This window comes from Nycticebus coucang, chromosome 12 (assembly GCF_027406575.1).
Source record: "Nycticebus coucang isolate mNycCou1 chromosome 12, mNycCou1.pri, whole genome shotgun sequence".
Classification (NCBI taxonomy): Eukaryota; Metazoa; Chordata; class Mammalia; order Primates; family Lorisidae; genus Nycticebus; species Nycticebus coucang.
In genome coordinates, this window is record NC_069791.1 from 105,336,877 (window position 1) to 105,408,965 (window position 72,089).

Consider the following 72,089-nt stretch of genomic DNA (forward strand, 5'->3'; position numbering starts at 1 on the left):
CTGTCTCCAAAAAAAAAAAAGTACATTTGAAAAACTTTAAGACATTCATACCCGCCCTACTTTAAAAGTAATTCCACTCCTAGTAACCTGTCCTAATGAAATCAGCAGACATGTGATCAAAATGTAGGCACCAAGATGTCCCCTTGTGGGTGATGTTGAATTATTTATTATACATCTATTTGAATGGATATTGTGCAGGCATTAAAATATTGTGTTGTAATGTTTAATGTTTTCTAAATATCTTTTAAAGCTTTTAATTGTAAGAAGAAATGCCCATGATATAGGATTAAGCAAAACAAGAAAATGAAGATTACAGGTTTAGCACAAGTATCAGTCATGTAAAATAATAAGAAATACTACTCCAACTAGTAATAATAATAATAATGTGAGAGAACAGGCCAAAGGGTTAATAGTGGTTGCCTCTAGGTAGTGGAATTATAGATGATTTTTATTCCTGCTTTCTTGTTGCTGTATTTTCAAATCTTTAGAAAGTCATCATATATTACTTTTATAGTCAGGAAAAGGTGAACATAAAATTATGTGGGGGAGAAAGAGCTAGAAGAAAATATAGAAAAGCATTAGCCGTGGGTCTGCTGGTGGTGAGACAGTTGCCATCTTTCCCCCTCTTCAAGGTTTTATGTGTGGTAGTTTTGTCATGTTCATAATGAAAATATATGAAATTTTTAAAAAGCGAGTAATCCCAGCATTATTTATAAGAATGAAAAGTTGAAAACAACATAAATATTCCATGGAAGATTGGTCAAATGAGTTACAGCATTACCTGAGAAAAGGGATATTATGCAGCCACTGGAAATAATATTTGCGATGGGCTTTTAATGATGGAGACACATGTTTATGGTACACGTTTAAGCCAAATGCTGTATCAAAGATGTCTCTTGATTTTTAAAGATAGTAATAGGGAAAATATTTAGAGGAAACTATATCTAGGTATTACTCATCCTTATCTAGAGGTTTTAAGTGGTTTTCATTTTAATTGCTATGAATTCTCCTACCATCTTATACATAATGGACATATGTAGCTCTTTTTTTTTTTTAATTTTTTTTAGTATAAGAAATGACAAGACTCAGTTGAAGGCCTCAAACCAATCACTGTTTCCTTGATAGGAATCATTGTATCTTCTCTCTCAGGCTCTGTCAGTCTTATTTTTACCATAGTTTGGGACATGAGTAACTGGCCCTGGGCAAGACAGGCCCAGCCTCAGGTAACAGGTAGGGGAAAGGCTTTAGGTGACAGGAGAGTAGGCAACCTCTACCAGCCCATACAATCACCCACTCTCTTTGTGCAACCCCCAGCTCTTCCCTGAGCCCTCAGAGCCTCAGAGCCTCCTTCTCTGCCTGTTCATGTGTGCAGCACACGTTTTCTAGGTACTGTGCTTCAACTCTTCCTGTACGAACACCTTTTTCCACATAGCTTTTTCTTTCCTTTTGTTTTTAGTTGACACATAATTGTACATATTTATGGGACACAGAGGGAAATTTCAACATAATGTATAATAATCAAATCAGGGTAATCAGCATCTCCATCCCCTCAAACTACCATTTCTTTGTGGTGAACCACAGAATTTTGCAAGGTCCTTTCACCCTGCCCCTTTCTAGGCTCAGCCATGCAACCTGCTTTGGCTAACAGGATGTTAGCAAGCATGATGCAAAACAGGGTCTCAAATGGGCTTGTGCCTCTGTTAGCACCTGAGAACGTGCCCAGGCCAGCCGCGAGGGGGTAATAGGCCCAGGGAACAGAGTCCTATCATTCCAGATGTTCCTGCCAAAGCCAGGCTAGACCAGCCAACTACCAGCTGGTAATCAGACAGGAAAGCGAGCTTGAGGTCCGCAAGGCCACCAACCAGTGCCTAGCTAGCCTCAGATCCATGAGAATGAAATCCTTGTTTTTGTTTAACACCTAGGTTTTGTGGTTATTTGTTGTGCAGTATTTTTACAATAGATAATACAGGCACCCATTATATGCTCCCCACTTCTCCAAGCACAAACCATAAAGCAATGAATATTATTTGTCCCTATTATGAGCAGGTTGTCAATGATGAAGTACTAGAAGTAAAGTGCTTATCTGTTAGTACCTGCCTGCTTAGTGACAGGGCTACAGGTCAAATGCACCATTGCCAGAATGGCTGATGTGTGAAGGGGGTGTGGTCACCTGGCTGCATCATCACATGGAACCTTGGTTTGGATGTCCAGACCACCACTGTTCCCTTTAGAAGCAAGTCATGCCACATTTCGATACTACTCCCATCCCTATTCTTGAATCTGAAGGTTTCAAGGTGGGGTTGAGCGAATATTGTCATGAAGACCACTCACTTTTTCTAATCTTTCTGTCTGCCATAATGCATAATGCTTCTTGCCACCACAAGAACTTCCCCTCAACAGTTCTGGGAAAATGGAATGACAATACCAGGTGCCCCTGAGCAGAGTGTGAGGGGAGTTGAGATAATAGTACCTTGTTCCTGAACTCATGGAGCTCATAAAGATTCTTCATTAGCCTTCTAAGAGGTAGTCACCTGTAAGGGAGAGAACGCCAGAGCCAGGATCTCCAGGTTCATATCCCGGCCCTAGGACTGCTTACTCGCCAGTGAGGTGGGGCACATTTCATGCTCTTTGTGTCTCTCAGTCTCCCCATCTGTGAAATACAGATAATAGTAGAACGCCTGCCATTGTGAATAAACTAAAACTTTGAACAGGGCCTGGAACATAGCAAACATTCAACAAATCCTAATAATTATGGTTATTACTTCTCTCACTGCAATTCTCCATGTCCCTGGCAGCCTGTCTACAGATACTGGAGAATACAGTCATATTCTATATGATCATTGCAGTTGTGTTATACTAGGCAATCAAAAACCCACAGCCTACAATTGATTCCCATGGGAAGAGATGGTAGGTTTTTCTCTTTTTTTTTTTTTTTTTTTGTAGAGACAGAGTCTCACTTTATGGCCCTCGGTAGAGTGCTGTGGCCTCACACAGCTCACAGCAACCTCCAACTCCTGGGCTTAAGCGATTCTCTTCCCTCAGCCTCCCGAGTAGCTGGGACTACAGGCGCCCGCCACAACGCCCAGCTATTTTTTGGTTGCAGTTTGGCCGGGGCCGGGTTTGAACCTGCCACCCTCGGTATATGGGGCCGGCGCCCTACCGACTGAGCCACAGGCGCCGCCCGGTTTTTCTCTTTTTTAGAGAAAGAGTCTCATTCTGTTGCCAAGGCTAGGGTGCCATGGTTTTAGCCTAGCTCACAGCAACCTCAAATTCAAGCAATCCTCCTGCCTTGGCCATCAAAGTAGCTGGGACTATAGGTGCCCACCACCACAACTGGCTAATTTTTCTGTGGTCTTGCTCTTGCTCAGGCTGGTCTCGAACTCCTGAGCTCAAGGGATCCTCCCACCTTGGCCTTCCAGAGTGCTAGGATTACAGGCATGAGCCACTGCACCCAGTCAGAGACGGCGTTTTTGATAGATCCAACAGAGATATCCCAGAAAGGGCAGTGATTGGTCCAGCTTGGGTGACATGTACATCCTTGTGTCTGGAGGTGTGAACTGTCCAATCTAATGGAATCAGTTCCCTAAAGGAACTCTGGGGTGCCAGGAAAGGGGAGAAACATGATAGGCAGGTAAAACTGCAGACATCCACAAAAGCAGGTGATTATAATGAAGTAGATACAGCTAGTGAATTCCCCAAATCTGTCCTCTCCTTTCCACTTTCTGAACATAATAGATAAAGACTACCCTTCCCAACCTCTCTTGCAGCTAGGATGGTGATTAGTGTCTACATCATAGCATGGAAGCTGGAATGGTGAGTGCCCTTCAAGCCTGGGCTTTGAAGAAGCAGTGTGGTACCCCCTCCTTAAAGGCTCGCCCATTGTACCAGCTGGATGAAGATGCTATGTTCATTAGATGTTAAACGATAGAGCAGCCGTAAGGGAGAAGGAGCCTCAGTCTCTGCTTGGAGAAAACATGTTGATCTAACTTGACTCTCTGCCCAACACTGTAACATAATCAGAAATAGGAAACAGACTTCTGTTGTTGGTCTGTTAACATGTCTGGGACTCTTCGTCACTTCCATCTAGTCTATCCTAATACAAGTAATAATACTAGAGCTACAAATAGGTTTCAACTCATTAAACGTTTAAAAGTCAAGCAGAGGGAAACCGTGAGTGCTCATTAACTGTTGGTTAGATGATTAAAAAGTTACAACCCTGGGAATAACAAACAAATCAAAGATGCAGGAAAACTCTGCTCTCTCTACCCTCCCAAAAGAGGAGGCTGAGTGAGGACTCTGAATCTCTGGTTTTGCTGCATTGTACTTAATGGAAGAAGTTCCCTCGAGCTATCTTGAGGCAGGCCTGGGACCAGGGTATTTATTTCCAGGGAAAAATGGGTGAAGATGTTCTTGCTTCATCAGGTGCCCATCCACGTGGAAGATGGGCCAAAGAAAAATGTACTTCAACCTCTCCAGACAAGGAGCCCAGCGGTTCTGACAGATATCCTCAGAGTCTGTGTCTGCAGCCTTTGAACAGTTGACTTAACAACTGCCTTTAATTTCACCGAACGTAAGTTATTGATCCTGATCTCTGTTGCCTGGAAGCCCAATCTTGATTGTTAATTGAGCTATTGATTTTTTACTCACATTAACTGTTGCTGAAGGGGTGAATCCTGGGTAATGTGGGCAGGTGGGCTGGCAAGGTGGAGCGGGTGAGGACTCTTCAGGGAAGTGATTTTAATTAGCAATAATAGCTTCATACTTAGCTGACTGGTCTGTAATACACACAGCGACATACCTATAGATCAAGCAGACAGACCAGCACCCGCCTTCTATGGGAAAATTAAATTGGGTCAATTATCTAACTGTTGGGTGATTTCAGATAGTTACTTAACTCAAAATAAACCTCTGGCTGCATGAGTCAAATCCATAGCTCAGCCCCCAAAGCTTACTCAAGTTTAGGAATAAAATTATTCAGGTCGGCCTCTCCTCTGCCTTTCCAATATGACATTTTAATGGTCATAAATTTCCAGCAAACAAAGAAAATGGTCATTAACAGGGTAATGGATATATAAAAGGACTTTCATCTCTGCCATGGAATTATTGTCAGTCACTCATTGACACCAATAACTTAGCAGAGCAGATTTCACAATAGATGAAGTGATTAGATGAGTTTAAAAACATGTTCCAGAGATGTGCACATAATATGAGCACAATTTTATTTAAAAAAAAAAAAAAAAGCAATTACCACCAACTATGTGCAATTATATAGGCCTAGAGAAAGACATAATATTGGCTAACAGTGGGATGGGCGTGGAGTGGTCAAGGAGAGTACAAATACAGTTTTGAAAGGTATCATATATATGTTTATTATGTGCCAAGCAGTATAATAATTGAGCTATTGATTTTATCAATATCAGCACATTTCATCCCCTAACAACTACTTGATATAGATACATTATTATTTTTACTCCGTGGATGAGGAAAGTGATGAAGAAGAAATCAGGGAAGGATTTGGGTCAACTGAGCAGGTGACAGAGCTGAAATCAGGCAGTGTCATCTGGGCCCTACTGTCTGCATGAAAGGAAGGTCACCAATAAATAACAATCATTAACTTAGAGTGGGAGTCAAAACAGTTTTTACATTCTTATGTACTTTCATATATTACTCAAATTTAGGGTAAGCATGAACTATTTAAACAATTGGGAAAAGGTAAAGTGTTACTTATCCACACTCAGTTAGACCAGTGGCCTAATATGGTCATTTGACAAGCATTTGTTGAGTTCTTACTGTGGGCCAGTCAATATGCTGAGAAGTTGCATGCATAATCTCATTCAGTCTGTGTTCTATTTCTGTACTTTCCTGATATTGCCTATACTTTACAGATGTGGAAATGAGGCCTTAGTGTGTCCAAGTTCAAAGCAGAAGATTGTATTAAAGAGGGAAATGAATCCAAGATTTTCCAAACTAGTACCATGTAACAAAAATATTATGTGAGCTAAATATGTAATTTCAAACTTTCTTTTTTTTATTGTTTGGGATTCGTTGAAGGTACAAAGAATTAGGTTACACTGATTGCATTTATAAAGTCCCTCTTACAATTGTGTCCCACCCCCAAGAGGTGTCCTATACACCGTGACCCCCAACGCCTCCTCCCTCCCCTCTTCTCACTCCCTCTTTCCCATACTCCCCCGTGTATTAGATCATCTGCTGCCTTCATATTAGTATTGAGTACATTAGATTCTTGCTTCTCCATTCTTGTGATGTTTTACTAAGAAGAATGTGTTCCATCTCCATCTAGGTTAATACAAAAGATGTAAAGTCTCCATCTTTTTAATGGCTAAATAGTATTCTATGGTATACACATACCACAGGTTCTTAACCCATTCCTGGGTTGGTGGGCATTTAAGCTGTTTTTACATTTTGGCAATTGTAAATTGAGCTCTGATAAACAGTCTAGGGCAAATGTCCATATGATAAAAGAATTTTTTTTTTCTTCTGGGTAGATGCCCAGTAATGCTCAGGATTGTAGGATCAAATTGGGAGGTCTAATTTGAGTTCTTTGAGGATTCTCCATGCTTCCTTCCAAAAAGGTTGTATTAGTTTGCAATCCCACCAACAGTGTAAAAGTGTTCCTTTCTCTCCCCATCCACACCAGCATCTGTAGCTTTGAAACTTTGTGATGTGGGCCATTCTCACTGGGGTTAGGTGATATCTCAGGGTGGTTTTGATTTGTATTTCTCTGATGATTAGGGACAATGAGCATTTTTTTAATATGTTTGTTAGTCATTCATTTGTCTTCTTTAGGGAAGGTTCTATTTATCTCTCTTGCCCAGTGATATATGGGATTGTTGGGTCATTTTTTGTTGATTAATTTGAGTTCTCTATAGATCCTAGTTGTCAAGCTTTTGTTCGATTCATAATACGCAAATATCTTTTCCCATTCTAAAGGTTATCTATTTGCTTTGGTTGTTTCCTTAACTTTACAGAAGCTTTTCAGTTTAAATAAGTCCCATTTGTTTATTTTTGTTGTTATTGCAATTGCTAGGGAATCCTTCATAAAATCTTTCCCCCGACCGATATCTTCAAGTGATTTCTTCACACTTTCTTCAAGGATTTTTATTGCTTCATGCCTTAAATCTAAATCTTTTATCAATCTTGAATCAATTTTTGTAAGTAGTGAGAGGTACAAGTCCAGTTTCAGTCTTTTCATGTGGTTATCCAGTTTCTCCCAGCACCATTTATTGAATAGGGGTTCTTTTCCCCAGTGAATGTTCTTCTTTGGTTTATCAAAGATCAGGTGGCTGTAAGATGTTAGTTTCAGTTCATGGTTTTCTATTCGGTTCCAAACGTCAATGTCTCTATTTTTGTCTTATTATCATGCTGTTTTGGTCACCATGGCCTTGTAGTATAGCTGAAAGTTTGGTAGGGTGATGCCCTGGCTTTTTTTTTTTTTGAGACAGTCTTGCTTTGTGACCCTCAGTTGAGTGCACTGGTGTCATAGCTCACAGCAATCTCAAACTCCAGGGCTCAAGCGTTTCTTTTGCCTCACCCTCCAGAGTAGCTGGGACTATCGGCACACACCATAATGCCTGGCTATTTTTAGAGACAGGGTCTTACTCTTTCTCAGGCTGGTCTCGAACCCATGAGCTCAGGCAATCCACCTGCCTTGGCTTCCCAGAGTGCTAGGATTACAGGCATGAGCCACTGAGCCTGCCCTGTCCCCTCACCCCTCCCAGCTTTGTTTTTATTACAAAGAATTGCCTTGGCTGTACAGGGTTTCTTCTGGTTCCATACAAAACGAATAATTATTTTTTCCAAATATTGAAAGTATAATGATGGTATTTTAATGGGGATTGCACTGAATCTGTTAATTACTTTAGGAAGTATAGACATTTTGACAATGTTGATTCTTCCCAGCCATGAGCATGGTATGTTCTTCCATTTGTTGATAACTTCTGATATTTCTTTTCTTAGGCTTTGGTAATTTTCTTTGTAGAGACCCTTCACCTCTTTTGTTATGTATATTCCTAAGTATTTCATTTTTTTTAAGCTACTGTGAAGGGAATTGTGTCCTTGATTAGCTTCTCATCTTGGCTATTGTTGGCATATACAAAGGCTACTGATTTGTGAACATGGATTTTATATCCTGAGACATTGCTGCATTTTTTTTTATCACTTCAGCAAGTCTTGTGTTGAGTCTTTGGGGTTGTCTAAGTGTAAGATCATATCGTCAACAAAGAGGAAGAGTTTGACCTTCTCTGCCTCCATTTGGATGCCATTTATTTCCTTCTCTTGCCTGATTATATTGGCTCGAACTTCCAGCCCTATGTTGAATAGTAGTGGTTATAGAGAATAACCTTGTCTGGTTCCAGTTCTAAGTGGAAAAGCTTTCGGTTTTGCTCCATTTAGTACAATATTAGCTGTAGGTTTGTGGTAGATGGCTTTGATCAGATTAAGAAATGTGCCACCTATGCCTATATTCTTAAGTGTTCTAATTAGAAAAGGGTGATGAATTTTATTGAATGTTTTTTCTGTATCTTTTGAGAGGATCATATGGTTTTTGTTTTTGCCTCTGTTGATATGGTGAATTACGTTTATGGACTTGCATATGTTAATCCCACCTTGCATCTCTGGGATGAAACCTACTTGATTGTGATGAATGATTTTTTTTATTTTTTTTTGAATGATTTTTTTTAATGTGTAACTGTAATCTATTGGCTAGGAGTTTATTGAGAATTTTTGCATCTATATTCATTAGTGAAATTAGTCTGAAGTTCTCCCTTTTCGTTGAGTCTTTTCCTGGTTTTGTTATAAGAGTGATGTTTGCTTCATAGAATGTGTTGTGGAAGAGTCCTTCCTTCACAATTTTTTGGAATAATTTCTACAGTACGGTTATAAGCACTTCTTTGAAGGTTTGATACAATTCTGTTATGAAACCATTTGGACCAGAGCATTTTTTTTTTTGTTGGGAGTTTTTTAATTGTTTCTTTGATCTTGGCTCTTTTTTATTTTATTTTATTTTTTTTTTTTTTGGCAGAGTCTCACTTCGTCACTCTCAGTGGGGTGCCATGGCATCACAGCTCACAGCAACATCACAATCTCAAACTCTTGGGCTCATGTGATTCTCTTGCCTCAGCCTCCCAAGTAGCTGGGACTATAGGCACCTGCCACAACACCTGGCTATTTTTAGAGATGAGGTCATGTTCAGGCCCAGGCTGGTCTTGAACCTGTGAGCTTAGACAATCCACTCACCTTGGCCTCCCAGAGTGCTGAGATTACAGGCATGAGCCACTGTGCCCAGTCCCTGATCTCAGTTATTGAAATTGGTCTATTCAAGAGATCTAGTTCTTCTTCGTTAAGTCTAGGGAGAGGGTGTGATTCCAGGTATTGATACATTTCCTCCACATTGTCAAATTTCTGGGCATAGAGTTTCTTGTAGTACTCAGAGATGATCTCTTGTATCTCTGTGGCATCTGAGATGAGGTCATTAGAGAGTTTACTTTTCTGTTTCTAGTTAAGCTGGCCAAAGGTTTATTGATCTTATTTACTTTTTTAAAAAAAACAACTTTTTGTTTATTTTTTGAATAATTCTTTTGTTTTCAATTTCATTAATCTCTGGTTTAATTTTGGTTATTTCTTTTCTTCTGCTGGGTTTGGGATTACATTGTTCTTTTTCTAATTCCATAAAATGGTTCATGAGTTTGTTGATGTGCTCTCTGGTTTTCAAATATAGACAGCTAATGCTTTAAATTTCCCTCTTAAGACTACTTTTGCTGAATCCCACAGGTTTTGGTAACTTGTGTCTTTGTTGTTATTGTGTTTGAGGAATTTGATGATTTCCTCTTTTATCTCTTCATGAACCCAACTATTATTCAGCATAAGATTTAATTTCCAAATCTTTGTGTGGGGATGAATGTTTTTGTTGGAGTTGAATTCCACCTGGTGGTCTGCAGTGTGGGTATAAGCTCTTGAGAAGATACAAGGTATAATTTCCATTCTTTTAATTTTTCTGAGGTTTGATTTGTATCCTAGGATATGGTCTATTTTGGGATATGTACCATTGGCTTATGAGGAAAATGTATATTATTTAGCTTTGGGATAGTGTGTTCTGTATATGTCTATTAATCCCATTTGTTCTAGGGTCACATTGAAGTCCTTCGTATCTTTTTTTAGTTTCTATTTAGAAGATCTGTCCAGTTCTGTCAGAGGAGTGTTAAAGTCCCCGGCTATTACAATGTTATAAGCTATCATATTGCTCAGACCCATCAAGGTCTGCTTCATAAATCTGGGAGCATTTAAGGTGGATGTATAAATACTTAAAATTGAAATGTCTTCTTGTTGTATTGTTCCTTTGACCAGTATAAAATGTCCATCTTTGTCTTTCTTAACGTTAGTCACTTTAAATCTGCTTATATCTGAAAATAAGATTACAACTCCTCCTTTCTTCTGATTTCCGTTTGCTTGAAATACTGTTTTTCATCTCTTAACCTTGAATCTTGATTTGTCTGTCCTTCAGGCTAGGTGTATTTCCTGGAGACATCATATGGATGGCTTGTGCTTTTTTTATCCAACCAGCCATCCTGTACCTCTTCAGTGGTGAATTCAGTCCATTGACATTTACTGAGAGAATTGATAGATGTGGTGGAGTTCTAGTAATCTTATTTTGTGAAAGTCCATGTGTAGTCTTATCCTTTGCGCCATTGTGGAAGTGAAGTTTTGACCTTTAGCTTCTGAGTGTTTACTTTGCTGGTGGTCCATTGTGGTGATCAGTGTTGAGAATAAGTCTAAGTATTTTCTGTAGAGCTGGTCTTATTGTGGCAAATTTCCTCAGTGCTTGTATATCTACAAATGATTTGATTTCTCCATCAATTTTGAAGCTAAGTTTAGCAAGATACAGAATTCTGGGCTGAAAATTGTTTTGTTTAAGAATGTTGAAGGTGGATAACCACGCTCTTCTGGCTTGGAAAGTTTCAGTTGAAAAGTCTTCTGTCATCCTAATGGTTCTGCCTCTGTAGGTCAGTTGGCGCTTACTCCTGGCTGCTTGCAGAATTTTTTCTTTCATCTTGACTTTGGCCAGGTTTATTACAATGTGTCCTAGAGAAGTTCCATTTGAGTTGAAATAACCTGGGGTTCAATATCCATCTGAAAGGAGTGTGTCAGGGTCTTTAGTAAAACTTAAAAAGTCTTCATTTATGATAATCTCCAGTAGGCTTCCATTCCTTTGGAACAATCTTGTTCCCCTTCAGGAATCCCTATTATTCATATGTTTGAACACTTCATGGAGTCTTATAGTTCTCTAAGCACCTGTTCTGCTTTCTCTCTCTTCTTTTCTGCCTCTTTAACTACTTGGGTCAACTTGAAAACTTTATCCTCTAGCTCTGAGGTTCTTTCTTCTCCATGGTCTAACCTACTTTTGTACTTTCTAATACATCTTTACATTCCCTGATCATCTCCTTCATTTCCTTAAGCTCAGCCATGTCCTTTCTATATTTTATATATCTCTCATCCAACTTTTGGTTCTGTCTTTCCATTTTATCATCCATTTCTTTTATTGTCTTTATCATCCATATTTTAAATTCCCTTTCTGTCAAATCCATTAATTCTTTACAGGTGGAGTCTTCTGCAGTAGCTGCCTCATCATCCCTTAGGGGATGGCTTCTCAAGGACGGAACAGCTTAACTAAGCCTTCAAGGAAAAATACACATTCATGAGGGGGCAGTATGGAGAAAGAGCATGTCAGATAGATAGATGGCCCTTTATGAAGTTGGAGAAGGATGATGGTGATGATGATGATGGTAAGGATAATGATGGTGATGGTGGCAGTGGTGATGATGACAGTGATGATGGTGGTGGTAGTAATGCTAATGATGATTCTCATAGTCATGGTAATGATGATGGTGGTGGTGGTGGTAGTAATGATGATGATAGTGGTGGAGGTGATGTTAATGACAATGATTAACTTATGGTGGTTTTTCTGCAGTAGAAAATCAGTAATTTTCCAGAGAGAAAAATTACATAGACCAGAGTATCAGTGTCTCTGCCACCCTCTCTGCCTTCTACATGAAAATATAGATGGTGTGAAATCAAAACTGGATTCAAATCCTACCTGTGCCACCACTTGCTAGCTGCAGGTCTTCCTTAGCACCTCTGTAGGAAGAAGATATGTGATAGCTCCTTCCTCAGAGTGCTAATATGGGGACTAAAAGTAAGTTCCCCAGGCAGAGCCCACATACTGCAAACACTCAATCAACTATCATTCCCTCCCTCCTATCAAAGGAGATGCCACAGATTAGCAAGCTTGACCTAAAAGGAGATAATATCTGACCAATAAAAGACCTTAGTGACATCAGAAGACAGTTAGTTATGGACATTATATATATATATGCATATGTATGTGTGTATGTATTTTTTTTCTTTTTTCTTTCTTTTTCTGTTTTCTTTTTTTTTTTTTTTAGAGACAAGGTCTTTCTCTGTCACCTAGCCTGGAATGCTGTGTGATCATCACAGCTAACTGCAACTTCAAACTCCTGGGATCAAGCAATCCTCTTGCCTTCATCTCCTGAGTAGCTTGGACTACTGGTGTATACCAGGGTGCCCGGCACCATACCCAGCTAATTTTGTTTTTTATAAAGATGAGGTCTTACCTTGGCTGGTCTCAGACTTCTGGCCTCAAGCAATCCTCCCCTCTGGGCCTCAAAAAGCTAGGCACTATTATTCATATAGCTTCTGATTATCACATTTAGGGTAAAAAAATCACATAGCTTCCACAAGTTCAAAATTATAGATGGAGAATGTCTATGGTGAAGACAGACCTCTATAAAGATAATCCAATTTTTACCTCTTTATAGCAGTGTTTCTCAACTTTTTTTTGTTAAGTCTCTCCTAAAAGAGACCTTTTTAGACTTATTTCTTTTAATCACCAATTCTCAGGAAATTTTAAGACCACAGATATATATCCATGTGTGCTGCATGTAGATCTGTGCTTTATGCATAAAAAGAATAGGATTTTTTTATCACTCAAAGAGCAACTTTACCCCATTGGGAGTGATATCACCCCTAACAAGAATGTATGCTTAGACCAGTGTTTTTCAACATTTTTTATCTCACAGTGCACTTGAATCTGCAGTTACTGAGAGGTTTAGGGATATAGTCCAGCCAGGGTCTGCAAGAAAAAGAAAAGGCCACCCCAGGGATGAAGGATAGGCTTTATTTTAAAGGAGCAGAATGGAGTCTGACCAGAAGTTAGCTCCCCTCACACAGTTTCAAGGGACTTTTATTAGTATAGTTGGAATGTGGGAGAGGGTCATGAGAGGTGAGAGAAGTCATGTTTCCTGCAGAGTAAATGATGCTTGTCCAAGACTGATTTAGAATTACTGCTTTCCACAAAAGCTGTTAATCTTGCATGGAAGCCTTATCTCTAGTACCAGCCAGGACCAGGGTTGGAGATCCTGATGCTTCCCAGAAACACCAGCCTTGAAGCTTTTCAGGAGAGTAGGGAGGGGGTTGCTGTGACCATGCCATTTGGTCTCTGACCTGCTCTCTATCACGAGCTGTCCTCCCAGGATGGCTGTACTCTTGTCAGGGTTGTGAGGATTTACAGCAGTATGGGAAGGGGGTTGCTGTAACCTTGCAATTTAGTGTCTGGCCTGCTTTCTTTCTCTACCTGTCTCCCAAATAGTGTACTTTTGTTGGAGTTGTCAGATTTTCTTCCCTATAGTTACACTTCTGCAGCACTTAAATTATGTTGATCAAAAAAAAAAAAAGAGTGAAAAAAAGAATATACTTACTGTGCTTTGAACTTCTTTTGAAAATCACTTTAAAGGGTGGCGCCTGTGGCTCAAGGAGTAGGGCGCCGGTCCCATATGCCAGAGGTGGCGGGTTCAAACCTAGCCCCAGCCAAAAATCCAAAAAAAAAAAAAAAGAAAATCACTTTAAAAAAATTTGCAGCACACCTAAAATTCTCTCATGGTACAACAGTATTCTGTGGCACATCAGTTGAAAGTCACTGCTTTAGGCTACTGGTTCTCAACAAAAAGTAATTACCCCACCCAATACACACACATACACACATGGATGCTTGGCAATGTCTGGGAACGTCTTGGGTTGCCACAGCTGGAGGAGGGGTTACTGCTGGTATCCAGCAGATAGAAGGGAAGGGTACTGCTCACACCCTACAATGCACAGGACAACCACACACACACAAAAAAAGAATTATTAGGACCAGAATGTCAATTGCACTGGTACTATAAAACCCTGATTTGGGCCAATTCACTTCTTTTTGTTATGCTAAATGAAACACAAAATAACCTGAGCCCACCAGTCACAGATTTGCATCACGAGCTTGGAATCTGCACAGATGACCCCACTGGGTTACGGGGCTCAGGAAAAGATCACCCAAGAAGGCAGCCACCCCAGAAACAGGATAGATACCCTCCCTGTAATCCTTCACCAAAAAAAAAAAAAAGAGGGTGAGGGGTACAAACAGCTCAGACCCTGTTCTCACACTCTGAGCCCAAGAGCTACGGTTCAGCAGGGAACTGGTCAGTTTGACAAACCTTAAAGGTGCCAAAGCCTCTCTCCCCAAGATGGAGGTATGCTCTCCAGGAGACACTTTCAGCAGCCCTGGCCAGTATGATGCAAATAGCAGCCAAGCCTGACCTTGTGCGGGTGGGTGAGCAGGAGCTAGGGAGAGCAATGTTGATTTCTAAAAACTGTCAAGTGAGAGCTACTTGGGGCTGAGTTTTAGGGAATGGGAGATCTATAAACCTTTTTATGCGTGGAGGAGAGAGGAGCCAGCATGGTTTTCAACGAATTTCCCAGGTGAGAGGAGAGGAGCAGAGGCTGAGTGACAGTTGGACAAGAAGCAAGTTTCGGGGTGGCGCCTGTGGCTCAAAGGAGGAGGGCGCCGGCCCCATATGCCAGAGGTGGCAAGTTCAAACCCAGCCCTGGCCAAAAACTGCAAAAAACAAAAAAAAAGAAGCAAATTTCCCCTTCTATTAACGGGCTCATAAAGCAACTTTAAAATTTTTAATTAAAGCTAGAAAAATATTCTTGGATTTACTGCAGGAAGGGATGTGTGGGGGCTGTGCTGATTAGCCTGGCTGTGACATTGCCAGGACAGCTCTTGCAAGATTAGCTGAATGTCCAGCAGCTGCAAAGCATATCCTAGGGCATGCCGGGCTTGTGATTTAACCCCAGGTCATTGGCACATCCAGCCTGCAACCTCAGGTAAGTCCCGAGACCAAGAGCCCTTTGCCCCCAGCCCCGACTGTATGGTTCATTCTTCATCATTCCCTGCAGGTCCTGAGGAGACCGGTGAATCCCCACAACAACTTCCTCAAACTGGAGCCCTTAGGTCCACCCTGAGGCTCTTCAAGAATCCAGACTCAAGCCCTGGAGGCTGACACCAAACTGAAGCTCCAGCCATTTTCCTTGCCTGCCCTCTGCTCATTCTCTCTCCCCAAGGAGGTTTCCTTCCTTTCTTCTGTCTCTTTTTCCCCTTCCCTCTCTCCTTTGTTTCCTTCTTCTCAAAGAATTCCTATTGCCACCTGGCAAGGTAAGGCTCTCTTCATCCCTCATGTGGGCAGACACGACCATGCCTTCCACTGTGTCCAATCCCCAGGGTCTTCCCCTGCAGGCCAGCCAAGCCCCAAGCATGGACCACAAAACGCCAAAGCTTGACTCCTGCCACCTTTCCAGTCTCACCCCAGCACCACCCCACAAACACACACAATCACATGTATGTACACACACATACATGCACACACACACTATTTTCTGCCCTTCCCAAGCACAGTGTATCATTTTAAGCCTCTACTTCCAATTATGATAATCTAATATTTAATAAATGACTCCCACTGTGCTGGAAACTTGCTATTGATCAGTTCATTGAATTTTCATAAGAATTGGATGAGGTTAATTCTGTTATCCTCATTTTCCAGATGCAGAAACAGAGGTTTAATAAGACTAAAATGATCATCAAAGATGATATAGGGCTAGGATGGGATTGGAATCCCAGTAGAACCAGCAGCAAAACCACAGTGACCCCACTGGCTTTACCCCTGTGTCCCCACACATGCCCTATCTCTCTCTGAGAAATCCTGACCCTTTTTCTAAGCAAAAAAAATTTCTTTTGCTTTTTTCTGTATATGCCCACTCTGATATGTGTGTGCCCTGAAATCATCTCCTTTTTTCTCCCTTGAACATATTTCTTGAATGCCAAAAAATAATGATAGACACTGGCCATACAGTAATGAATAGAAACCAACCTTCAAAATTAGGCCCTGAATTTTAAGTTCTATGAACTTAAAGCACTGAGTCTTTGCTGTCTGCTCTGTCCCCAAGACCCTGCACAACGCTTGACATGGTGCAGGTGTTTAAAATCCATTTTATGAAGAAAACGGAAGATCGAATGAAGGGGGGCAGAGCCAGAGGGAGGTGGCACCCTCTTGCTCAGATTCCATCTGGAACACAGCCCTGAGGTGATGTCCTCAGGGAGATTGTCTCATAGCCACAGCCCACCACTCCTACCAACGACATCATTCATTATTCAACAAACGTTTATGGGACTCCTGCTAAGCACTGTGCCTTGTGATATGGATAGAGACAGGCAGAAGGATAAAACACGGTCCCTGCCTCAGAGGGATTTAGCTGGTAAAAAAAAAAAACAAAAGACAATTTTGTGCAGTGTTCTAAATCTTCTATTACAGGGGAGAGGGGGTGAGAGCACAGAGGTGCTGCTCCTACTCACGTGGGAAAGGGTATGGGAGGCTTCCTAGAGAAAATGACATCTGAGCAGAGATTTGAAGGATGAGATGGAATTAGCCAGGTCTAAAAGTGTGTGCGTGCAAGTGTGTGCACGCACAAACACGCACCCGGGGAAGGAACTGAGAAATGTGTTCCATTTCCAAATTGTCAACACGTGCAGAATGCAGAGGTGAGAGAGAAAAGAAAGCGTTCACTGAGGCCAGTGCATGTTCTGAGCACATAGGACTGGTCACACTGACGCTGGAGAAAGAGCTCCTCTCACCACATGAAAGGCGTGGGTTTTATTCAGAAGAATTATTCAGATCGCTTATATAATATTAAAATAAAGAAGGAAAAGAAAAATGCATGGACCTCAGTTTGATACTCTGGAAGGAGAATAGGACTCTCAGTCTGCCAAGTACAACAAAAAAAAAAAAAAAAACCACACAATTACTACAGAAAATACGGCAACCTCTTCCTCTATGTTTCTTCCACTAGGAAATTTCCCTGTTTCCATTCTGGTGTGATCAGACACAGAGCCCCTCTGCCTCTAGGTCCCTTTATCCATCAGCCTTCCTTTCCTGATATTTTGTTACTTGTTCCCTTTTTCCCAACAAATTTCTAATTTTAAAATCTTATCTTTATTAGATTTTGTAACATTGATCACATTAAAGCAAAATTTTAAAAGCAGCAAGTAGGGTGAGGCAGGAAGGCAGAGAGAAGGTGCGGGGTCAGCCCCATCTCATCTTTGCACCCCTAGGAGCCATAAACACCAGAAGCACCTGGGCAGGGGAACAGCAGGTGAAGGCATTGCAATCGCCTTATGGCTGGGCCTTCGCTCTGCCTGAAATGTCCTTCCTCTTCTCTCTTCCACTGCACCTTTCAAAATTCAACACCGTTATCTTCAGGTGGGATAATGTTAATCATGCACCACCTGCACCCTGAGTCCAAGGAAATAGGAGAAACATTTCCTGTCATTGAGGACCTCAAAATCTAATCCATAATCAGCTAGAATTGGATTAAAAGAAACATGCACTAAATGCTTCATAATTTTCTCTGCAGTATGCTTCCTAGGTGACTTACGTCTCCCAGGACTCACAGAGACGCAGGAGGGAGGTTTCTACTGTGTCCCACTTTATGAATGAAGAGACAAGTTCTTACGGGCCTCACGCTTGCCCAAGGGAAAGGCTGAATCCAGATACACAGTCATGTAGTCCCAAGGTTTAATTCCCACAATATGCAATTTGTAAATGGAAGAGCAAGGTCTTCTTGTCTGCTTGAATCCAAACTCTCTGTCAAGTGACCATCAAATAGGGGTGTTATTTGTAAATGAGATTTAATGCCAATACATGACTTGAACCACATGTCCTCCACCCAACATAAAGACGTGCTTTCTGTGCTGTGAGAATATCAAAGGAAGCTTCAATCATTCCATCCAGGAGGACTGGAGAAGGCTTCAAGAGGGAGGAACACAGATAATTAGTCTTTGGAATAGTGTCTATCACGGTATGAACACCTGTTATAAGCTTCATGTGCTAACAAGGTTTAACCATTAAACTTTAAAACATCACCTCTTTTCCTAAACAACACTTAATACTCTGCAAATGATTGTTCAGGCCATGAGAAATTTAATAAATGAAGAAATAAAAATTAAATTAAAACAATGACTACCACAGTAACAAGGCTCTGTCTCAGCCCATTTTGGCTACTGTGACAAAACAAAACATAGACTCAGTAGCTCATAAATGACAGATTTATTTCTCACAGTTCTGGAGGCTGGAAGTCCAAGATCATGGTACCAGCTTGGTCTGAGGGACCCTTTTCAAGGCTATAGGTGATCATCTTTTCATTGTCTCCCTACATGGAGAAACGAGGTGAGAGCTCTCTGGGGCCACTCTTATGAGGGCACTAATCTCATTGATGAGGTTACCACCCTCATGACCTAATCACCTACAAAGGTCCCACCTCCTAACATCATCATCTTGGAGTTAGGATTTGAACATTCAGTGAATGACACCCTCCAAGGTAAATTCTGTGTCAGATATTGGGTTTCCTACCCAATAGCCATTCATTCATCCCCTTCCTCCTCCCTCAGTGACCTGGCATCTTGCTGTCCATCCTCCATGCAGCCTTGTGAAATATAAGCCACTTCCCAGCCCAGGAGGTGAATCTTGCTCTCTCCAAGCCAATGACATTGGGCTCACTGGGCTTGCCAAGCGATTGTCAAAATGCAAGCACATGACTCAACTCTGGCCATGGAAATGCGATGGAAGGTCTGTTGCAGAGCTTCTGAAAAGGATGGCTCACTCTTAAAAAGAGAAAATAAGTCAACAAGCATGGATATTCTCTCTACTGTTTCTGGGTATTGTCACCTGCACGTAATATCTAGATAAGCAGGATTTGTCTTAGACTACGTGGGATCCAGCCCATATTACATAGATGTCAGGATGGAAAGAAAAAGGAAAAAATAGAAACCTGGTAACTGGATAATATTGTTGAGCTGCTACATTAGCCACCGCTGGAACCACTGTACCCATTCTTTCTTCCTCATTGGCAGAAAGGAAGTACCCATGTGGGTATGTCTGTTTCAGTCAATGGTTTCTCCAACTCCTCTACATTCCAGGAACCAGTATGGAAAGTTCTGCTTGTAGCTACAAAGTCTGGCACAGGCTGCCCTCCTTACCCGCCCCCCCACTCTCTCACTCATGTGCCAGCCAAACCAGCCTTCTTTCTGCTTCTTACACACAGCAAATGTGTCTCTGCCCATCACAGGCTGTGTCCCCTTCTTCCATTTGCCTTAAACATCACTCCCAAGTTCTTTTAAAACAGCTTTCTTCTCACTGTTTAGGTCTCAGCTAGAATTCCTCCTCTATAGACAAGCTTCCCTTGAGGTCCTGCCCAACCTCCCAGACCTGGGGAGAGGGATAGAGAAAGAGAGAGACTGACTTGTCTTCTGCACTTGATATTATGAAAAAACCCTGGGTGTTTTAAGAATAAACATTGTAGGGTGGTGCCTGTGGCTCAAAGGGGTAGGGCACCAGCCCCATATGCCAGAGGTGACGGGTTCAAACCCAGCCCTGGACAAAAACCAAAAAAAAAAAGAATAAACATTGTAGATAATAGAAGTACTAAGTTCAAAATGTCATTTCCATATAAATGACCCCAACAAGCCACCCCAAGAAGAATCTACCTCGGGAAAGAAATGTTGTTTATAAGAACAATGCCAGATGTTGGACTCAGACTGTCCCGCCTTGACATTTGAAGGCTACCCAGGGAGATACAGGGACTTGAGGGCAGGCGAAGCAAAAGTAGCAGAACAAGAGTTCATTTAGAAGTGACTTTACATATTAAGTTAATTCCCGGTATAATTCAAGAGTCTGATGGGGGATGGAGGAATAATGGGGAGGAAGGAGTCCTTTAAAAGTGCTGAAGAGAGAGCAAGATCCATAATTCCATCTGCAAGTAATGGTAGCCGAAATTGGTTGTCCCTGATTTGAATAATCTTGATGGCATCATTATTTTTAATTGTGATTAGTGGTCGTAATGTGCTAATAAATAAGACGAGAGACAAGGTACAACCTTCCCGTGTCCCACAAATGATGTGGAATTGAGACTGCTCAAGGCAGGCAGGCTCTGGACAGGAAAGAATGGGAACTGCATGTTGGAACTTAAAGACAATTTTCGTTGGCTTCTGAGACGGAATATTTAGGAGTAAACTTCCTCCACTGCAAGACCAAGCAATTCCACAAAATAAATAAATCAATAAATAAATAATTACTGGGTTTGCTTTTCCTCATGGTAGCTTTTTGGTGGAAGGAAGTCATCCATGTGTCCCAAGCACTAAGAAACTTTTCTTCCTGGTTTGTTAACAATGTCGTCCACCAGCAATGTAAAAGTGTTCTCTTCTCCACACCCTTGCCAGCATCTGCAGCCCATTGCTAGGTATCTACCCAGAAGAAAAAAAATCATTTTACCATAAGGAAATATTCACTAGTTTGTTTATTGCAGCTTTACAATCACCAAGATGTGGAAACAACCCAAGTGCTTATCAACACACGAGTGGATTAATAAACTGTGGTACATGTATACCATAGAATACTATTCTGCCATTAAAACAGATGGAGACTTTACATCTTTTGTATTAACCTGGATGGAGGTGAAACATATTCTTCTTAGTAACGTACCACAAGAGTGGAAAAGCAAGTATCCAAGGTACTCAATACTAGTATGAAGCCAGTAGATGAACAACTGCATGTCCACAGGAGAGAAAAACACAATTAAATTCAAGTAGGGAGGAGGATGAAGGGGGATTGGTGTGCTCTCACCTAATAGGTACAACTTGGACTTAATCTAACAAATGCAAACAATGAAACTTATTATCCGTACCTGCATATTAATCTGAAGTTTAAAAAAAAAAAAGAAAAAGAAAAACAATATTACCCAGCCACAGAGCAAGGCATGAGCACAATGGCCCACTCTAGATATCCTATTTTGAGGATATTCTTCGTTCTAGAAAAAGTTTTGAGGTGGTTACATACGCGGGTGAGAGATGAACCTCAAACCAAGTTGGCAAACAAGCCAAGACTCCAACATTAGCATCGTGTGGATCCCCCAACCAAAACTCTGCCTGAGGAAATTGAATTAGTTTTTAGGCTACCATAACAAAGCACCACAAACAAAGTGGCTAGGGACAAAAGAAATTTATGCTCTCACAGTTCTAGCGGCCAGAGTTTGAAACCAAGGTGCCCTCAGGGTCACCTTCCCTCTTCCAGCTTCTTGTGGTCATGGACAATCTGGAATATCCTTGGCTAGAAGCTGCTTAACTCCAATCTCTGCCTCCGCTGTCGCATAACTGTCCTCCCTCTGTGTGTCTGTCCTCACGTGACATTCTCTCCTCTCTGAGTGTCTCTTCTCTTCTTATGACACCAGTCATCCTGGACTAAGGGCTCTTCTTACGAACACCAGTCATCCTGGACTAAGGTCTTGATGATGCCAGTATGGCTTCACCTTAATTTTCATCTTCATTGCACCTGCAAAGACTCTACTTGCAAATAAGATCACATTCACAGTCACCAGGGGTTATGACTTCAATGTATATTTTGAAAGAACACAGTTCAACCCACCACAGGGAATGAATTACTGTGTTGAGGGGGAAAGTCTGATTGAAAAGAGGGAAGGAAGGAAGGAAGCTAGGAATTTAGTTAGAGGAGCTTAACTTATGTAAAAGTTTGTGTGGACATTTACAACTGTATAGTGATAAATCTGTTTCCATCAACTGGAGCATTAAGTTAAAAAATTTTCCTCAACTGTGGCAAGTCTTATGAGTGTGTCTGTAAGCACTACCCTGAGATCCCCTACAGAGCCACCAGGGCATGGTGGTAATGAGTACAGGTGACCCTAATTCACTCCACCTGGGGCTCTGAGACATTCAGTTGTTTAACCAAGGTCACATTGCTGGTATATGGCAGACAAGATCTTAATCCAAAGGCATGCTCTTTCATTTATGTTGCAATGCTTTTCTAAATGTTAGTTTTGGTGACTGGATGAGCAAATAATGAATGAATGAGTGAAGGAACTACCCAGTCACACATGTAGAGGCTTCCAGTGCTCTGGAGATGTCTTTGGGGTGTGGAATAACACAGAAAGATTATCCCACTCACCCATTTATCCCAAAGTTTGTTGGAAATGCAATCACAGTGTTCTCAGCCAAGATCCAATCTCTTTGAATGTCAAGCCACCTGATTAAAAATAGTCTTTTTGTCCTATCTTCTTCTTCTCCCCCAGAGAGATTCTAGGACTCAGCCTTACCCCATGACTCAGGGTAATTTTCCTCTCATCATTCATCTACTGTGACTGGTACACAGTAACATTCTACTTTTAGGACTGTGGAAACGGGCTGCCCTCAAGGGAAGAGACTATTAATTACAAACTAATGTGTGTAATAGGCTGGTCATCACATCATTCAAGAAAAGATAGTCGCTAGGAAGAGTAACAGAATTATCAGTGTTCATAGGTGTGACATTATTATTATTGTATTTGATTCAGATTGCTGTATCAAAGTTGCACAAGCTGGTTGGCTAACACTACAGAAATTTATATCCTCATGACCCTGAAGGCTAAAAGTCTGAAACATCAGCAAAGTCCGTTTCTTTTGAGGGCCATGAGAACTCTGTCCTACGCCTGTCTCCTAGGCTTGAAGATTCAGGTCCGTGTTCAAATTCCCTCTTTTTACAAGGACATCGTCATAATGAATTAGGGTCCACCCTAAAGATCTCTTTGTAAATTACCTCCTTACAGATCCTCTATTCAAATACAGTCACATTCTGAAGTCTTGGGGATTAGAACTTCCACTTAGGGACTTTGAAGGGATATGATTCATCTTATAACACTGTTTTTACTTGCAATATAAAGACCTAAGGCAAAGTCTTTAAAATCAAGTTTTAAGAAACAATTCCAATAACTTGACAAACTTTAGCTTCATTCATTTTAAGCCCCAAGCTTCTCCAAGCTCAGGTTTCCCTATCTTTAAAAAAAAAGAGAGAGAGTTTGAGATATAGGATTTCTCAGGAAATTGCAAATTACTACTTTTAAGCCATAGTCACAAACTATGTGCTCCCACCTCCGAATACAAGTTCAAAGTCAGGAGAAGTGAGACTGTGGTGCAGGAATTTTGGCTTTGTAAAAATTATCTGGGCAAATAAAAAAGATTATTTTACCATAAGGACATTTGCACTAGATTGTTAATTGCACCTCAATCTACAATTGCCATGGAAACAATCTAAATGCCCATCCACTCAGAAATGGATTAACAAATTGGAGCACATGCACACCATGGAATACTATTTAGCCATTAAAAAGATGGTGACTTCACATCTTTTGTAATATCCTGGATGGAGTTGAAACACATTCTTCTTAGTAAAGTATCGCAAGAGTGGAAAAGTAAGTATCCAATGTACTCAATACTTATATGAGGCCAGTAGACCATCTAATGCATGTCCACATAAGAGAAAAACTCATTTCAATTCAAGTTGGGGGGAGGTGTAATAAGGAAGCGGAAGAGGATGGGGTGCTCCCACTGAATGGGCACAGTGTGGGGGGTGTTTGGCACACCTTTTGAGCATGGGACATAATCACAAGAGAAACTCTGCCTAACAAAATCAAATATTTTGACCTGGTTGTTTGTACCCTCACATTAACCTGAAATAAATTTACTTTTCAATTAAAAAAAATAATGATCTGGGCTTTGAAGAGAGGGTAAAACTTGGTGAGTGGAGGGTAGGAAAAGGGGTGCCTTAGGCAGAGGCCAGAACATAAAGGATCAGAGAAGGAAAGCCCACTTTCTCCCTCTGCCTTTGAGATTCTGGGGTATGCATTTTGTATTCCTAGACTTTTCAAAGGAAATGCTGAGTTTGAGGTGCCCCATTCAGACTTTGATTTGGAATTCAAAGCCCTAAGAGACGTAAGAGTACTATGTCCCATTTTAAAGAACCTCTCCATCTTTCAAGAGCATGTTTTCTACTCCCATGTGTCTGTTCTTGCCAATTATCATTCTAAGCTAATGGAGGGGAGTTAACAGGAAGTGTCAGGGAGTTTTATGAAATTATCCTGTCAAGTCTCTTCCTGTCAGTGTGCATAAGGGAAGAAGACAAGAAAATGATATTGTCGTTTAATAGTTCACTTTAGATCTTCATCTCTTATCACTCATCATTACTCCATATTAATTACTCTATATTGGCAATCTCTAGCTGTCAGTTACTACATAAAGGATCTTGCTGAGCTTGTGGCTGGGCAGCTTTCATTAAGAAGCAATTTGAACAAAATTTACCTGGGGAAGATTAACAGATTAATCGGAACCACTACTTCATCCCACCTCCCCGCCGCCAGCCAAGGTGCAGGCAACAAGAGACAGGTAAAAAAAGATGGGATGGGATTTGAATCCTGGGATAGCCACCACCTGGTCATATTGCACAGAAGGCGTCAACCTCACATCTTTGAGTCTCATTTTCCCAATATGCAAAATGGGATAGTATGATCCTCTCTGGAGGGTTGTTGTAAGGTTTCAAATATATGTAAAAATGTTTGACACGGTCCTTGGCATGGAGTTGCTACCACAAAATGACACCCATCAGTATTTTTAGTTAGAAGAAATTGAATGGGAGAATATTCAATGATCTTATCCCTAAATGAGACACCTCCCCTTTCAAAAATAGTGCCTCATGTTTTCATTTTTTCCCATCCAGAGGGAAAAGAGCTGGGTTTGGCTGAGTTCAGCAATCTTTTATCAGGGGGCTGATGAGTGCCAGGAGTGATGTCCACTATGGGGATAGAGAGAATAATAACCAGAGATCTCCCTCACATCTTTGACCTCTCCAGCCACAGAAGCACATGCTGTTCCCTCTGCCTGGAACATTCTTTCCTCTGTTCACCTTGTTGGCCCACCAGAAGGGGTCACTCTCTGTGAGCTCAGGCCACATGTGCCTTTCTCTGAGCAGCCTCTGCTGACCCTCCCAGACAGCACTGCCATGCATTCTTGCAGCCCTTATCACAGTTGTGAGGATACAGACATGATGTGGCTGCAGGATGACTAGCCTCTCCTATAGATCACAAGCTCCATGAGAGAAGGACGGTTGCTTTTCTCATTGTTGATTCCCCCGTGCCAGGCACACTGGAGGGAGGGAGGATAAAAGAGCTCACGGAGAAGAGTCAACTACATAAACCAAAGAAAAACAGAGTGAAAGGATGTCATTACACCCGGGCAGATGCAACCTGGATATCTCAAAAAGACACCATGGCCTCCTCCTTGGAGCCCCCAGCTTAGGGAAAGGCAGCTCTACATTCTGTTCCCTCATCAACTGGGGAGGGGGGTGCAGGCAGCCCCAGACTCCCGCAGAAGCAGCTTCTGTCAATACTCCACCAACCACATCCCACTGAGAGAGATATGAGCAGGCCCATTTTTTCCCTTGCTCATTGTTAACAGTTTCCATCACTCAGCACCATATGCCTAATACATAGTACTCCAAGAGAAATTGAATGAAGGAAGGAAGGAATAAATTACTAGACTTCTGTCACTGAATCAATAGCAAACAAATCAAAAGAGCTTTAAAAGACACCATGTCCAAACTTGGGATTGTTTCCTGGAGATGTGGGGAGCTTCTCTGGCTTTCCTAACTTGGATGAAGACTTTGCCTGCCCTAGGGAAGTCCCCAATCATGAAACTCATTCTTTTCCAGGCATACAAACTCCCATGGCAAAAAAGGACTTCATAATTCACCTCCACCACCCCCTTCACCTTGCAGATCAAGCAACCGAGGCTTGATTCAGAGCCAAACAAAGCGGAAGATACACTGGATTGAGAGTCTGAGCACATGCGTATAGACCTTGGCTAAACCACTGGGTCATTCTATCGTCTTGGGCAGATCACTGTATTTCTCTGAGCCTCAGGTTCCTAATCTGCAAAATGGATAAAATAATACCTGCCACTGAAGGATGATGGTGAGAATGAAATGAAACCAGGTCTGTTAAAATATTGGAAACCCCTAAAATCTGGACCTCTGGGAGAAATCTTTTCATCATTATTGTATAAGCACGTGGTCTTTGAAAGGGGTCTTGGATGAGATTTCAAATCACTTTGGCTCAAAAAACATGTATGAGGACACGTTGCAAAGTTCCAAGCAAGAGCATTGACACGATGACCACAAATAATTATAACAACAGTAAAAGCTACTGTTTACCATCTCCTGAAGTATCCCAAGCACTGTGCCTTAGGCTTTCAATGTATTGCTTCACCTTGTCCTCACACTAACCCTATTAACTGTGTTCAATGACTTACCCTGTTTTTGCAGATGAGCAAAGTGAAAGAGGCAGAATATAACCCCTGAACTCATTGAATCCAGAGAGAGACCATGCTCTTATCCAATACTAGTTGTGGAGCAACTAGAACTCTTGTAAGTTGTTTTAGAAATAAATACATTATTCATATAACTCCTTTGGAGAAAGGCTAGCAGTCTCTTACAAAACTAAACACATACTTATCCTATGACGCTACAATTTCATCTCTGAGTATTTGCCCCCAAATAAGTGAAAAATACATGTTTGCAAAAAGGCCTTGTACAAGCAATACTCACAGATGTGTTGTTCATAATAGCTAACAAATAACTAGATGTGTCCCAGGTGTCTACAAATAGGAGAATGAAAAAGAAAACTGTAGAATATCCACACACGGAATAACCTGATACGCGCAACACAGATAAATCTAAAAACATCACACTGCATGAAAGAAGCATTAGAAAAAACATTACACACTCCACGATTTCCATTCATACGACATCTGAGGACACAGCTCTATTCCGCAGCAGGGACTGTGCAAGGTGAAGGGGCCGGAGGGGTCTCTCTGGGATGATAGCAACATGCTATACGGGGATAAGGGTTTGAGTTCTATAAGCATCTACCAAATTCAGCTAATGTACATTTAAGATTTAAGATTTCACTCTTCGAAAGAACTCAGACTAGACCTTCCATTTGATCCTGCAATCCCATTACTGGGCATCTACCCAGAAGAAAAAAAATCACTTTATCATAAGGACATTTGCACTAGATGGTTTATCGCAGCTCAATTTACAATCTCCAAGACGTGGAAATAACCTAAATGCCCATCAACCCAGGAACGGATTAATAAACAGTGGTATACGTATTACCATACAATACCATTCAGTCATTAAAAAAAAAGATGGAGACCTTACATCTTTTGTATTAACTTGGATGGAGTTATAACACATTCTTCTTAGGAAAGTATCACAAGTATCCAATGTCCTCAATACTAATATGAAGCCAGTCGATGATCTAATAATAAATGCCCACACAAGAGAAAAATTCAATTCAATTCAATATGGAGGAAGAAGGGAGAGGGGAGATGAGAGAAGGATTGGTGTGCTCCCACTTACTGGGCACAATGTATGGGTGTGCGGCACACCTCCTGGGTACAGGAACAACTACAAACACAAACATTGTAACCTTATTGTTCGTACCCTCACATTAATGTGACATAAAAAATAAAAGATTTCACTGTTTGTAAATTATATAATACATCAACAAAAACATCTGCTTTAAAAAGTTGTGAAAATAATATAAACAAAACCATTAATGACTGATCACCCAGCAAAAGGCTGAAGTTTTTATGGTTCCTTCCATGGTATGATAAGAAGACATCAAGAAAGCTATCCCACCATGTCTGTTCTAGAGATGTACCAGAATGATGGCCACAATTTCAGAAATGAAGATTCACCAACTTGCAGTAGTAAGTCATAAACACAGGAATCAAACTTGTCTACAGGGGTCTTCCCCCTGACCAGCACAGCACAGTGCTTCTGGGGGACTGCAAGTTACCTCTCAGCCACCTTGCTTCTCTTCCTGAGGAATGGTTCAAAGACCTTCCCTGGCAGAAGTAGCCGCCTTGCCCTCTGGGTGCCCCCCCAGCACCTGCTAATTGTAAGAAACAACATATAGCAGGCAGCCTGTCTGCAGACCCCTCATGGAGGCTTCTCTGACTTGCAGCCCAATCATGGAGGCAGCTGCGTGCTGAGCTGCTGGGATCGAAGAGGTGTCATTAGAAAATGATTCAGATCCCTCTGCCTTAATGAGGACTCACACCCGAGGGCTTCCAATTACCCGATCGATGGCTAGAGTGCTGCTCCCAGCCAGCGGCCTCTTGTTTTCCTCTCTTCTTTAAAAATATTTGCAAGTAGGCTAGTGGAAACTCTTTCTTTCCTCTCCTTGGCCAACACAAGCCTAAGGAGGAAACCAAACCAGACAACTATCCCAGAAAATTCTCTGGCTCAACCTGAAAGAGAAAATTCCAGATGAATTCCATGCTTGGAGGGAGCCCACTATACGGTGATGTGTGAGCTCAAAGACTGCGGAAACCACAGTGTAAAAGGAAACAGCAGAGCATGTTTAAGGACCTGTCAGTGGGCTGCTGTGAGCCCAGGGAGGGTAGAAGGAAATGACGCCGAAAAGATGGACTTTAACTCAATGTGAACTAAGGGAAGAAAACACAAAGGTTTTAGACTCGGAGTCTGGGCATAGATGCCTTTTCACGACTCCCCATGTGTATGATGTTCGCATAGCGAAAATTACTGAGTCCACCAAAGTGCACCTGGTGCAATAGCAGTAGAATTGTGGCTGAGATGTTCTTACTGTCCAGCTGGGGACTCACTACATTTTCTAGCCCTCCATGAATAGATGGAAGTTCTTGCAAGAACGTAAGTGAAAGCATGTGTGTATGTGTGTGCATGTGTGTGCATGTGTGTGTTTGCTCACATGTGCACCCACGTGCAACTTAGGACCCCAGGGTGACAACACCTTCTCTTCCACCCTCCCCACCCCATCCCAAGATCTAGGCCGTAGCTCCTTCCTCCTCGCTGATTACCGTGGAAGCAGAACCTACCCCCCCAGGGGAATTCTGCATCTTGCTGTCACCTTTTAGCTGCCCACAGTGACAGCCACACATGGATCTCTTTGTTCTAGCACCAGCATCTCCCAAAGACTCAGAACTCTGTTGATTTCCTTTTGTTGCAGCTTTCTGGAAGCCAAGCAGCGTTCACACAACTTTAAGGGACTTCCTGACAGGTTGCCTTGTGAGCTCACCTGCAGCTCAGCCTAATACAATAAAAATTAGAATGTATGGTCCACCAGAACATCTCTTCCAGTCCCTTTGTAACACAGATGAGGAAAGGTTCAGAGATGTGGAAACTAGTCCAAGGTCACCTTAGTCAGTTAAGTAATCTAGGTGCAGAGGCAGCCAAAACCAGACATCGCCAGCTCTTTTATTTTTATAGGGCTTCAGCAAATGCTGATTCGGAGATAATATCTCTATAAGACAAGTAAGAGTTGGGCTGATGAGACCAGTTCCTCTAATGTAAAAAGAGAATGAGCCTGACTTATTTTGTGGGGAGTATTCTTTTCTGTGTAACTAAAATCCAAGTTCAATAATTGCTAGAAATCAGCCCTGGGTCTTCAGCCCATTCATTCACATAATAAATATTTCCAGGTGTTTCCTATCTGCCAAGCATTGTGCACAATACTGGAGATTCACTGGAGGGGAAAACCAGAAATGGTCTCAGCCTGGAAGGATTCATGGTTCATGGGAGGGGAAAGCGAAGAATAATATAATTAATTATAAAATTGCAGCCATGAAAAGTACTTTTGGGTGGGGCCTTGGTGTGTGTCACACTTTATAGGGGCAAGACATGATTGCAAGAGGGACTTTGCCTAACAATTGCAATCAATGTAACCTGGCTTATTGTACCCTCAATGAATCCCCAACAATAAAAATATATATATATATATAAAAAAAAAAAAGAAAAGTACTTTCAAGGGTGAGTATGTAGCATAAGGAGGAATTTAAAAAGAGGAACTGACCAGGTGTTGGAGGTGGGAAAGCCTTCCCTAGAGAAGGGGACTTTTTTTTTTTCTTTAATCAGCTGGCTTTAAGATCCAAGGAAGAAGATTTCTGCGCTGAGAGGGCATGATCTGCATTACGTGTTCCCTCTGCCCACATTCACTCACTTACCCGTCAGTCATTCAACAGTCACTGATTTGGGAGAGGGGGAAGGGAGGGGAATTGGTGAGCCCTCATCTAACAGGCACAGTGTAAGGGAACTTGGCATACCTCCCACGTGAACAATGTAACCTAATCATTTGTTCCCTCATATTAATCCGAAATTAAAAAAAATTAAAACAAGCACTGATTGATCACTTACTGTATACATGAGATAGACTGCATTAAAGAAAACAGACCAAAATCATGCCATGATGGTTTTACACTCTAGCCATAACTGACTCCCAATTTCTATCCTACCCAACAGCGATGGCCAGTTCCCATAAACATTCTTCTATCATCTCATCTCTCAGGGTTGGTGGACATCTGACTACATTCCCAACCATTACCAGCTGTCTCTGGATCATATATGTATGCTATATCAGGTTAGCCCCCCAGAGGAAAGGTCCTGAGAGAGGCAAATTTCACACTAAAGTGTGAATAACGGATACACAGCCCATGTGAGGAATTGGCTGGAGAAAGTGGGAGAGCCTATTCTGGGGAAGAGAAAACTGGGAGGTGCATGGTCAATGACTTCAAATGTGTTAATGGCTTATTTGGGAGGAGAGAGCTCAAACTTCCTCTACAGGGTAAAAGTTATATGGAGATGGATTTCAGTGTCACACCACTTAGAGCTGCCTAACAATAAGGACTTCTTAGGGAAATGAGCTTCTCCTCAGTGATGGTATTAGGCAGGAGCTAGATGGACACTTAGCGAGACTTTTTGGCTAGACAGTTTCTACAGACCCTTTGGACTCGTAGAATTTATGATTCTATCTTTACATTCTTAACATCAGTTCAAAACTAGGTTCTTACTCTTCCTTCCAAAGCCTGTTCTTCCCACAGCTTTCCCATCTCAGTTAACTGGGCTGCTCCGGACAAATACCTTGCAGTTCTTCTCAGTGCCTCTCTGTCTTACATATCCCATATGCAACATGCAGGAAATCCTACGAGCTCCATCCTCACATATATCAGACTCTGCCTGTGTCTCACCATCTCCGTGGCTACCACACTGATGGAAGCCACCAATACCCACTGCTCCAGCCTATTTATTAGAATACCATGTGGGAGACCCCAGATATCCAATACAGCCAGGACTCAGGCACCTGTAGCAAGGTAGAAGGAAAAGAGGAGGAATAAATTATCACACAGATATAAGTTTGCAATTATAATTCCCAGGTGCTATGTTTGGGTAACTCTATTAACTCAGTAGTATCAAATGTATTTTAACCATACCTAATAATCTTTCATACAGTTATAGAACTATAGAAATTTTAATTGTCTTTCCCTGGCTTATATATTAAATAATTCTCTCAGAAACCTGCTGAGGCAGAAAAAAAAGGATCCTAGTCTCAATTTTACAGATGAGGAAACTATAACTTTGGATCAGTAAACTGAGTCTCCCAAGGCCACATAACTAGAAAAGGAATGGAACGGACGGTAAAGCAGAAGACCAGAATTCTTACACTAACTTCACAGTTTGTAAATCCCTTTAAATCAAAGGTATCCCAGACACATTAGGAAATTGGTAATGACTTTGGGGCAAGAGAACTAAAGATAACCATTAAATATATGAGAAGGATAATCCATGTTCCAGAAGGTTGGCCCACGGCACGTGCTTACCGTGTCTCTGCGGATATAAATATGGAAGAGCTTCTCGTCATTCTAAATAGGAAAAAAAATAGAAATCCAACAACATAGTCAGGAATGGTATCACTCCTGCTGTGTACATCAGAAGTCATAGGTTAAAGGTTCTAAGATGCATTCATATGATCAGGCTGTTCTTGGAGTGGGAGAAGTGACTCAGGATAGTCTACACATCGTTGTCAACAATTTTGGAGCAGCTGCCTCCACGATGAAAGATAAATACATCAAAAGTCCTGGATCCCAAAAACATGATGTGCTCAACACCAGGTACTTGAGCTGTCCACTGCTGGGGCCATTTCTTTGGTATTTATCCAATGAATGATCGGTAGGGTCAAGTCAGATCTCTTCTCCTTGACCACCATGCGATGTTCTGCAAAATAATTAAACTTTCTTACTTGCTCTTTCCTCCTCTCTTTGCTTTCCCCTGCCTTCATTTTCCCAGCCTCATTCCAGAGAGGATTTAAGATTAATGCACCTAAGTCATAAAATAGAAAATTATGAATTCTAATTAACATATTATTAATTCATAAGATGTGAGCGGGAAGAGATCACGTAAGTAAAGTCAGGGAGGTTAATCAAGTCATCCAAAGCTATATAGTCTTTGTTCAATCGCTATTTATTGAATGGTTAGGTAGTACACAATGTACTGTTTCTGTGAGAGGTTTTTCTTTCATTCAACATGTATTTAATTGAGGTTATATTATATAGGTCAAAATCAAGGTTAGACCTTGAGATGGACAGGGAGGAAATAAACTCATCATGAATACTTGCTCTATTCCAGAAACTGAGCCTTATGTCCAGATTTATGTACATAATTTCATCGTATCCTCACAAAATATCCTTTGGGAGAGGTAATATTCGTTGCTGTTTCCAGTTCCTAACTCTCCTCTGGCTGTGGCCGTGGGGTCCTGCAAATTAGGATGCAGATAATTCAGCAGAGAAACCAAGAGGATATTATTGGGAAGCTCACCAAAGCACGGAGGCAGACAGCATTCCAAACCAAGCTTGATGCAGAGGTTTTGTAAACTCCAAAATTACAGTAATTACCAACACTAATTCAACAACCTCACCTCCCCTTAGTAACTGTCCACATCCATACAGAAATGCATGGTGGGGGAGGTGGGAGGAATGCAATGAATCTTAGCAATAAAGAAAAGAAGTAGCTAATGCCTCCTCCTGCTTTCCTGGGAGGGCTTATCTTGTTTAAACATCCAAATAAGCTAAAAATCATTCTAAATTCCATGCTTTATATACCTAATGGGAAAAATAAGATATTCTTCACCCTTCTCACCTATATAGGCTGCTGTAAAAGGGCTGTGACCGGGCCCAGGTCTGGAGGCCTGTTAATTACCAAGAGTACTCTAACTCAATTAATCGGCCAGAAGGAAACGAAGGAAAGTCATTATGTAGATGGCCAGCCATTCACAGCCAAAGGACCCTAAGATAAGGCCAGCTCTCCGACAGGCAATGGGGAGCAGAGCTTGGTTTATACAGTCTGTGTTCAAAACCTGCGGTGCATCTTACAAGGGTATATGTGAATCCTAGTAAATGTGGAATGTAAAGGTCTTAGCAAAATAACTAAGAAAATGCCACAAAAGCTATGTTAACCAGTGTGATGAAAATGTGTCAAATGATCTATGAACCAAGTGTATGGTGCCCCATGATCATACTAATGTACACAGCTATGATTTAATAAAAATAAATAAATAAATAAATAAAAAATAAAACCTCAACAGTTTTGAATACATAAAAAAAAGAAAAAACCCTTTCTGTGTGCTGTTTGTTGTAATATAAGAACTCTGCATGAGTCACGGTATTTTCTGTACCTGTGCATTCTTCATTTTAGGACGGACGCTCAGAAAGCTCAAGCGACTCTGAGGACTGGCAAATAGAAAGACAAGATTCAAACGCACGTCTACAATGTTTCCTTGTGAGACAGTGAGTTTCTCCCTTGACTTAAGTCTTTATCTGAGGCTATGGAGACATTAAAGAAGCCCACGGATGATAAACCACCCTTGGGGTTCCACACAGTTGCAACACAAATCCTGCTGTGTGATTGCAGGTGGCTCTTCCACGACGTTAACACCAGCACATTCTCCATTGTTTGAATAATTAGGTGCCTGACCCAAACTGTGGTCCTTATGGCCATTTCAGACTCACCTTTAGACTCTTGATCTTGGGCATTCTATTATGTTGGTTCAGCTTGTTCCCCAAATCAGTGCCCCTCTAGGGGTCTTAGGAAATAAATTTCCAGCTCCAGCCTAATTCTGTTCATTCCCATTGGCCAGGTCAGCCTTCTTCCCCTCTCCCACAGGAGGGGAAACTAGAGCATGGGTCCAGGCTTAGAAGTTAATTCACTTCTTCACCTTGGGGTAAACTCTGCGTTTGGCAGTCCACCCTCCACAAATGAGCCTCTGAGCCCAGGGAGAAAAATAAATAAGTAAAAGTCTCACCATTAAACCGGACAGTATGAATCGTAATTAAAATCCCCCATTATGCCATTTCGACAGGAACGCTCCAGCCGTCATTAAGCTAAAACAGAATTCCTTCAGGGAGAAATTATTTCTCGTTTGATTTCTGTCAGAATGGCTTTGACTTTGAGGATACATCTACAAAATGGTGTCTCTAGGCTCCACCTCTGGGGCTGTGCTCAAACAAAGAAGACGTTTGCTTGGAACAGATGAAACCTGATTAAAGATTCATTTCAAATTAACTTTCCCTGCTTATTTCTCTTTTGTAATCTTTATTATTACTTTAAGGGGGGAAAAAAATAGAAAGCAAAAAAAGCAAACCTCCCGACATCGGCACATAAATCTTCACAGTAGCCACTCGGCGTACCATTAATTCCCCCTGAATAATCCCGCCATGCAAAGTAGCAGGCACTTACACAGTGGCAATTTATTGGGAAATGAAGCCCCCATCTATTTTTTGATGTTGTTTTATGAAAGCGATAAGAGAAGAGCACTGGTGAGATGAATGAGGGTGGGAAATAGTGCAACATGAACTAGGCCTGAGGTTCCGAGTCCTGTCTTCAAGGTCATGACAGGAACAGGTTGGTGGGGGAATTATCCTCTGATTGCCCACATGGGGCCACACTCTGAGCTTTGTAGCATGGCTCCCGGCTGAGCAGACGCTGGGATTCACATGGCTTCCTGTGGGTGGAGGTTGGGGACGTTCCTATCCACCTGCGACTCCATAGAGGCTGAGGAGCAACTTGAGAGCCCAAACCCTGGCCCAATAGAGGATTCAGGATATTTCAGGTGTATCTGATGTGTGAGGGTATCCCAGAAGAGATTGTCTTAGAACAAGGGACTCACGAGAGAACTCACCAAGAGGAAAGACGGAGTGTGACCTCGCGAGTTAGATGTCATTGCAGGGCATACCATCAGGGAAAGGGATGTGCTGTACTTCAAGAACATGACGTGAGACGTGGGCATTGCTAAAGGCTGGAAGGCCTTGAATCTCAACCACCTTTGTGGTGGGACAGCCTCACCAAGTGTAACATAAAAGGAAAATTTGCCACAAGATACCACCTAAGTCTTGGATGCTGGTATTTTCAACCAACCGGCATGTGTCTGCGCCCTCACATCACTGCACCTCCCTGAGCAGGAGGGGAACAGAGCCCCAGTCTCAAGAAGTCACCTCTGTGGAACTTCTGGGCCCAAAGCAATAGATTCATAGCCCAAAAAGAAGTGACAAAGAGTGACAGATTTTATGATTATTATTAATTCCAGATAAATATGAGAGTACCAATGTTTAGGTTACATAGTTTTCATTTCTAAGGTAAAGTTCAAGTTGTAGTTGAGCCCTTCACTTAGGGGGTGTGCTGAACACCCTTACATTGTGTACATTAGGTGAGATCCTGCCAATCACCCTCCCACTTCCCCTCTCCCCTCCCCCTCCTCTCGTCTCCACCCCCCAGACTATATTTTGTTTTTCTTTCATGTGGCCTGGTAATTGTTCATACACTGGTTTCATATTAGTATTGAGTATATTTGGATACTTTTTTTTCCATTCTTGGGATACTTAGAGGGACGTGTTTCAACTCCATCCAGGTAAACACAAAAGAAATAAAGTCTCCATCTTTTCTTATAGCTTAACAGTACTCCAATGGTATACATATACCACAGTTTAATACAGACTTTTATTATTAACGCCCAAGGCTCAAGCAATCAAGCTGCAGGGCCCCCTCACTGAATGTGGCTCAAAAGGAGCAGCCACCTTCTCGCTTTTCAAGAGTTATGACCTGGATGTTTGGCTCTGGAATTCAGAAGTGGCATTTCCAGTATCAGCAGCTTGAGGAGGGAGAGACTTCCAAGTCTCTGAAGCCTTGATGGTAGAAGCTGTAACTGAGGAAATGGGAAACTTGAGGTTGGTTGCATACTATCACACTTTACATAGTCTGGTGTAGAGAAAAAGCAAGTCTGATTTTTTGGCACACACGGACACTGAGAATTCTTGAAAATATTTGGGTAGGGGCTCAGCGCCTGTAGTTCAAGTGGCTAAGGCACCAGCCACATACACCAGAGCTGGTGAGTTCGAATCCAGCCTGGGCCTGCCAAACAACAATGACAACTACAACCAAAAAATAACCAGGCATTGTGGCAGGCGCCTGTGGTCCCAGCTTCTTGGGAGGTGGAGGCAGGAGAATCACCTGAGCTCAGGAGTTGGAGGTTGCTGTGAGCTGTGATGCCACGGCACTCTACCCAGAGGTGACAGCTTGAGGCTCTGTCTCAAAAAAAAAAAAAAAGTGGGGGTAGGGAGGTCTTCCTATTGTCAAGAACTCAGATCATATTTTTTTTATTTCAGATTAATGTGAGGATACAAACGGTTAGGTTACAATGTTTACATTTGTTAGGTAAAGTCCCAGCTGTAGTCATGCCCCACGCTCAGGAGGTGCCAGACACCCTTACATTGTGCCCATTAAGTGGGAACACACCATTCCCCCTCCCTCCTCCACTCGACCCCCTCCTCCTTCACCCCTCCCTATCTTGAATTAAATTGTGTTTTTCTCTTGTGTGGATGTGTATTGGTTCATCTACTGGCTTCTATTGATATTGAATACATTAGATACTTGCTTTACCATTTTAGTGATACTTTACTAAAGACAATGTTCTCTAACTCTATCCAGGTTAATAATACACAAGATGTAAAATCTCCACCTTTTTACGGCTGAATAGGATTCCATGGTATACATGTACCACAGTTGATTAATCCATTCATGGCTTGATGGGCACGTGGGTTGCTTTCACATCTTGGACATTATAAATGGAGCTGTGATAAACAACCTAGTGCAAATATACTTATGGCAAAATGATTTTTTTCTTCTGGGAAGATACTTTTTTTTTTTGAGACAGAGTCTCACTTTGTCATCCTCGGTAGAGTGCTGTGGTGTCACAGCTCACAGCAACCTCCAGCTCTTGGGCTTACACAATTCTCTTGCTTCAGCCTCCTGAGTAGCTGGGACTACAGGTGCCTGCCACAACGCCCGGCTATTTTTTGTTGCAGTTTGGCCAGGGCCGGGTTCAAACCTACCACCCTCGGTATATGGGGCCAGTGCCCTACTCACTGAGCCACAGGCGCCGCCTGGAAGATACTTAATAATGGGATTGCAGGATCAAATGTAAAGCCTATTTTGAGTTCTTTGAGGATTCTTCAGACTTCTTTTCAAAGAGACCGTATTAGTTTGCAACCCCCCAACAGTGTGAAAGTGTTCCATTCCCTCCACATCCACACTAGCATCAGATCATAATTTTAACATGGTTTCACTTGGTACTCACAGAAGGGTGAAGCCCAAGACATGTGCATCTTATCCCATTTAGTAATACTTGGAAACATCCCGAGGAAAGGGTAGTATTGGGCTTTTTTTTTTTTAGAGACAGAGTCTCACTTTATGGCCCTTGGTAGAGTGCCGTGGCATCACACAGCTCACAGCAACCTCCAGGTCCTGGGCTTAAGCGATTCTCTTACCTCAGCCTCCTGAGTAGCTGGGACTACAGGTACCCGCCATAGCACCTGGCTATTTTTTTTTTTAATTTTTTTATTAAATCATAACTGTATACATTGATATGATTATGGGGCATTATACACTCACTTCATAAACCATTTGACACATTTTTATCACAGTGGTTAACATAGCCTTTCCGGCGTTATCTCAGTTACTGTGCCAAAACATTTACATTCTACATTTACCAAGTTTCACAAATACCCCTGTAATATGCACCACAGGTGTGATCCCACCGATTCCCCTCCCTCTACCCACCCACCCCCTTTCCCACTTCCCCCTATTGTTAAGTTGTAGCTGGGTTATAGCTTTCATGTGAGAGCCCCAAATTAGTTTCAGAGTAGGGCTGTAAAGTATCCCAAGAATGGAAGAAAAAATACCCAATGTACACAGCCCTGCTATTTTTTTTTTGTTGCAGTTTGGCCGGGGCTGGGTTTGAACCCGCCACCCTCGGCATATGGGGCCGACGCCCTACTCACTGAGCCACAGGCGCCGCCCTAGTATTGGGCTGTTTGAGTTTAATATAGGGAACGAGTTCACCTAGGTTACGTGACCCACCCAACATCACACTGCTAGTAAAAAAGCCTATTCTATGTACATTCTAAGTACATTCTATGCACTTTATGTCCACGTTTCCAGGCTGCCATTCAAAGTATAAAAGAGGTCTCACACCTGTAATCCTAGCACACTGAGAGGCCCAGGTGGGTGGATTACCTGAGCTCAGGAGTTCAAGACCAGCCTGAGCAAAAAGTGAGACCCCCTCACTACTAAAAACAGAAAAACTAGCAGGTGTTGTGATGGGCACCTGTAGTCCCAGCTGCTTGGGAGGCTGAGGCAAGAGGATCTGTTGAGCCCAAGAGTTTGAGGTTGCTGTGAGCTGTGATTCCACAGCACTCTACCCAGGGCACAAAGTGAGACAGAAACTGAAAATAAAGTATGAAAGGATTAATGGTCTTGGAGTAATATTAAAAGGGACGGTTACAAATGACAGATACAACTGGTATGAAGGAGGGAGAAGGAAAACCAGGCAGCTTGAAAAATTGAACAACCTTAAAAGATGAGGTGAAAACTTGTCCCGCAGGACAATTGCTCTTGTAAATAATAGAGACTGGACTTATGCTGAGCTAAAGAGCTATGACGGCAACATCGAGACCCAGGCTCAGAGAGGTAAAGTAACTTTCCCAACGTCACACAGCTACTATGTGGTGGGGCCAGGATATAAACCCAGACCACATGTATCTCCAGAGCCAGTGTTCTTGAATATTGTGGTGCATAATCTCTCAGTTGACTGCATGAGGTTCTTTGACCTAAGACAGAAGGCGGGAAAGGAGATAGAAATGTTGTGAGCTGGGAGGGCCAGAGTTTAGAGGTGGGAGTCTCGGTGGTAGAATGAATCTCGCCTGTCATCTCTCTCGGTGCTTTTCTGTGCTGTCATCTGGTCATGTGGCTTTCACCTCCATCCCCTCCATATGGACACTGACAGACAAGATTCACCGTGGAGGAGGAGAGCAGTAGAAGGCAAGGTCATGAAGAGCCTCAAATACCAGCCTGACTTGGGACTGGTGGGTTGATGGAGCATAATTGAAGAGTTATAATCATAGAACCTAAAAACCACCTTCCAAGGTGATGCTGAAAATTGACAATATTGCAACCAGTCAGCATAGTTAGCTTACTATGGTGAAGAATAAATGGCTGCCCAGAGCCTGTGAGGACGCTAGAGATTTTGTGGGCAAGTTCAGTCTCAGCAGTGATTTTGGTATGGTTACCCCATCACTGCTAGGTTGCAGAAACTGATCCCTCATTCACCTGCCCCAGAACCCTCTCTACCCCTTCTCTTATCTTCTAGGCAAGCAGCCAAGTTATGTTCCATGAGTCTTAAGCTTGCCACGTCCCCCCTATTTGCCCCAATCCCATCTAGGTGCCACCATATAACTTTCACTATGACCCTAGAAGCCACATAGGCTGCTTTACTTGAAGGGGTTGAAGGATTCAAAGCCAGTTTAAGCACTAACAAGATATCTGCTCTGACACATCACACCAGAGCAGAGAAAGCCCTTAGAGATTGCTTGGTCCAACTCATTCAATCTATCAATGGACAGAGGTCCAGATGGGTGAACAGATTTCTCCAAAATCATCCAGAGATGTGTGATAAACACACACAACCCCTCCTTTCTTAAGGTAGGTTCTCATGGCTTATCCAATTACTTTTATCTTCTCGTTCAAAAAGAAAATAAAAGCAGCTTCATCTGCTTGACAACTGGAATTTATCCTTGACTCCCTCTCTCTCATTCACCCTCTCCAAGGGAGGAGGGAAGAATAACTTTATTTACATATTGATGTTCTAAAAAGAAGGGATTGGCTTGGATAATTAGAAAGACGATGTTGCCAACTAGGGAAAAGGGAGTGGGAGGAAGGAAACAAGTTTTGAAGAAAAGGGATAAGGTTGACCAATCTGCAAGTTTGAACAATCAAGTTCGAGAAAAAAGTTACATACAGGAGGCACGTGTGGCTCAGTGGGTAGGGTGCCGGCCCTATATACTGAGGGTGGCAGGTTCAAACCCAGCCCCAGCCAAACTGCAACAAAAAAAAATAGCCATGTGTTGTGGTGAATGCCTGTGGTCCCAGCTACTCAGGAGACTGAGGCAAGAGAATTGCCTAAGCCCATGAGCTGGAGGTTGCTGTGAGCTGTGTGATACCATGGCACTCTACCAAGGGGGAGAAAGTGAGACTCTGTCTCTACAAAAAAAAAAAAAAAAAGAAAGAAAGAAAGTTACATACGTCATTGCTGAATATCACTACAGTCACATTTGAGGTCCTCCCCTTGGGAAGCTGTGCACCAACACCAGCACCTCGTCCACTTTTCAAAGCAACTTTGGAACTCTTTCTGGACTAGTCACCAGAGCTGTCATCAATTGGACAATTAATTGGACAATTAAAGTGGGTTCACAAACCCATCCTAGAAAAACTGCTACATATCTCATTGGTGAATATCACTATAGTCACCAGATGGCCAAGCGGAGGACTTGGAAGGTGACCACAGTGATATTCAGCAATGAGATAAGTAGCCCTTTCTTGAGAATGAGTTCGAGAACTTAATAGTCCCACCTCATACCGATATTCTCTGGAGATGACCTGTAAACATTTGGCTATGTTATGCCCAAGTTTTAGGAAGACATCTAGACTGGAGATATGATATGAAAGTTATAGAGTTTAAACTAAAGGGGAATAAAATGTAGAGTGAGGGAAAAAAAATACATGAGGCAGCCAGCATACTGAGAAACACTCATAAAACAAATAAAAGCTGAAAAAGAAAAATATTCAAGAAGACAGAAAGGCAGAACAGAGCTGTCCAGAGAGGCACGCAGAGATCCAGGAGAGCTTGTTGTAAGGAAAGACAAGGGTCATGGCACTTAAAGAAAGAAACTAGATCAACAGTAGCAAACGCACCCACAAGGCCTAGAAGATGGCCTTGGGCAGAACACAGAGCATCACCAGCATATTGGGAGAAGCCTGATAATAAAGAACAGACAAGAAATGGAGATTAGAAATTAGGGGAAATAAGAGTAGTTGATGAGAAATGGGGAGGAGAATGGATGGAAGCTCGGGGTGGGGGGAGTAGCCAAAGAAAGGATATTTAACAGTGGGAGAAATGTGAGCACATCGGTACATTGACAAGGCAGAAACATGAGGGGGGAGAAACCAAAATTCCAGGAGAAAGTGGGGCATCCCACGGAAGAGAAGAGATACCTCATTTACTCAGCCTGAAGGAAATGAGATGATGAAGGGTCAGATAGAAATACACCCAGAGGAAGCTGAGAAAGGAAGAGTCTGATGACCTCAAATTTTCAATGAACTTAAGAGTCAGAATAGACTGAGTTTTGCTACAGGAAAAACAATGACCCCACAACAAAACTTTCTCCCACTCCCACTTTATGTGGTAACTTGGGCCCACAGGAGTGTTGTCGCAGCCACTTGAGGACCTGGCTGATGGTCATGCAATTCCACCCTATGTGATGGCTGCTGTCGTGGAAAGGGAACATGGTGAATTTCACATGTCCTCTAAGCCGCTGCTAACATTATTTGGCCACGTGAAAGAATGTCACGTGGACAAGCCTAAGCTCAAGGCTAACATCTGTCCAGAAAGCGGAGTACTAGAAATATTTAGTAAGTGGCACAGGTGGTTATTGCAATGATATTAGAAGTACAGTCTCTACACAGAGTCAGGGAAGTTGAGTGAGGATTTGGAAGAATCTTGAAGGGAATTAGAAGAAGAATAAATAAAAATATTGATAGGTAGCTTTGAGAGCCCAGCTGAGTCCAGCATCCATAATTTGTAGTGGTGTTAGTCTGACTAGAACAGCATGACCTTTAGCAAAACCCACCTTCTCTCTGAGGCTCTGTCTTCTGACCCTTAAAACAGAGGAGTTGGATCAGACAGCTTATCACGTTTTCCTACCAAACTCCAAGATTCATGATTTGGTTAATAAATCTAATGTTAAGGAAACACCACAGAGTTAAGCACCCCCAATTCCTTCCGCAGGTCCTATACGGGAGGAGAGTACCCAAGTTGCCTCCTGGGGTGCACACACCCTACGTCAGCCTTGACATCACGGGGCCATGACGCACTTAATGAGTAAAGCAGAACCCACTCTTGCCCACTTTAACAAGTGTCACGTGGGTCCAGAGGTCAATGGATTTGACTTTCTTTTTCTAGTTTTCCTGTCCTCCACCACCACCCCAGTTCTCTGCCTCCAACTTACCGCTGGTAAACAGAGTCACACCACTGGGGTGGGTGGAGGAATAAGGCAGAGGGAGAGGCAGAGGGAGGCAGGAGGGAGGGAAGAAGGGGGGAGGCATTGATAGAACAGAGGCAGGCATTGATGGATTAAGGGAGAGGCCATTAATTTTTCATTTTGACAGATTATCATCCGTCAGAAGGCAGAAGAGATGGCCCCTGTGCCCAGAGAAGAGACACTTGCTCTTTGTAATACAGCCTTTTCCTTTTTTTTTTTCAGGAATTAGGTTGTAGGCACCCAAAAGAATGAAAAATTTATGACAATCTATAATTTACATGCTAGAAGATAAATAATGAACTAAATCCTGTCATTAAATTGGCTCTTCGTTTTTCTTAATCCCCTGGATGATAAATCTGGTTTTGCAACAGCATTTAGTATAAATTGATTTTTCTTTTGGTTGAGTGGGGGAAGGGAAACTGTTTTAAATACTTTAGATATAAATAGATTGTCCAGGGCATTGCATTGCCTAAGGTCCTAAGATACAATAGTCCTATTAATGCGGCTTTCCATTAAGACTGGCATTAATTAAGGGAGGATGTTCAGAAGGCATTTTGCAAACCAACACTGATTCTGTGTAAAGCATTTGAGTTTAATGAATGGAAAAGTGGAGTTCCAATGTGGAGTGGGGCTTGCTTTCACCAGAGGACAGCTGGGGAAGACAGCTTTGCTGGGTGCCATGAAGACATCTTCCCTAGGTGCTGATTAAGGATGTGATGGCAAAGCACATTGCCTCTTAACCCTTCCATTGCCCCATCTGTAAAACAGGGAATTGACTCCTTTAAACAACTGTTTAAACTGTTTAAAGGCATCAATTAGATAATATATGTAAAACAAATATTGGCACAGAGGGCCATCATTAAGGGATGGTTGGTGTCTTTAAAGAAACTGCATACGATGGATTATGTAACAGTCTTTGACAATGACTCACAGCCTAGTGTGTTCCTGGCTATTTTAAGACCTTTAAGATGCATTAAACCCTTTATTCCTCACATCCACCCTACAAGGTGGGTATGACCATTTTCCGCATTTTGCTATGGAGGAAACTGAATTATTATGGACATGCTTACCTTGGCACAGGCATATTCTAGGAGTGGAGGATATAGCAGTGGATAAAATGGGGCTGGGGGGGATTTCTGTGTTCACAGAGCTTACATTCTGGTTGAGGGGATGAAGACAATAAACAAAATATATGCATATATTATGTGACCTGTAAGAAGGTGATAAGAGTTGGAGAGAAATTAAACAGAGAAGGCCTGGGGAGGATGGAAGAGGGGTGCTACAATTTTAAGTGGTATCAGTTTTAACAGATTAAAGTATAGGACATATGGTTCCAAAACTGGAATTCTTAATCATTCTCCTGCACTGTTTAGAAGAAAGGCCATGGATTTGAGAATTAGATCTATGCTCCAAATCCCATCTTGATTTGTATTAGCCTTGAAACCCAAGATAATTTTTTTTTTTTTTTTTTTAGAGACAGTCTCATTTCGTCGCCCTAGGCAGAGCATCACAGCTCACAGCAACCTCCAACTCCTGGGCTTACATGATTCTCTTGCCTCAGCCTACCAAGTAGCTGGGACTACATGCTCCCGCCACAACGCCCAGCTAGTTTTTGTTGCAGTTTGGCCACGGTCAGGTTCAAACCCACCACCCTAGGTATATGGGGCCAGTGCCCTACCCACTGAGCCACAGGCACTGCCCAAAACCCAAGACAATTTTCTCCATCTCTCCAAGCCTCAGCTTCCCTCACTGCAGAATGAAATATCACTTCAATAGGATCGTTGTGAAGATGTAGAATGACAGAGATGAAGATGAGGCCATGGGGCCTTTTAATAGCTTCCATTCCTTACCTGTACCTTGGAAATAATAGTAACACTACCACTTAGGTGCGCTATACAGAATAAATGAGATAATCTATATTAAAACAAATAAAAAAGGATTTATAAGCAGCCCCAAGGGCCTACCTCAGTCTGGCATCCCTTAATTTTTGTGGTCAAATATTAAGAGTTGTATGACCCTAAGCAAGACCATTTTCTCATCTGTCAAAAGGCAGCGCTGGATAGGAAGGCCCTGATGCAAGTAAAAATCACACCACCACATAAGCAAGGCATCAAGCTTTTCTTTTATTTAAGAATTCGCTTATTTTTATTATGCTTTTAAGCATTTTCATATTTGTTATACATATACGAAAGTAAAATTTTTTTTGGATATGGATTTGTATCTTGCCACCTTGGTAATATAAAGTTTTAGACCCAGAGCATTTCTGTAAATTTCTTTTTTAAGATGAAAGGGGAGGGGGGGAAGAAGGGCGGGGGAGAGGATGGATGGAGGGAAGGTAATTGGTGGGACCACACCTGTGGTGCATTTTATAAGGATACGTGTCAAATCTACTAAGTGTAGAGTATAAATGTCTTAACACAGTAAGTAAGAAAGTGCAGTGAAGTCTATGTTAACCAGTTTGTTGTATTTCAAATTGTATATAAAACCAGCACATTGTACCCCATAAATGCATTAATGTACTCAGCTATGATTTAATTTAAAAAAAATGTAAAACATTAAAAAAATCATCAAGCATTCTGCCTGGCATGTGGGGATCAGCGCTGTCCCCAGCAGGTTACTTTCTATGCCCCAGGAGCTGTACTGAGCACGCTGCATGCATCACTTTCCCTAGCATGCACTATAACCCTAAGAGACCTATACTTTATGGACCTGCAAACTGTCAGTGAGTTTAAGAAATTTACCCAAGTTTGCCCAGTAACCAAGTAGCAAAATTAGCTCTGGGGCTTAGTTTTCAATCCAGGGACGATTTTCTTCCTGAGTAGACTGATCACGAAGACAGTTCTCAGGACATAATAGGTGCTCAATAAATGTTCAGTGAAAGTATGATGAGTAAGCCACCCTTTCTTTCCATGATCCAAGACAGCTAAAGAGAGGATTGCATCCAGCAAACCCAAAGGAATCAATCTTTTATAAATAACATCAACAACCATCTCTCAGAAAGACTTACATTCCATTGTACTACTGACAAAATATTCCAGTGGAATCGACCTGATAGATTTTATTAATGTCTGAAGATAATCCCACCCTCTCTCTCAATCATTCCTGGAACATGCATCCCAATGGCACACTCTGAAGATCTAGTGAGAGGAGAGGAGGGGACCCAAAGCCAACTTTGCCTTTTGGGTACAGAAAGGTGACAGAGGAAAGTTTTTAGAAGCCTCTAAAATCACTGAAGATGGGCACCGGATGGTATTCACCATAACTGTCAAGCACAGGCTGGCATGTGCTGGTTTTTAACTTACTGGAATTGATGGAGGAAGAATATTATCCTGGGATGGGTCCATGGGAATCACCTGGTCTTGTCGATTATTGTGTAGGGTGGAAAACTATAAAGTTCAAGGAGACAGGATGACTTATCCCAGGTCACACAGTAAGATTGTTTCAGAGCCTACACTATATTAACCCAGGACTCTTACCCTGCAGAATGGGGTTTTCCAACAGAACTGCTCAGAAAATCCAGGTACTACTTTAGGAAAAACTAAATGACATCATGGAAAACTCACCATTGTACAGCCTGGAAAGGACTAGATCTCTTCTCTGTTGAAGTCAGACCTGAGCTACTGCTAAAGAGATACAGGCAAGACATTATGAAGGACTGATGGTGATTGTACAAAATGTATGTTAGAGGTGGGTAGTGACCCAATGATTCCAGCTCCTGCAAATGAGAGAGATACCAGGCCACTGAGGCAAGCCCTCTGCCTCCGTGCCAGAGTAGGTTTCACCACGACTATGATGCCAGAGGATTCTTCCTATTCCTAAAAGGACACAAAATGAGGTACTTCCTAACCATTTTCTCCCAGAAGGTAAAGATTTGATTTTCTTTCTATTTTTTTTCTTTTTTTTATGGACAGAGTCTTACTTTGTCACCCTCGGTAGAGTGCCATGGTGTCACAGCTCACAGCAACCTCCAGCTCTTGGGCTTAGGCAATTCTCATGTCTCAGCCTCCCAAGTAGCTGAGACTACAGGTACCCACCACAACGCCTGGCTACTTTTTGTTGCAGTTTGGCTGGGGCTGGGTTCAAACCTGCCACCTTCAGTATATGGGGCCAGCGCCCTACTCAATGAGCTATAGGTACCTCCCAGATTTGATTTCCTTTACCTGTAAATCTTTAAGTGTAGACTAATCTTCCCATTCATTCATTTTCTTAATAGCATAGAACCTCTGTAAATTGACCACCCAAGGAATTGCAATAAGCTGGTCAACATATGAGGTGGTCAACATAAGGAACTAGGCCTACGGTACTGAAACATACATGTGGTGCATGTCCAGTCTACAAAAACTAGGTCAACTTAAGGAAGTGGTTCTACTGTATTTATTGAATGTCATCTGTATACCAGCCACTGAGGTAAGACAGACTTGAGTTTATCCCCACAGAGAGATAGTCCCTAAAGAGATAGAGAAGAAATAAGAGAGGCAGAGAAAAACCACAGAGACAGAGTGAAGACACAGAACAAAGTATAGAGAGAAACCAAGAGGGACCCAGAGAGAACAGCAGAAACCCAGAGAGATCCAGAGAAATTGAGCAGAGATACAGAGCAGAAGAGATTGAAAGAAAGCAGACAAGCTCACAGAGATGGAAAGTGACAAAATGAGGCTGAAATAGAGGAACTCACCCCAGACAGTATACATCCAAGGCACAGGTGATTGGCCCAACATTTGAGCACATGACCCAGAGGAGGCCAATCAGAGACCTTCCCTGGGATTAACACATGGGCTGCAGAAAAGAGAGGCTCTAGATAAAGACTTTTGTGACAAGGCACAACTTTTAATGGTCCCAACCAAGACGTCATTATCTCCAGACCAGGCTTCACTGGTGACATCTCTGGTCCCAGGACAGGAAGCTCACTGTGGGATCTGTCCTCAGGTCCTGTTCCTCACATGCAATCAGCCCTTAGCACTCTCGGAATTAAATAGGACCAGTTTCCCTTGCAAAAGTGAAAGGTTTTACCTAAAAGGGCCAATTAAACCATGACAGATAATTTACAGATAGACTTTGGAGGAGGATTTTAGGGTTCCCTTTCTGCATTTATGTTTTGTTTCCTTGCAGTTTTTTTTAGTCTTTATTAATCACTGGAATTTAACTGTATTGGAAATAAAATATGTATCAAATCGTTTTTTTGGAAATTATTGATAGCCTCTGTCTTAGGGGAGAGATTAAAGAATTTCTCCCTATGGCTTCAGCCACTAGAAATTTGGCTCCATTTCCAGACACCTTCACACAGCCTCTCCCTGCAAGCGATTCTTTGTAAATCTCCGGAAAAGACTCTCATTGGCCTTTTGGGGTTAATACTTACCTCTTGTACCAATCATTGTTACCAGTGGAGGGGGGTTCTTAGTGGAAAGAAGGAGGATAGGAAAGATCTCTGGACAGATTTATTTTCAAGAAAAAACCTCTAGTTTCCATTTCTCTGTCGTTGGATTCCTTTGATGATGGTGATGACAATGAGAATGATCATGATGGCAGTGATGATGACAATGATAACGATAGCTGTCACTTATTGCTCATATTCCAAACACTGGTGTCAGCATGTTTCACACATGATCCTATTTAGACATTACAATGATCCCATGATTTAAGTACCATTGACAGATGACAAAATCAAGCCTTAGAGAAGCTAAAAGACATCTTGTGGCACTTGTGTTAAGAAAAAAAATTAAAAAGAAAGAAAGAGAAGTTAAAAGACATACCCAAAGTCACACAGCTAGGAAGGAGAACAGTTTGAAGATCACTGCTTTAAAGCTAGCATTCGTTATCTATTGCTAAATAGCAAATTATCTCAAAACTTAGCAGCTTCGGACAATACATTTTATTATTTTATAGTTTCTGTGGGTCAAGAATTCAGGATGGCTTGGCTGGATGCCTCTGCATGGAGGGCCTCAGCATCTATAACCAAGCTGATTACAGCTTGATAATCTGATCCAAAGGCTCAACTGGACAAGGATTTATTTTCAAGTTCACGCGTGGGGTTGCTGGCAGTACTCAGTTCCACGTGAGCTGGTGGACTGAGGACCTCAGTTTCTCACCGACTTGGCCAGAGACAACCTTCCTTAATTCCTTGCCAAAGGGGCTTCTCCACGGAGCAGCTCACAACACAGCAGCTGGATGAATCAGAGCAGAAGCTAAGAGGGAGAGTGTGCAACATAAAGTTTACCATCTTATTTTAACCTACCCTGCAAGGTGGCATCTGTCACCTTATTCTATTGCAGGGATTCCCAACCTTCCCAATTGCCAGCTTGTTACAAATGGAAAAAAAGTGTCACGACCCACAGGTTGAGAACTGCTGTTCTATTGGCTAGAAATACGTCACTGGACTGATAACACTTAGGGGAAGGGACTGCCACAGGAGGTGGGCATACTTAGGGCTACCACGGAGGCTGCCTACTGCAATACTTTCCTTTATGGATAAACATACCACATTCATGTGCAAACAGTTTAGCATTGTGCAGAGGCCATCTCCTTCAACTCTCCAATTTCATCTGCTGCATTTGTTTTGCCCAAATCCTCTTGGGATCACCTGACATGTTTATTTCCGAGTCTAGCTATACTCCTCCTTAGATCCATGTTTACCCTCCTCCCTTCTCCTCCACTCCTGAAACACGGGAGCCTGAGAAGCTTCACATACTGTGAGAGCCTGGGAGCAGCTATTTCAATCCCCTTTTGTTTTGCATCTGAGAGCACACCAAGGCACAGCAGAAGGAAGAGGCCTTCCTCCCTGAAATCCCACAGGAAGCCAGAGGCAGGGCTGAGACTTTGAACTTCTCCCCCTGGCACAACCCAACTTGCCAAGCAGGATCCTTGCTGGGAAATCAATCCAAACCAGGCACTGGAACTCTCGGGAGATTGCCAACATTTCATCAACATACAAATGAGGGAAACATTTAGGGAGTTCTCTCCTTGTCCCCATCCCTTTCTTCACAGGGGGCTGACTTCATTCTCTCCTGGGAACAGAGAGGACTCACTTGTGAACTGAGCAGTGAAGGAGCCTTTTTGTATGAAAATCTAAGGCGCTCTCACGCTGCGCCTGATGTGGTTTCAAGGTACACAATGCCCTCTAGTCCCGAGTCAGGGTAGTTCCAAGAAGGAAAGATTCTGAAAACAATAGGAGATCCTGAAATGCACAGAATCCAATGCAGGAAGTAATTATTCACAACAAAGCGCCTCAACTTGGGATTCCAAGGGTTCCAGAAGCTCCCAAAACTCCATGTAAATTACTGCATGATGTAAGATTTTTCCAAAGAAAATCTCTATACCCTTCATCATGTTTTAAAAGAGAAACCATAGCTATGTCACTTCAAAAAAGGTTTCAGAATATCTGGAACACCTTCCCTGGCTTCGAAAAATGCCCAAAATAACCATCACGACAGGCACTTTTTTAGATGTAAACCCCAAGTACTTTGAGAGTTTGATAACATACATCTTTCCTGTTTAACCCAACTTTCAAAGTATGTCATTCCTTCCCACTGATTGTGACTTGGAAACTGGTATTTGTATTTCAGGGTTCAATTTAATTTAATTGTCATTCACTAAATTCCTGTCCCATTCTAAGTACCGGAGGTTCAGAAATGAACCATCGTGAGCACTTGTTCATTTTTACCATTCAATATCCATCTCCCATTCTTTTGGCAACATCACCCCAATTTCCTTCTAAAAACACCATTTTTGTATTCCTGCTCCACAGGCTCTGGGGTCCCCATAAGTACCTGGAATGGATGTGTGCATTCCGTCCACTAAGATAATCTCGGTGAAGGTTCATTCAGAGCTAACTCTTAGAACTGAACTAGATCAGGAAACAGGGGCCTATGTTTACTCACCACTGGAATTGAACCTGAAGGGATGGGGGATCAATCTACAGCAAAAATTGAGATATAGGGCTGAAATATGGACAGAGAGAAGCAAGCCCTAGGTGAAGCCACATCTAAAAGCAGCAGGGTCTTAGACATTTTTCCCCTCTAAACAATAAAACCAGGAAAATCGGTCTTCTGTCATTTTCACCAGAAAGAAACTTAGTGTCTTTTCTGCCCCTGAGGAATGCACAGTCCAGTAAGATAATTTGTTTATAATTTAAAATAGTATACAACAAGTGCCATAGGTAAATACATTCACACACATATACACATCTGCATATATCAAGTTCAGAAGAAGACAGAGGGACTATTAAACACTCTTCTGGAGGCAGTTTTCATTCTGTCTTGACGGAATGAAAGGATTTGGGTAGGAAACAGTTAATCAGGAGGAAGGACATTCATAAGGAAAGAACGACAGGGGCCAGGAACACAGCCCAGTATTTTTGAGATTCTGAGCAGGAAAGGGTCAAGGATCCACCTAGGAATTATGACTTCCCACGTGTTAACTGAACTGTTTCAGATCTCAGCTACCTGGACGACAAAAGAAGATCACATGTACTTTTTAAATGATCTTGCATTGAGATACACACATACCACAAAATTCACCCTTTCAAAGTTTGCAATTCAAGAGTTTTTAGTATATTCACAAAGTTGGGCAACCATCATCACTATCCAATTTTAGAACATTTTCATAATCCCAAAAAGAAATCCTTTACCCTTTATCAGTTGCTCCCCATTCCCCCTTTATCCAACCCCTAAATACACTAATACTCTTTCTATCTCTGTGGATTTAACTACTCTGGACATTTCTGATAAATGTGATCACATGGCATGTGGCCTTTTGTGTCTGACGTCCCTCTCTTAGCATAAACATATTTAAGGTTCCTCCAGATGGTGGCATGTATCGGAATTTCATTCCTTTTTATGGCCAAATAATAATTCATCATAAATCCCATTTTGCTTATCTACCCATCACTTAATGAACATTTGGGCTGTGTCTACCTTTTGGCTGTTATGACTCGTGCTGCTGTGAACATTGGTGTACAGGTTTCTATGGGGATATGTTTTCAGTTCTCTTGGATGTAGACCTAGAAGTGGACTCTCAGGGACCTATGGCAACTCCATGTTTAATCTCTTGAGGAACAGCAGACTGTTTTCCAATGCAGCATCATTTTACATTCCCACCAGCAGTGTATGAGGGTTCCAGTTCATCCACCTCCTCACCAACACTTGTTATTGTCCGTCTTTTTCATTGTAGCCACCCCAGTGGCTGTGCAGTGGTAACTCATTGTGGTTTTGATTGCATTTTCCTAAGGTCTAGCTATTTCCTTCCAATGTCCAAACCACATACTTGTGTCCCAATAGCTTGATTGCTAGAAATTAGCCCCTTATAAGATGATCCCCAGTTATTAATTTCTCCTGGTGCTTCCTGAGCCCACAAACCCATCTGTTAGCTGCAGTTACCAAGCCAAACAAGCCCATTCCTCCTCTCCTTCTGAAGACAGTGCTGGTCTATACCTACTGCTCACATGCCCACGTGGAAAGACATTACCGTGTCACTGCTCGCTGTGTCCATGCCAAGAGTGCCATTCACAGCTGTTCTCACGGTTTGCAACCCTGCTGCATTCAGGACCAGGGGTAGGTGTGTTGTTGGATTCCACTAAGTTGCAGGGAATCATGTTTTTTCCAACTCTGGGGCCAAAACCAGCTCTGTATAGAATCTGAAAATCCTTTCAAGAAATGCTCTCTAAGCTTTGACCATTTCTCTTCTAATCAAAGGTATTCAGTCCCATTTTGTAGAGCCAGGTAAGCAACAGAATCCACTCAGCTGACCCATCCACCAGTACATTCTTGGGCCTCTTCCCCAAATTCCTCCTTCTTCTTCCAATTCAGTGCTCCTTGGCAATATTGCTGCTGGGAGGCAGATAATTATTTTTCTCAGAAGGATATCCTGTGTATTATGGGGTGTTCAGCAGCATCCCTGGCTCCATCCACCCACCCTCATTCATAACAACAAAAAACGTCTCTAGACACTGTCAAATGTCCTTGAAGGGGGCAACGGATGGCAAAGTTTCCGCTGGTTAAGAATCATTGTGCAAATGTGTGGTGGGCACAATTCTAAGATGGCAGATTCTCTGTGCATGGGATACTGAGTAACAAAGGAAAATGGACTTTGCAAATTAATGTCCCTAATCAATTAATTTTGAGTTAATAAATAGGAGGATTGCCCTGGACTGGGCCCAACGTTATCAAGCGAAGTCTTTAAAAGAGAGTACGTGAGGGCGGTGCCTGTGGCTCAAAGGAGTAGGGCGCCGGCCCCATATGCTGGAGGTGGTGGGTTCAAACCCAGCCCCGGCCAAAACTGCAAAAAAAGAGAGAGAGAGAGTATGTGAGTCAGGTACAGTGGCTAGCACCTGTTATCCAAGCACTCTGGGAGGCCCAGGCAGGTGGATCGCTTGAGCTCTGGAGTTGGAGACCAGCCTGAGCAAGAGCAAGACCAAGACTAGTCCCAGGTATTAGGGAGGTTGAGGCTGGAGGATTGCTTGAGCCCATGAGTTTAAGGTTGCTGTGAGCTGAGAAAATGCCATATCACTCTACCCAGGGCTACAGAGTAAGACCCTATCTTTCTTTTGTGTTTTTTTTTCCTGGTTTTTCCCGGGGCTGGGTTTGAACCCACCACCTCCGGTATATGGGGCCAGCACCCCACTCAGATCCTATCTTTAAATAATAAATAAATAAGAGTTTGTAGGTGGGAAACAGCAGCAGGTGCTCTCCTGCTGGGTTTGAAGAAGCAAACAACTGCGAATTTTGCCAACAAACCTAAATTATCTTGGAGGAGGGCTCCAGGAAGGAAAATATCCCAGATAGCTCCTGATGAGACTTTAACCAGAAAATCCAGCCCAGCCATGCCTGGACTTCTGACCTATACAAGCTATGAGATAGTGAGTGTGGTTTTAAGCCATGAAACATGTGGTCATTTGTTACACAGCAAGAGAAAGCTAAGACATACTTTCCAAATAAATATTACCATGCTTGTCAATAGATGTGAAGTGTTAAGAATAATGATTTTCAACACTGGTTGGGCCCGAAAAGTTTAAAAAAAAAAAAAAAAGAAAGAAAAGAAAACATACAGGCTGGGCACACCTATAATCCCAAGACTCTGGGAGACTGAGATAGGTGGATTACCTGAGCTCAGGAGTTCAAGACCAGCCTGAACAAGAGAAAGATGCCATCTCTACTAAAAATGCAAAAATTAGCCAGCTTTTGTGGCAGGCACCTGTAGTCCCAGCTTCTCAGGAGCTGAAGCAAGAGGATCACTTGAGCCCAAGAGTTTGAGATTACTGTGAGCTATAATGCTACAGCACTCTACCCAAGGCAGCAGAGTGAGACTCTGTCTCAAAAAAAAAAAAATCATACTTACAGTCCATCCCCAAAGATTCTGAATTAATCAGTAGGAGGATAAGCACTCACTGGTATTTTTATAGAGTCCCAGGTGATTTACATGTTGGAAAGTTGGACTGATTTGGTGGAAAGGGTTTAGAGTATCTCTAGTCAGTGTGTCTTACTCAGCTCAAGAGGAAGAAATGCCATTACAGGCCCTTGAACAGTGTTGCACATAATGAAAAGCCAATATCTATTTGAGAATAATTTGCACCTTTCTCAGTTTATATCAGGGTAGAAAGGTCAGTCAAAGGTCATCAGAGCTCTCCTGGTTGCCAGAGTTGGTAACACACCTTGTATTTGACTTCCTGGGGCATCTTACAATGTCAATCGCTTCCTCTGCTTCAAACCCTCTCCACCCTGGTTTCTGTAACCCTGCACCCTTTCTTCTTTACTGCTCAACGTCTCAATGATTCTTTTTCAATATCTTCTCTCTCAAAAGTCCTCTCATCCTTTTCTGTGCAGCTCCAACCTTGACCTCCTTCTCTCTTCCCTTGGCCAAGAGTACATATATTTAATAATTGCAATTTTGAGGAAAGTTTACCTTGCTACCTCTCTCTCACTGGCCTCCTTAGCTATTCCACCATACAGGCCTTGCAACTTTATCTCATAAAATACCTAAAATATATACACTTTTCTCCATCCTTACACCACCAACTTGCTTCTAATAACTGTAGAATTCTTCTTCCTGGTTTCCCTGCTGGCATTCTTGCCCACTTTCCATCCCTTTCTCCTGAAGCCAGGATGATCTTTTTAATCATGCCTATCTATATCAAAATTCTTTGGTGATCTACAATCCCACTGATCTTAGAATTAATGGCCAAGTTCCTTACAATAGCTCAGAAAGATTATTTTCCAAAAATCACTGCAAACATGTTGTTTAAAATGTAATGTCTTAAAACAACATCAATAATTGGGATGCTTGCATGTGTTCTTTTAAAAGCTTGATGCTCCCTCAGCAAGAGGTGAAGTCTATATCCCCTCTTTGCAAACTGGGAGGGACTCTGTGACTGTTTGATTAACAGAACGGGGCAGAAATGATAGATGATAACTTACAACACTGGGTATGAAAGGCATTATGGCTTCTGCTCAGGCTCCTGAGTATACACATTGCCTTCAAGTTGCCATGTGGGAGAGAGCACATAGGGAGATCAGATAGAGATAAACAGAAAGATTGGGGGAGCCCTTCCTCTTCCAGAGTTCAACTGAGTCTTTCCAGCCCATGTGTCAGAAGTGGGAGTCAGTAGCCCTCAGTGGTTTCCAACACCTGCCAAAACATAACCACACCCCAGGGGAAAGAGTCCTAGCAAGAACCACTCTGCTGAGCCAAACCAACTTTAGAATTGTGAGAGATAATTATAAAATTATTGCTGCTGTTTCAAGCCACCATTGTGGAGTATTCTGTTACATAGGAATAGATAATGGAGACAGAGTTTGGTCTCTGAAAGTGGGATGCTGCCGTAGCGAAACCTGAAATGCAGCAATGGCTTTGGGACACGTTGGACATAAAAGCTACACAGATTTTGTAAAATGTGTTATTGGAGGCTCTGTGGCCCTTGAGGAGGCTGCAGGTGAAGGCTTGGCAGAGTTAGGAAAACGTTATGACGCTTGTTATGTAGTGATGAGTTTAGCAACACAGCCACCAGTGGGGAAGTAGAAAATACAAAGTGTATATAATTAATAGGTGGATTTGGATAAAGAGATTAGAATTCCAGACAGAATGTTGATACTGGTTTGTTTTCTTTTAGTAATAATTGCCAGGATGTAGAAACAACCCAAGAGCCCATCAACCCATGAATGGATTAACAAACTATGGCATATGTATACCATGGAATACTATTCAGCCATAAGAAAAGATATAAACTTTACTCTTCTGTGTTTACCTGAATGGAGTTGAAACATGTTCTTCTCAGTAAAGTATGACAAGAATGGGGGAGGGGGAGTATACAGTGTACTCAATACTAAAATGAAACCAATACGTACACAAACACATGCCCACAAAAAAGAAAAACACAAGTATTGTTTAGCAATAGGGAGGGGAGAGGAGGAAGAAGGAAGAGGGAAGAGGGAGGGTGATTGGCAGGATCTCACCTAATGTGCACAAGGTGTGGGTGCTCAGCATGCCCCCTAAGTGAAGGGCTCAACTACAACTTGAACTTTACCTTAGAAATGAAAACAATGTAACCTAAACGTTTGTACTCTCATTATCAATCTGAGATGAAAGGAAGGAAGGAAGGAAGGAAGGAAGGGAGGGAGGCAGGCCTTGGAGCAAAGAACAAATCTAGAACAGGACCATAAAAATCTTTCTTAAGACCTGGGAAAAATGTAAGGTGATGCTTCACAGACACTCCTAGAGAACAAAAAGTTCCTCCAAGGATCTTGGAGGCATTACCTTACTGAACTTCATTAAACTCATGATGATAAGGAAGCCCAACATAGAGAACAGCTTTTATCCACAAGATTTGCAGATGTGGATTCCAGCTAAGTGAATGAAGCCAAATAAGATTTATAGGAAATGCTCAAAGTTTTTAAGAAGATGAGGTTGGCAAAAACATCACCAGCTTGACCTAAAAGGGATGGAAATCTTAAAAACAAAGGAGGTCTTTAGACTCTCTCCCCACCACCAAAAAATATAATGTTATGGACACAAATAGTCTGGGAAAATAAAGCAATTCAACCACAAACACAGCTGTTTCATAGAGAAGGAAGGATGATTCCAAAGGTAGACACAAGTACCAGATTGCTAGAGAATCATTCCCAGGAAATAGGACTAAATACTAAAGAACTGGCAACACGTACCAAGCTGTATTTCAAAATTTCTGTGGACTAGTGAGTGTTGTGTGACTATTGTTTACCCACTTTGAAAATGGGAATGTCAACCTAGGGAGCAAGATGGCGGCCGAGTAACAGCTTCCTTGCATCTGGGCACCGTGAGTCTGGGGAGATAGGACTCCAGGCACCTCTGGCTGGTGGGATCTGCCTATCATCACCCCTGAGAGGATACAGGGAGTCAGCGAGAGACTTCTGGACCCCAAGAGGAGGACTAAAACAGGGGAAAACTGGCAAGTGGTCACATGCGTTCAATCGGTCTAAACCTGCCAGTAACTGTAAGTAAGTTCAGTAGCAGTGAGACTGCAAACCGGAAAGGCCTTACCTGTGAACTGTTTTGGTGTCTTTGGACTTGGGGCACTCAGTTGAACTGCCTTGGGGAGAGCCTGAGCGGGAGTGCGGAGAACTTTGGCTGTTGTCTAGGGCCCCAGTCTGAGCCACTGAGCCAGACAGAGCTAATAGTATTTGGCTGTGGGCCACAGGGAGCCATTGTGAGTGATCTGCCCCAGCAAGCTCCGCCCTCAGGGTCTCAGAGCAAGAATCGGGCGGGAGCTGGTAACCCAGCCACTGAGTAGCCTAAGGGCGGGGTCTGAGCCGCCTTACAGCCCTAACCCTCAGGGGCAGAATGAGACCGGTTTTGGCACACTGGGTAAGTGGATAGCCACTTCAGCAGTGATTCCAGCGACAAGCACTTTCCTGGGAAAGCTTCTACTCAGCAAGTTTACAAGTTCAAAGTGCCTTTTAAGAGGGCTGAAGAGAGATTTAGGGTGTCTACCTGCTGGAGTTGGAGAAACCTGCAGCCTCCAGTCATATCAGCACTGTGATTAATGCTCGTACCCCAGAAGACCACGTGTTGCCCAGACAATATTCAACAACATATAAATACTGCTTGGTTTTTGGTTGTGTTTTTTTTTTTCTATTTTTTTGGTTTGGTTGTTTTTCTGTTTATTTTGATGTTGTTGATGTTGTTTTGTTTTTTAATTTCAACCTTTTCCATACAGATTTTTTTCTTTCTCAATTTTTCTAGTGTAATTATAATTTCCCATTGCTGCCTTTTTCAATAACTAGAACTTCATTTTTCCTAGTGTTTCTACCACTATTATTTGGTTTTACACCATATTTTATCCCATAAAGTTTTCTGTTTGCTGCTTTTGGTTTGATTTATAGCATTTTTGTCTTTCCTCTCTACTTGGTGGAGGTGGGGTACTGTGTCTGACCAGGTTAGCAAAGAGCTGCTGACCTCAAGGGAACCACCCAATGAGGCACCCCCAGAAGGTGGGGGATTTTTTTAAGGTTGTGTCAAAGTACCCTACTGTACACCTATATTTCTCTGTCTCCCTCTTGCTGTGCCTCTCTTCTTTTTGTCAATATTCCTTTTACCCACCCCCTTTCTTTTCTCTATTTTTTTTTCCTGTTCGCTCGTTCCTCCTTTCTTCCATCCCTTTCTTGCTCTTCAACCTTCTCATCCTTCTGGTCCTGTACCAAAAGGACTCATCGAAACCTTAGTCCACAGGCACGAGAACTTAAAGAGCAAGAGGAAGTGAAAGGAAAATTAGGGCAAGGAAACAGATAAAAGAAATCACTCATGAGGAAGAATCAGCAGAAAACTCCAGGCAACATGAAGAACCAGTCCAGAACAACCCCGCCAAGGTACCATGAGGTAGCTACTGCAGAGGATTCCACCTATAAAGAAATGTTAGGAATGACAGAAAGGGAATTTAGAATACACATGATGAAAACAATGAAAGAAATGATGGAAACAATGAAGGAAACTGCTAATAAAGTGGAAAATAACCAAAAGGAAATCCAAAAACAGAATCAAATAAGAGATGAATGATATGAAGAATATAGAAAGGATATAGCAGAGCTGAAGGAACTGAAACAGTCAATTAGGGAACTTAATGATGCAATGGAAAGTATCAGCAACAGGTTAGACCATGCAGAAGAAAGAATTTCAGAGGTAGAAGACAAAGTTCTTGAGATAACTCAGATAGTAAAAGAGGCAGAAAAGAAGAGAGAGAAAGCAGAACATTCACTGTCAGAATTATGGGTCTTTATGAAGCGTTCCAACATACGAATTGTAGGAATCCCAGAAGGGGAAGAAGAATGCCCCAGAGGAATGGAAGCCATACTAGAGAATATTATAAAAGAAAATTTCCCAAATTTCACCAAAGATTCTGACACACTGCTTTCAGAGGGACATCGGACCCCAGGTTGCCTCAACTCTAACTTCTCCAAGACACATTGTAATGAACCTGTCCAAAGCCAGACAAAAGAAAAGTTTCTGCAAGCTGCCAGGAGTAAGTGCCTGTTGACCTATGGGGCAAATCCATCAGAGTGACCGCAGACTTCTCTAATGAAACTTTCCAAGCAAGAAGAAAATGGTCATCTACTTTAAATCTACTTAAACAGAACAATTTTCAGCCCAGAATTCTGTACCCTGCTAAGCTAAGCTTCAAAATTGACGGAGAAATCAAATCATTTACAGATATACAAACATTAAGGAAATTCGCCACAACAAGACCAGCTCTACAGGAAATACTTCAACCTGTTCTACACTCTGACCATCACAATGGATCAGCAGCAAAGTAAGAACTCAGATATTAAAGGACAGAACCTAACCTCCACACTGATGCAAAAGATAAAACTAAGCAATGGACTCTCACAAAATAAGACGAATAGAATACTACCACACTTATCAATTATCTCAATAAATGTTAATGGCTTGAATTCCCCACTGAAGAGACATAGATTGGCTGACTGGATTAAAAAACGCAAGCCATCCATTTGCTGCCTGCAAGAAACACACCTGGCTTCAAAACACAAATTAAAACTCTGAGTCAAGGGTTGGAAGACAATTTTTCAGGCAAATGACATTCAGAAGAAAAGAGGAGTTGCAATCTTATTTTCAGATACATGTGGATTTAAAGCAACTAAAGTCAAAAAAGACAAAGATGGTCACTTTATATTGGTCAAGGGAAAAATACAACAAGAAGACATTTCAATTCTAAATATTTAGGTACCCAATTTAAATGCTCCCAGATTCTTGAAACAGACCTTACTCAGTCTGAGCAATATGATATCTGATAATACCATCATAACAGGGGACTTTAACACTCCTCTTACAGAGCTGGACAGATCCTCTAAACACAAATTAAACAAAGATATAAGAGATTTAAATGAGACCCTAGAACAACTGTGCTTGATAGATGCATATAGAACACTCCACCCCAAAGATAAAGAATATACATTCTTCTCATCACCCCATGGAACATTCTCCAAAATTGATCATATCCTGGGCCACAAAACAAATATCTACAGAATCAAAAGAATTGAAATTTTACCTTGTATCTTCTCAGACCATAAGGCACTAAAGGTGGAACTCAACTCTAACAAAAACACTCAACCCCACACAAAGGCATGGAAATTAAACAATCTTCTGTTGAATAACAGATGGGTGCAGGAAGAAATAAAACAGGAAATCATCAACTTCCTTGAGCATCACAACAATGAAGACACAAGCTACCAAAACCTGTGGGATACTGCAAAAGCAGTTTTAAGAGGAAAATTCATCGCTTTAGATGCCTACATTCGAAAATGGGAATGTCTGCAATGATAGTCCTGTGTCTGTTCCACCAGTGTATGTGATAGACAAACAACTTTTCTCTTTATATACCGTCTAAGGAGCCACATTCCACTCAAGAAGCTTCATTCTCACCTGAACGTGACTTAGATGGCAAGATCTGGGACCTCAAGCCCAAGGTTAACAACATAAAGTGAGTGACCCTGTGGAAGGGCTGTGTGTGATAATGACCGGAAGGTGGGCTGTGAACGATTTTCCAGACATGTCTGCAACGTGTTTCTGGTTCCATATGTTATTTCAGTTCCTTGTTGCTCCCTTGTCAGGAGAGGAAGCCTATCCCCCCTTTCCTTGAGTTGAAGCAGGTTGTGGTTTTGTTTGTTTGTTTGTTTGTTTGTTTTGCAGTTTTGGCTGGGGGCAGGCTTGAACCCACCATCTCCAGTATATGGGGCTGACAGCCCTACTCCTTTGAGCCTCAGGCCACCCAAAGCAAGTTTTTGAGATTGCGACAATGAGTATCATGTGACAAGCTACAAATGACAGAGGGGTGATGAGACCCATCCCTTCTATAGTCATAATCATCAGGGTCACGGCCAGACATAAATCAAGGCTGAGGCCGTTTGCCTGGCATGATCGTAAGAGATTTTATTGGCTACATATTACCTTCCTAGAAATGTGAATTATAGACCAAACATAATGGAGAGATTATGCAATAATTTCCTCCACCCACAACTAAATTCTTTAAACTGTACTTTGGACTGAGAAAGTGTGAAACTCCCAAGCCATCCAAGATTTTGAACATCTACAATGTGTATTTCTAATGCTGAAAACCTGCCTGCTTTCATTGTGGCCTCCAGAAAGCTTTGTATACAGAGGTAAATGGCTCCTTTGCCTGGAGGTGAATTTGTTAATTGAAGTACTCTAACCCAATTACCTGGGAACAAAGGAGAACCATTATGCAAAGAAGAAACCATTCCAAGTTGTGCAGACTTGATCTCCCTCCCTCCAAGATTTGCAGAGGAGTAGCAGATCTGACTCCCTAAAATATCTGTCCTCTGTATGAGCACTAACCAAATACAACAGAAGTCTGATATTAAAGTACCTGCAACCTTGAAAGACAAGCTGCTAATGGAAGCCAGCAGGAAGCAAGAAGCTCCAGGGAAGTGACAGGGCAGAGGGGAACTGTTCAGAAGCCAAGGAGCCCTGACAAGGAGCTTAATAATCAGAATGTTGGGTTGAATCCCCAAATTAACGCAGAGACACTTTAAATTTTGATGTAAATAAAAGCCACAGTGGTCAAAGCAAGAAAGACTGGGTGGTGTTTTTTTCTGCCAAGTGCCTTAAATATATCATTTCATTCATTTATTCTACACATATTTGTTGAGGGTCAACCCAACATTCTGATATAGAGCCCAACATAGGAAGCTCCCTGTCAGGCCTACGTGGTTTCTGAATCAGATCTGCTACTCCTCTGCTAATCTTGCAGGGAGATCTCCAAGTCTGGACAGCTTGGAATGGTTTCTTATTTGCATAACAGTTCTCCCAAACTCCTATATGTCCTGAGGATACAGAAATGAACACCCCAGGTGAGATCTCTGCCCTTACAGAACTCAGCTGATAGTAGAAGACAGTCAGGAAAGCCAGAAACAGATGATTTGTTAGTGATAAGAGCTAGGAAGAGAATAAAATTGGGTAAATAGAGACAGAGAGCCATGAAGGGAGTAGGGAAAGGAGTCACCTTGGTCATGCAACAGGTGACATTTTAAGTGAAAACGTGACTTGTAAACTGAGACAGATGATAAGAAGTTGTGCTCTCAGTGATCTAGGGAACAACACTTTAAGGAACACAAAGAAGGTCAATGGAGCTGGAACACCATGGGGAAGGGGAAAAGTCAAGAAATATGGTTGTATGGGTGGTGCCTGTGGCTCAGTGAGTAGGGCACCAGTCCCATATACCAAGGGTGGCGGGTTCGAACCCAGCCCCAGCCAAAATGCAACAAAAAAATAGCCAGGCATTGTGATGGGCACCTGTAGTCCCAGCTACTTGGGAAGCTGAGGCAAGAGAATCGCTGAAGCCCAAGAGCTGGAGGTTGCTGTGAGTTGTGACACCACGGCACTCTACTGAGAGTGACAAAGCAAGACTCTGTCTCTAAAAAAAAAAAGAAAAGAAAAGAAATATGGTTGTAGAGGGAGATGAGGGCCAAGTGAGGGCCCGGCAGATCCAAATAAGGAGTGTGGATGTTATATAAGTGAAATCGGAAGCCACTGGGTTGGGGGTTGGGGGTGGGGGGTGGCGTTAAAGCTTAAGGAGGATGGGATTGGATTTACATTTGTAATCACCACTGTGAATAGTATATGGACTGCAGCTTACAGCCTGCAAAAGAGGAACCAGAAAAAGCATTGCAGTTGCCCCAGTGAGAGATAACAAACGGCGCCCTAAACTTGAGTAACCACCACAGAATCATTTCACTTAATCTTGACAGTGACCTGTAACGTAGGCCAAGTACCAGACCCCCCATTCATAGATGCAAAAACTGAGAATTGGCATGGTCTGTGTAACATAACAAGAGTCACACCATTAATGAATGGCAGGACCAAGATTCATACAGGTCTGTATAAACCCAAGCCTGCGCTCTCTCTGCCATACCCCTCTGCCACCAGGTATGGTAGGAGGGTCACAGAGTGCAGAGGTATGGACTCCCAGGCCCTCAAAAACAGCGACCCAAGCTTTGGCATAAGGATATTCCTAATGCTGAGCCCCAGCAGCTCTGTGAAGTGGAGATGCTCAGGAGCTGCCTTCTGAGATGTTTGTGGGTCTTAGGCTATGCTAGTAAATGTGGAGCATTTGTTTTAGACGCTGTCAATATGAGAAGCAGCAAATGCTTACTGAGGACTGAACTAGGTGCCAGAGACTCCTCTCAGTGTTTTCCATGTCTTATCTTACTGCAGCTCTGTGAAGGTGGTTCCAGGGATGGGGACACTACAGCACTGAAGCACTGAGATCATCCGAGCGCTTGTTTGTCTTCACAGGAAGACTAGAAACACCTTGAGCCTGGTCTCACAGCTACATGGATCTTAGACCTGTGTGATAACAACACCAGCCACACAGGTACTCAAGAAGTGAGGCCAAGGAATGCTCACTCTCACCCTCTCTCTCTTCCTCCTCCTCCCTCCTCTCTCTCTCCAGTCTTAGCAATCCTGTGCCTTTATCAACACCATCCCTCTAATTCTCACAACAACCCTACAGTCCTCTCATTCTCTCTATTTTGTAAATGAAAACTGAGAATCCCTGAGGCTTCACATTTCAGAGCTAATGTTTCAACTCAGGCCTCTTCAACAACTATCTTATGTGCTCTGCCCTAGGACGGGATACTTCTCCTGAGACCCCCTAGATGGAAATGAATAAACCCCCAGGTTGTCTCTTAGGGTGTACCTACAGGGCTACATAAATAATATCAATGGCTGTGTCATCATGGCTCTGCTGAGGTCAAAATGATACTGTTTATTAAAAATAAATAAATTAAAATAAGGAAGAATGATTGTTCAGCCGTCCCCTGAATCCAGGTTGCCCTCTGCACAGTGTCAGTATCAGGATGGGTTTTGATGTGGGGAAGAGTTAAGACTTGAGTTATTATCAGAATTAGGGTGCTTTATTGGTTCACATCGTCCAATCTTCCCCAGCCATTATGGTTTTGCTGAAACATTAAACTACTTTAAACTTTCATTTTCCTCTTAAAACTAAATTAGTTTGGAGGAAATTGTATTTTCTGAGCTCCAGCACCAGCCTCAGGCAGAGGGAGTTACAGTACAGCGCATAGATAAACAACAATCATGGCCTAATTACCAAGTGGTAAGTGCAGCGCTTCTCAAGTTACATTTGCTTTGGAGTTTCTGGGGTCCTGCAGGGAGGCGGCTTTCAAGTGGATCTTCTCAGGATGATTCCAGTTATTTATAAGGTGGCCTTCTTACATCTAGGGAAGGAGACAAGGAAATTCACAAAGCCCCTACTACCTTCCTGCACTATTAAGTACTACTTGTATTTTATTCTCACCACTAGTAGCATGAAATTACTAGCTTATAATAAGATTCCTTATCTATAAAAGTTTAGGCCTAAAGGATGAAGGCTGATTGGCTGGGAAACGTCTATGTGCCAGAAGATAGCTGGCTCTTCCTTTTTTTTTTTTTTCCTTTTTACTATAACAGACTTCTATTCCTTCCATCTGCCCAATACCTCCCTTCTCCCTTCTTTGGGGAAATACTCTTTTTTTTTTTTTTTTTTTTTTTTTGAGACAGAGTCTCACTTTGTCACCCTCGGTAGAGTGCTATGGCATCACAGCTCACAGCAACCTCCAGCTCTTGGGCTAGGGGATTCTCCTGCCTCAGCCTCCAGAGTTGCTGGGACCACAGGTGCCCACCACAACGCCTGGCTATTTTTGTTGCAATTGCCACTGCTGTTTTAGCTGGCCAGGGCCGGGTTCGAACTTGCCACCCTCCGTATATGGGGCCAGCACCCTACCCACTGAGCCACAGGCGCTGCCCAGGAAATACTCTTTCTTTCATTTCTTTTTTTTTTTTTATAGAGAGAGTGTCTCACCTCATCACCCTCGGTAGAGTGCCACGGTGTCACAGCTCACAGCACCCTCCGACTCCTGGGCTTAGGCGATTCTCTTGCCTCGGCCTCCCAAGTAGCTGGGACTACAGGCACCCACCACAAGGCCCAGCTATTTTTTTGCTGCAGTTTGGCGGGGGCTGGGTTCCAACCCACCACCCTTGGTATATGGGGCCAGTGCCCTACCCATTGAGCCACAGGCGCCGCCCTCTTTCTTTCATTTCAACCATATACACAATCCTCCAGAAGGGCCATGTGATTGAAGATGAGCCCATCACAGGACCTCAGTCATGTGATTGAAGATGAGCCCATCACAGGACCTCAGTCATGTGATTGAAGATGAGCCTATCATAGGCCCAATGATTGGTTCAAGGGGCCGGAACATGATGGAAGCCAAGCCAATCACACTTCTTCCCAGGATTTTTCTACCTAGAGCTGGAGATAGGATTCTTTCCCAGTAGCAGAGAAGCTAGAAAGTTCTAACTTTTACCTACTGGTGGCCAGGGAGGCAAATAAAAGCTATTCTCAGAAAAAGACCAAAAAGAAAAACATTGGCAGACAAATAGGGGAAAGCTGAGAGGTGGAGGGAGAATGAGAACCTCTTTCTCTCTCTCTGGCTATATTTCCAGCCTGCCCATAGTTTGGTTACTCAAGCCCATGAACCCCCTTCAAGCAGGTACTTGACAGCCTCATCACCATATCTAGCATTTATTGGGAACACATACCAGGCACTAATCTAAGAATTTCACTTGTATTGACTCATTAAATGCATACAACTTTATAATTGTACTCTCATTTTACATTAAAAAAAAACTGAGGCACAGAGATATTAAAGTGATTGTCCCAAGGTCACAGACCTACAGCTTCTTTAACTCAAAAACGTGTATTGGGCAGGATTCTTTTAAATCAAGGCTAGCTTATAAACTATGGGTTGAGGGCTGAGTATCCCATTTCACAGATTGATTGGGAAAACATCTAAGTCCCCATGAGTTTAAGTAAGTCACGGTGTAATAGAGCTAGGGTTCGACCTGACTCCAGAGCTAATCTTAATCTCTGCCCTCTATTACCTCAAGGTAAAATCATCCAGCGGGGTTGGCTCAGATGCTGCACTAGTCCACAGCCCCGAGATGATCTTTCTTTTATTTCTACAAATAGAAATGCCTTTATTGTGTTTTCATTGCTGGATCTGAAGCTGATACAGAGGGCGTGATATTGTTCTTGGCAGTGCCTCAGCCCGTGGATGGTGAGGGCTGAAACTTTGTGTTAGACAACTGCTCCAAACTTCCAGGGCTGATTGCCCCTGGCAGAAGCAGCCCCAGACCGCCCTGAGTGTTTGATGCTGAGAGAGCGTATCAAGGCTGCCTGGGCATTTGCTAGTCCCTTTTAATTTTGAGAGCGAGCGAGAGAGTCTGAGTGCGCAGAACTGAGGAGGAGGCAAAACAACGTGCAGGGAGAAGGACAAGGTGAGATGAGATGGTGGTTTTGCTAAGCAGCTGTCAAGAGTGAAACCAGACCATTATTGCTCATTCCCCTGCTGGGTTCCTGACAATACAGGACATTTGGGGTTGCACGTGAAAATTAGGATTTGACCAGGGTGACCTTGAACATGAGGATGAAGATTCTTCTTGATCAGGCACCTCAGTGCATGTGGTCTGAGAAGAGTTCCTCATCTCCCCACCAAAACTTTGTCATGAGTGGGCTCTAAAAAAAGACTGCCCACCCATGCATGTCTGCGGGTAGTTTCTTGGAGGTTGGGAGGAGGTGGCTTCAGTATCAGTTAACACCAAGTCCTAATATGAGTAGAGTTTGGTATTAAAATATGAATCTGTTAGCAGCAAATATTGGCACTGTCTATACTGAGCTGGTGCCCCCAACATCTTCACTCGGGGCTCACCCTCCTCCTGCCTCCCACTCCTGTGAGTTCCATGAAACCACTCTCAGAAATAGATTCCTCTCCACTCTGGGCTGTGAGAGGAATTTTTGAATAGGGTTTCTATTCATTTCTGGCTACATAGCAAATTATCACAAACTTTGAAGCTTAACAACACAAATTTATTATCTAACAACTCTGGAGTCTGAAATTGGTCTCACTGGGCTAAAACTGAAATGTTGGCAGGACTGTGTTCCTTCTGGAAACTCTAAAATCAATCCATTTCCTTGCCTCTTCCAGCTGCTTGAGGTCACTTATGTTCCTCGGGCCGTGGCCTCTTCCTCTCATGTTGTCATCTCTCAGACGCCCTCTCTCTTCTCTTTGCCTCTTCCACTTGTGAGGATCCTCTGAATCCAACTCACCTCAGTCATTGAGGATAATCTGTCCATCACAATGTCAGCTGGCTTGCAACCTTAATTCCTATTTGCCATGCAACCTAATATGTTCACAGGTTCCAGGGATTAGGACATGGACGTCTTTGGGGATGGTGGGGGCTGGGGTCATTTACGCTTCTTACCGTGAATGTTGCAGCAAAATTTTTACCAGCACATTCGAAGCCTAACCCTGCTATTTTCAGAGATAGCGAGAAGACACAATCAAAGAGACTCAGAAATTAACTTGGCAATGGCTTCCCTTCTTTCAGTGCAAGAAATACACCTCTGGGTACTGTGAAAAATATTCACATGTGTGCACTCAGAGGCACAGATCCAAGGACGTTTTCTGCATGCCATTGTTACAATGGAACTAGGGAAAATCAGTTAGCAATAATGATGTTGGTGGAGCAGTTACAGAAGCATCCCTTTTGTAAGACAACAATAACATAACGCAGCAAATATCACCTTGATCCCTAAACCAGGGAAAGACCCCAACAAAAAAAGAAAATTATAGACCAATATCACTAATGAATATTGATGCTAAAATATTCAACAAGATCCTAACAAACAGAATCCAACAACACATCAAAAAAATTATACACCATGACCAAGTGGGATTTATCCCAGGGTCTCAAGGCTGCTTCAATATACATAAATCTATAAATGTAATTCAGCACATAAAAAAAAACTAAAAAATGAAGACTATATGAATCTCTCAATTGATGCAGAAAAAGCTTTTGATAATATCCAGCATCCCTTCATATCAGAACACTTAAGAAAATTGGTATAGAAGGGACATTTCTTAAACTAATAGAGGCCATCTACAGCAAACCCACAGCCAATATCTTATTGAATGGAGTTAAATTGAAATCATTTCCACTTAGATCAGGAACCAGGCAAGGTTGCCCATTGTCTCCATTGCTCTTTAACATTGTAATGGAAGTTTTAGCCATTGCAATTAGGAAGAAAAGGCGATCAAGGGTATCCACATAGGGTCAGAAGAGATGAAACTTTCACTCTTCACAGATGACATGATCATATATCTGGAAAACACTAGGGATTCTACTACAAAACTTTTAGAAGTGATCAGGGAATACAGCAATGTCTCAGGCTACAAAATCAACACCCATAAATCTGTAGCCTTTACATATACCAACAATAGCCAAGCCGAAAAAACAGTCAAGGACTCTATTCTTTTCACAGTAGTGCCAAAAAAAAATGAAATATTTGGGAGTTTATTTAACAAAGGACGTGAAAGATCTCTATAAAGAGAACTATGAAACTTTAAGAAAAGAAATAGCTGAAGATGTTAACAAATGGATAAACATACCATGCCCATGGCTGGGAAGAATCAACATCATTAAAATGTCTATACTACCCAAAGCAATATATAATTTTAATGCAATTCCTATCAAAGCTCCATTGTCATATTTTAAAGATCTTGAAAAAATAATACTTCATTTTTATATGGAATCAGAAAAAAATCTCGAATAGCCAAAACATTACTCAGAAATAAAAACAAAGCAGGAGGAATCACACTACCAGACCTAAGATTATACTATAAATCGACAGTGATCAAAACAGCATGGTACTGGCACAAAAACAGAGAAGTAGATGTCTGGAACAGAATAGAGAACCAAGAGATGAATCCAGCTACTTACCGTTATTTGCTCTTTGACAAGCCAATTAAAAACATTCAGTGGGGAAAAGATTCCCTATTTAACAAATGGTGCTGGGTGAACTGGCTGGTGATTTGTAAAAGACTGAAACTGGACCCACACCTTTCACCATTAACTAAGATAGACTCTCACTGGATTAAAGATTTAAACTTAAGACATGAAACTATAAAAATACTTGAAAAAAGTGCAGGGAAAACTCTTGAAGGAATCAGCCTGGGTGAATATTTTATGAGGAGGACTCCCCAGGCAATTGAAGCAGTATCAAAAATACACTACTGGGACCTGATCAAACTAAAAAGTTTCTGCACAGCCAAGAGCATAGTAAGTAAAGCAAATAGACAGCCCTCAGAATGGGAGAAAATATTTGCAGGTTATACCTCAGATAAAAGTTTAATAACCAGAATCCACAGAGAACTCAAACGTATTAGCAAGAAAAGAACAAGTGATCCCACCTCAGCGTGGGCAAAGGACTTGAAGAGAAACTTCTCTAAAGAAGACAGACGCACGATCTACAAACACATGAAAAAAAAACTCAACATCGTTAATCACCAGAGAAATTCAAATCAAAACTACTTTGAGATATCACCTAATCCCAGTAAGAGTAGCCCACATAACAAAATCCCAAAACCAGAGATGTTGGCGTGGATGTGGAGGAAAGGGCACACTTCTACACTGGTGGTGGGAATGCACACTAATACGTTCCTTCTGGAAGGAAGTTTGGAGAATACTTAGAGATCTAAAAATAGACCTGCCATTCGATCCTATAATTCCTTTACTAAGTATATACCCAGAAGCCAAAAATCACAATATAACAAAGACATCTGTACCAGAATATTTATTGCAGCCCAATTCATAATTGCTAAGTCATGGAAGAAGCCCAAGTGCCCATCGACCCACGAATGGACTAGCAAACTCTGGTACATGGATACCATGGAATATTATGCAGCCTTAAAGAAAGATGGAGACTTTACCTCTTTCATGTTTACATGGATGGAACTGGAACATATTCTTCTTAGCAAAGTATCTCAGGAATGGAAGAAAAAGTATCCAATGTACTCAGCCCTACTATGAAGCTAATTTATAGCTTTCATATGAAGGCTATAACCCAACTATAGCTCAAGAATATGGGGGAAAGGCCAAGGGAGGGGGGAGGTTAGGGTGGAGGGAGGGTCGGGCCACACCTACGGTGCATCTTAGAATGGGTACAGGCAAAACCTACTAAATGCAGAATACAAATGTCTACAGATAATAACTATGAAAATGCCATGAAGGCTACGTTGAACAGTTTGATGAGAATATTTCAGATTGTATATGAAACCAGCACATTGTACCCCTTGACAGCTATGATTTAACAATAAAAAAAAAAAAAAACAGTAACATAAACTTTTCATTCTCACACAAGCAACACACCCTCTTCTGTCCAAGCAGTGATATAAGCTTGCTTACATTGCTGGTGTCCTCTCAGGCTACTGTGTGGCCAAAGTATCCCACTGGTCACAGTTAGATCACCAGAATCTTAATTCAAAGGCAGTGTGAGGGTCACACGAGGATCCATCCTGCTGGGATGTGACTGTGCAGTGTCAATGGGCCCTCGACATGTGGGCACTGCTGGTGAGTGGGTTGGGGCAGACTTGTGCTGGACCCCCCAGGGTGTCTGTCCTTGGAGGATTTGTGGCTTTCAGGCAGTGGCTGGGAGAGTGACTGATGGGACAACTGGTTCAGATTCTTGGTGTGTGGACAGAAGGCCAGAGTTGATGTCTTTGCACTCCAAAGACCAATGCCTCAGGGGGGCTCTTGGTAACTGTTCAAACATTCTCTCTCTCTCTCAGTGTAAGTTCTGACACAGAAGTTTCCAGAATGAAGGCGTTAATTTTTCTTCTTTTCTAGGGTTGAATGTCACATGCTGGGAAAAGCTGCCTTCCATTTCTTTCTATACTCTGCTTTTCTTTTTGCATTCTCCCTACGTTTCTCTCCCCACCTACCTCCCTGGCTCTCCCTCTCTCCCTGTCTTCCTTCTTTGTCTCTCTTTCCTGCCCGCTCTTCTCCGTCTCCTCTCCCCTCCCTCGGTGTGTGCATGCACGGTGCACACACATTGCTCTGTGTGTGTGTATCTGTCTGTTTCTCTCTTGAGACCCCTCTGTGCTTCTCTCACTTGTCCTCTGGTTTGAGCTCTCTTTCTCTTTTCTTTCTATGCTCCCCTTGACTCTTCTCCCTAACTCCATCACTCTGCCCTGTGTTTCTCTATGATACTCATTCCTCCCCTGTGTGTCAGGAGATGCCGTGGGGTGGCTGCTGCTTCCCTCTCCGTCAGTCCCAAGGGCTGAGCTCATGTCCCAGGCTCTGCCTGCATGACATCCTACGATGAAACCTCCAACAGCCCAATCAGCCCCAAACATAAGGGAAGCAGAGTCTCCCCTTCCACACCCACAATCCCAGAACTATTTGGTAGAACGATCACTATTTTAAACTAGGCTGCTGTGCTCCCAGTGACAGGCTTTGATTCTTCTCCAGTCAAGCCGAGACTGCCACCTTCTTAACATCCCCATATGAGTGCCATGTACCTGCCTGCAGTCAGGTTTATTGTTAACTTTCTCCATAAGGAAGCTCTTCCTCTCCAGAACCGCTTGGGAAAGAGGCTGGGAGAGAGAGAAAGGTAATAATCATGTACCCAGCTCCTGTCAGTGGCAGATTTTTTTCACCCCCATTTTATGTATCTAGTCATAATCCAGCACACATAAAATGTAAGCACTGCTGCATTGTTAGCATTTTGCAGAGAGATCTTCTAATACCACACTACCGATTTACCTAAAGAATAGTCTGTATTTACAGCTACCGGGCTCACGTTTGCTTATAATGTTCCTGGTGAACCAGGTGCCGACCCATCAGCTTTCCCGTGTTCTCTGCCTCATCCATGTAATGTGCAGGCTCATTCCAGACATGCCGCTTCCAAATC